Source organism: Triticum urartu, chromosome 7, assembly GCF_003073215.2.
Source record: "Triticum urartu cultivar G1812 chromosome 7, Tu2.1, whole genome shotgun sequence".
Classification (NCBI taxonomy): Eukaryota; Viridiplantae; Streptophyta; class Magnoliopsida; order Poales; family Poaceae; genus Triticum; species Triticum urartu.
Window position 1 is genome coordinate 570,975,638 of NC_053028.1, and position 72,089 is coordinate 571,047,726.

At 45.2% G+C, this 72,089-nt stretch overlaps 1 pseudogene; it reads right to left on the reverse strand.

The window, feature by feature from the left end:
• Positions 1-50,685: 50,685 nt before the first annotated feature.
• LOC125519104 lies at positions 50,686-57,616 on the reverse strand (annotated as a pseudogene).
• Positions 57,617-72,089: the final 14,473 nt, after the last annotated feature.

The window sequence follows — 72,089 nt, forward strand, 5'->3', positions numbered from 1 at the left end:
CCTCATTCAACTAGCAAGAAGTACTTGCTCTTGTGAGCTGGCAGGTTCTTCTTTAGTAGTTGCACTAAAATTAAGGAACATTAAGGTTGGATGTCCGGCTCATGTAAGGTGCAACTATAATTTTTTTATCCTTTTGTGCAGTTCCACTAAAATAAAGTGCCATTGTGGTGACAGTGACGGCTCCATCTTGCAAAGGCTAATAAAATGTTGCACGAGATTACCAGCAAAACTTGACAGAGATTTTGGAAACTCCAATCACCATTTTGTCCAGTTCCACCAAAATTGAGAGATGTTGCCCACGTGACATTTTAGTTGAACTGCACAAGACACTCATTCCAAAAAAAGTGTTTTGTGTAGTTCACCAAAAGGTCACAGTAGCAACAAGGTGAAATGGATATCCCTATCTGCACAAAAAGATAGAAAGTAAACAGTTGCTGGTCAATAAGAATATACGAAACATATACAAAATGAAAAGAAGCATCTTAATTATGTTCATGGCAATCACGCAAGGACAGTAGAAATTTTAAAACGTCAGCAATGCTTCATGTTACCAGAAGCATTACGATCAACAATGAGATTCCTCAAATATGGGATTACTTTAATGGTTGCATTGCTTGTTTACCAGACACAGTAAATCAACAGCAGCTAAAGAGTTGGTTTAAGGGCATGGGACCGTGGGGACACCAGGACACTCAGCAGCGTAAAGGAGCAACTTACTTATCATACTGGGGAAAACAGTAGGAGTGCCATTGTACTATGTGAGGGTAGCAAATCTAATCCTGGAGACCTTGTACTATGTGAGGGCAGCAAATCTAATCCTGGAGACCTATTACTATGTGAGCGCAGCAAATCTAATCCTGGAGACCTTTTACTATGTGAGGGCAGCAAATCTAATCCTAAGACCTTTTACTATGTGAGGGCAGCAAATCTAATCTTTGAGACCTTTTACTATGTGATGGCAGCAAATCTAATCCTAGACATACTCTGTTGACTTGTCCACTAGCCTCCACTTTCTATCCTTTTTTCAACCAATAATAGATCTGTTCCTTATCCAGTTTGTACTACATTTTACCATTATTTCCCTTTTCAACCAAGAGACCAATTGGGTATCCGGTCTCTACTACTTTCACCATATTATTTCCTCTTTGAATCAAGTCCTAGATTCATGCTACAACTTTCCCCCCTTTCTTCGTTGTTTGAACAAAGCGCTAGATTCGAATGCATGAAGTAGCTTTACCTCTAATAATACTAAAAATTTAGGTGGCTTTGGAAGAGCTGATGGGAGTAGAAAAAGATGCACATATAGACACGTGGGGAGCTGGGGCAGTAGAGCAAGGTCGCTTTCGAAGAACTTATACCTGAGGGTCGCCGGGATGTCAGCGGCGGCAGGTCGGATCTGCGGACAATACGGCAGGGAGGAAGAAGGGTCGGAGGACCTCCCGAGCCGGCCATGTGTCGGAGAGAACGGCACGGGCAGAGGATCGGGACCCTCCGACAGTTGTGGGTTTCCTCCCTCGGCGGCGATGACCGCGTGAACGATGCACCTTTTAGTCCTCTACACACACCGGCCGAAGGGATCCGGCCGGATCTGTGACCAGCGGTGAGCAGAGAGAAAATGTCGCTACCGTTGTCTTGTTTATATCTGGAGAGGATGAGATAATGAAGAGAGCAACCCTAGTAAAGCAAGCGCTTAGGCCCCTGCGTCCATATATAGTGGAGTGATTATCTTTTTTCTCTCCACAACAAGCGTTTCAATTTGTGTACGTGGCATTAAAGAAAAGAAACTCTCTATTTAAGGTGACTACTGTATGGCTCCTACTTACTACTAGTAGTACTACAGTATTGTTCACTTGTGCTCCCCGCCCCTCCATTCATTGAACAACCGCACGGGTGAATAAACATACAGTAAGTACTGTATTTATATAGAATGAACAAGCTCGAACTATTTTCGTGTAGTTAAAAGTTAAGGGCGGGGCTTTTCCCGGGCAGTACGCGTGACATTTTTCGGATAGGGCCAGAAGACTATTTTAATTTAAAAAAAAACTTCGAGACGGCCACATAGCATGGAGCCGACCCCAACGATTTTAAGCTTACAGGCATGGTACACACTATCCTAGACTACTCTACACATGAAACTGCCACACGAGCGTCCGGGCTGCGCTTGGCTCTTCGCCTCTTCGGGAAGTCGAACAATGATGGAATACTACTGCACTAGATGAGTACTACAGTACGCTTCTGGCCATCTGACACCGATTGAACTGTTGCATGTCCATCGCGTGCGGGAGGGAGAGCGTGTAGCGAAAGCTTCTCCTAGTCTTGCCAGCCACCACGCTCATGGGCGAGGGAGGGACGCTCCTGCCTTTTCATGTATGACAGGTGGGCCCGACAGGTGTGTGGCCAACCTGTCATACAGCCAAAGGCAGGTGCAGTTAAGTCCGCGAGGGAGAGGATAATCAAACTTCTCGTTGATGTACGAGTTGATGGGACACATCAAAGCACTTCACTCGATATATTTCAATAATTTGCGTGTGTGACTCCCAGATGCAGAGGCCGGGGGTCATCATCCTCCTTTTCGAGAAAAAAATACGCGTGTGTGAGAGGACGAGTGCGTGTGTACACCTCTTCTCTTCTTGTATAACGTACTACTAAACTCAGAGTACAAGTTTTTGTGGGTGGCATGATGGCGCGTGCAAGAAGTCCCGAGAGATAGGTTTAATGCGTCTGAAAAAAAGACTAGCCTAGAGCTCGCCACGCGGCTATTGTTTTTCTCAAAAAATTATGTTTATTAATGCATTAATTGCAATGCATTCATGCATAAAGTACATGCATTGGTCAATTTTCTCTTAATACTTGCATGCAATGATTTAATGCACCTTGGAATCTGACCATGTGTTGGGGAACAACCAAATTGAGCCTTATAAAATGGAAAAACTAAAATTTTGAGATAAGCCCTATAAAACCGGAAAGGAGGGAGTAGAAAAAGAAGTACTCCATCCGGGAATAGTGCCGCACTTCGAAACTAGAACCGTCAATAAATTTTGAGCTTGCGTCTCGTCACATTCCAAATTACTCCACACTATATTGAATTGCAAACCTGTTCACACCGATCACAACCTAAACGGTTTCCCACTTAGGAGCGTATTAGTACTCGGTTATAAATACTAGTATGCCAAGATGATTGCACATTCCTCCTCAACTCCTCATCCACACAAAAAAACAAGTCATTCAACATCCTTCCCTTGCGTCTGCCATGGCCAGCGTGAGTTCTGGGTCGAGAGATTGCGACCAAGGAGAGGCGAGCATGGAAGCGGAAGCACGAGAGATGTCCCGCCTCGCTGCGAGAGCAGCCGACATGTCCCGCCGCACGGAAGTAGCAGCACAGAGGTCCCGCCGCACGGAGGTCCCGCCGCGTCGTCGATGCAGCAGACTGGCCCGGCCGCGCCGCGGAAGCAGCAGAGATGTCCCGGGGTGCCACGAATGCAGCAGAGATGTCCCGCCGTGCCGCGGCAGCCTGAAAAAATTTCTCGCGGGCAGGCAACGACTGTTATAGGCGCATGCATGTGATCGTCCTGTCAGGACCCCGATTCTAAGTCACATCGATCTAGCCTGTAACACCTCATATCACTTTGTGGCCTAACGCACGGTATTCCCACAGGTGTCGCCTTACCATGGCCCGGGACCGTTTGCGCCTTTTGGCTCACGTATATGATAGTGTCGCTAGCATCCATATGACAGAGAACCCGGGCCGACATGACTAGTCGTGAACCCAAAGTGGCAATAACTTACGGGGACAAGCATACATGAATCAACATCGAGCATGTCGGTCAGCAGCGTGCGAATCCGGGCTGTAGCACTGGGCTAACAGGACTCTGGGAACCCGGGCTGTAGCAGGATAGGCAGGACTCCGGATGTCACCGCGTGCCATTTCCCCGAAGGGACAGACACAGAAACGAAGTGAATCACATGCCGGCCAGTCAAGTGTTCCAGAGCAGTAGTGCTGGGCTAGCAGGACTCCGGTGAACCGGGCTGTAGCAGACTACTATGGCTTATGGAAGCACAAGACTACATTTCCCCATAAGAGAGGCTACCAAGGATAAACAACTAGGTTTTCGGATCCCACACATACCAAGCATTTCAATCATACACACAATATGCTCGATATGTGTAAATACAACATGGCATTAGAACAAGACTCTATGACTCAAAGTATTTATTCATTAGGCTCCGTGGAGCCAAGCATTACAACATGGGTCTCATGACCCCAACATCCAGAGCATACAAGCAACAAGCACATGCGGAAGCTTAACTTGTCTGAGTACAGACAACTACAAATGAAGAAGGCCGAGAAGCCTGACTATCTACAAGACCCTGCCGAGGGCACAAGATCGTAGCTGAGGTATCAAGCTAAACATCGAAGTCCACACGGAACCACTAGCGAGACTGACGTCTCTCTGCAAAGCATAAAATAGGCAAACGTGAGTACACATGTACCCAGCAAGACTTACATCAGAACTAGCTACATATGCATCAGTATCAACAAAGGGGGTGGTGGAGTTTGACTGCAGCAAGCCAGCTTTGACTCAGTGGCTATCCTAAACTATGACTACAAGTAACTCTTTTGAGGTGGCGCACACGAGTCCACATATTCACCAATCAATAAACCACTATGGATCTGCTCCCGTCTCCCTACGAGAACGCCATCCATAGCACTCACGCTTATCTTGCGTATTTTAGAGTATGCACTTTCACTTGTCTATGAACTGTATAGGCAACCAAGCAGTCCTTTACCGCGGACACGGCTATTCGAATAGATGATGTTAACCCTGTAGGGATGTACTTCTTCACACACGCTCTAACCACTTACTGCCGTTTACACGACATGTAATCGGCAACCTTCAAGCGGAAGCCCAACGAGGGTGTCGGCCACGGCCTACCTAAACACTCAAGTCTCTAGTCCAGGTTTATCGCCTATCCAGGTTCCATCCGCAGGGAGTCCGGCCGAGGTTTCCACATACGGCACCCCTACGCACGACCGCCAACACATAACCTACAAACACCAGAAACTAATTGCAACTCCTGGACAGAGTACTAGGGTGAATAAGAAGCCGAGAGGGTCCATTGGTTTCGGGCCCAATGTATGGTAGTAACTGAATCTTAAATCACACACACAGATCTCAGTTCTTATGGACGGCCTCAATGAAACAACCCACCATGTACTCCTACATGGCCTCTCATCGATACCTTTACCAAATCATGTTCAACACATCCCTCACATTACTGACATAATCATTTCACTCTAGCCCATCACCCAGATGAACCAGACCTGACACAACTCTAAGCATAGCAGGCATAGCAAGGTAGGAAACACATACATGGCTCAATCAACTCCTACACATGCTAGTGGGTTTCATCTAGTTACTGTGGCAATGATAGGTCATGCAGAGGATAAGGGTTCAACTACCGTAGCACACAGCAGTTTGAATCGCGTTGTCTTAATGCAGTAAACAAGAGCAGAAGCAAGAACATGGGTTTGTATCAGAATGATCAATGGGTTGCTTGCCTGATGTAGTGGTAGTAGGGTACTGCCCTTCAGACGGATACTCGGGGTTATCCTCGGAGGCAGAACCTACCACGAAAGACACACCGAAACATAATCAACACATGACAATATGCAACAATATGATGCCTGCTATGACATGGAAAAATGAATGTGTCTTGGCCTAATGCAAGCTAAAACAGAAAGGAATGAACTCATTTGAATCAAAGATTCAAATGTTAGTTCATTTAACATAGCCTTATTAGTGCATTATCTTATTTTGCTTAAACAGCAAGGTTAACTTGTTTTGTCATGCATGAAACCATTACGGATGGATAGATTGAATTTTTCTGATCATTTTTCATATATAATTTGTTTGATTTGGAGCTATGGTTGATTTTCTATGATTTTTAGAAGTTTTGGCTATTTTCTGGAATTTCCTATATAAAAATAAATCCAGAAAAGAATAAATGCGTCAGCACTATGTCACTGTGATGTCAGCGAGTCAAAGGCGCCAGGGCCAGTCAAACCTGACTGGTGGGCCCTGTCTGTCAGTGTCTCAGCTAATTAACATGATTAAGTTAGTACTAATTAACTGTCAGTGGGGCCTGGGCCCACATGTCAGTGACTAAACTAATTAAAAATAGTTAATACTAATCCTAGACTAATTAACAGGCCGGCCCCACCTGTCATAGGCTCAGGGAGGGAAGTTAACCTGGGCCCACGCGTCAGTCCACGGTCAAAAAGTGGTCAACTCGCCGGCGGCTTGACGCCGGTGATGATAGATGCGGCGGAGGGGCTCGGGTTTTGCCCACAGTCGACCAAATCGACTGCGGTTTGGTCCTACGAGTAGCTGGGGACAAGCCGCGGCATTTGGTGGTGGAGGTGGAGCTCGGGGAGGCCGGAAACGACGACGGCGAGCAAGTCCGCGGCGGCTGGAGTTCGGGCCTCAGCGGAAAACATGCTAGGTTGCACAACAGGACGTGGGGGTGGCCGCGTTCGACTCGTGGGGATGTACTGAGTGCAGTGGTGAGCTTGGGTGCAAGCTTGCACGGCCGCGGCCACGGTGGCGACATGGCCGGCGGCGAGGAGCTATCGGCTCCGATGGCCATGGTGGTTAGAGGACGCGGACGAGCGCGGGGAGAGGGGGAAACAGTGGCGGAGCTCACAGCGATCATGAAGAGGGGCTCGGCTTGCTCGGAGATGGCTTGGCGACGGCGAATCCGTCGATGGAGTCCGGCGGCCGTGCTCGGGGAAGATGACTCGTGGCGGCGATGTGGGGCTCCCGCGGTGGCGTGGCTCGGGGTGGAAGGAAGAGGGTGTCGAGGCGGAGCCTCTGGGCCGGTCAGAGAAGCGAGGGAGAGGCGGTGGCCGCGGTGGTGCTTGTCAGCGGCGACGGCTGCGCTCGGCAGGGGATGGGGAGAGAGCCAGAGGGGGGAGAGGGGCACGGGGAGAGTGGGGAAAGTGAGAGGGGACGAGGGGGAGTGCGTGGCACTCGTAGACGGCGTCCGGGCGTCGGCAGAAGCAGGAGGTGGCCGGCGTGTGGCTGCGGGCGCCAGCCACGCGCCTCTCATCCTCCTGGCGAGAGGAGGAGGATGACTGGCAGTGGCCAGTGGGCTGGGCCGAGCTGGGCCAGGCCAGGGCGACATGTAAGTTCCTTTCTCTCTCTTTTTCTCTTTTTTTATTTATTCTATTATTTCTATAACTTTAGGGCTTTATTAAAAATGCCAGGGCATTTCCAAAAATCATAAAATTAATCATGGCTATTGCTTAGAATATATCCAACAGCAAAAATTTTAGTTTATGATTATTTGAGCATTTAAAATATTTTATAGCATTTAAATGCCCAAATGAAAATACTATAAGAATTAATCCAATGACCTTAAGATGTCCTAGAAAAATGTGCACCATTTTTGTCAAAGGTTTTAACCCAAAACAAAAAGGGTGGGCTTTTTAGAAGGGCATTTCAGGTTCATTGAAAAAGTTTTTAGTAAACCCTAGTTGTTCCAGGGGGGTGCTGGGGGTTCTGTCATCCCCATTTCAAATTTAAAATAAATTTAAACATGATGCACATGTTCAACCAATCCTAATGCATGACTAACACAGGGATGTGACATTCTCGGGAAATGAACTACGATAGTAAGCTCCAAAACATGAGATGGTTCTGCTAAACACATGTGAACACGCTGTCCCAGACAAGCATGACCACATAGTAGTCTTATGATAAAACACTACCAAGTTCAGGTGGGGAACCATCATCTAGGGTATCGATGTCTTGTGCATGACCTAGGATTTGCACAACAACTCATTTTCCTTGAACAAATCAATCAGTGGCTTGGTGTGCTAGGGACACATATAGAACGAAGGTTGCAAGTCTCCGAACCACAGAATACTTCGCACGTATGCATGACTGATTTGGGGTGATTCCAGAGGGAGCAACATTGACTTTCTCGAATCCATGGCGACAACTTGCATCAGATGCAAGTGAATTAGGGGAAGTCGCATCTTTCATCCGGTCATATGCTTGATGCACGGGACATGAAGATAATGCTTATAAAAGTTTCCAATACTAGCTGGATGTTCAACATGAATCATGGAAAAGATAACAATGTTGCTGATGGGCTCAACAACAATTCATCCAGGTATCCATATAAGTGGAGTTCCACAATTATGTGAACAAGGTGATAGCATTAGTCAGACGCGAAAGATATAATGGTGTATGCTCGAGGGATCAACCACGAGTAAGATAACATTACGAACATCGTTGGTTCTGATTTGATTTGAGGATAGCCCATACTCAAATCAAAGATTGGGTAAGGTGATGGGTCCATTAACTGATCACAAGGGTCAATCAATGAAAATACCATCTTTCTTCATCACACACACACACACAGAAGATCTTAGAGATGAACTAAGTTAAGCAAAGCTTCTACCATCCAACTCTCCAAGTTGTTGTCTAGATCAACCAACTAGCTCAGGGATATCCAACACAGATTCTTGGAGAAGGGGTGGTTTACAAGAAACCAACTTGATCACGAGCTCAACATAACAGTCAGGCCAACCTGGTGATACTTTCGAGAAAATATTTGAAAAATCACAAACCACCGATATGTTATTAAGCTCGAGAACAATCTTGCTTTCGAGGGCAAGATGATATAACTAAATAGGTAAGGGATCGATACCATCCTAACTCTTGATCGAAGAGTGCACCAGAAATAAGGACAAGGCAGCACGATCAGTCTCAGAATGGTGATTCAATAACCAGCACGCTAGGAGTGAAACTATTGTCCATTAACTACCAAGCAACGCGGTTGCTAGGAGTATTGATTTCACACATCATGGTTCACTTGTCGGCATTTTGGCTGCGACAACACGGGGCCGAGGAATGAAAAATGATGGCAAGAAGTATCACTGCATCAAGAATTTATGAGAGATTGTGTAATTCTCACGTCATTCTTGATGTGAAAGAGGGTGACACTCCAACGTAGAACAAAACAAAAGCTAGATTGGCATTTTGATCTGTGGAATACAACTACTTTGACCAGTCCAAGAAATGGATGAGGAACTGGAGTTTGTTTCTCCTAGTCATTCCGGAGTAGAATGGCTTGACAGACAACAAGAATAATAGGCATCGACAGCGAATGCACCCATACTCTTAACTATCAAATGATAGACGGGGGTCAGAATACAACTAAAGAGAACAACTCAGGGAACATATAACTTTCTCTAAGTTGTAGATGCATCGGTTAGCATGTTGAATAAACTCAACATGTTTCTTCCGGATAACCCATGCAGAAAGGTAGGATTGGCAGAGTCACAATATGAATGGAGTACTCCTCAAGAGAACCCTGGTTGTGATCTTTTGGCTCAAAAGAACTTCTGCCATAAGCAGTTCATAGTATTTGGAAGAAGGAAATACCATGGACCACGAGGACTAATGCAAAGGTTACTAATAACCTAAAGGAACGAGCAAACACTATCAACATGAAGTAAGTAGGGTGAATCTTGGGTTCAAGAACCCAGGAATAGAATGCCTACTAACTAAATGGCATCACGGGATGCTTTCAAGAATGGTGGCCAGAATCATCACGCTGGGAACACAAAACATGGCTAGATCACTAGGTGACTCCCTAAGATGCCTAGGGTCATAATACTTGCTCCAACACCTATGTCAAGGCAATAGAATACCTCAACTCAGCAATTAGTGTGATTAACCTGGCCCAAAGGGACTTTGGGAACAGAAAGAAGGAATTTGCAAATGCATCAGACTATTTAGAAACCTGGAATGACTCGGACAACATAACGGCTGTAAAAGCCCAAAAATATTTGGGACATCCTGCAAAATGGTGGCATAACCACTCAGAAGCACAATATCAAGGTTCCGAGACCAACTATGAACACACGGAAGTAGTAAAAACTGAACTGGGGCTTAAATCCAGCAATCCTATAAGTCTCTATCATAGTAACTCGTCATCCTGATAGATAGATGAGAAGGCCTAGTTCTTAATCCCCGTAGAAGAGAAGAGGATGACTCAGATCAGAAGGGCATAAGGTAAAGGAGTAAAAAGAGCCTTACATTCCATCCCACAATCAATTCCCCTACATATAACTAAAGCATTTCTAGACTCAACTTCGACCAGTTTCGCTTGGTAATCCTACAGGCAGTCAGGCTCTGATACCAAAGCTGTCAGGACCCCGATTCTAAGTCACACCAATCTAGCATGTAACACCTCATATCACTTTGCGGCCTCACGCAGGGTATTCCCACGGGTGTCGCCTTACCATGGCCCGGGACCGTTTGCGTCTTTTGGCTCACGTATATGATAGTGTCGCTAGCATCCATATGATAGAGAACCCGGGCCGACATGACTAGTCGTGAACCCAAAGTGGCACAAACTTACCGGGACAGGCATACACGAATCAACATCGAGCATGTCGGTCAGCAGCGTGCGAATCCGGGCTATAGCACTAGGCTAATAGGACTCTGGGAACCCAGGCTGTAGCAGGCTAGGCAGGACTACGGATGTCACCGCGTGACATTTCCCCGAAGGGACAGACACAGGAACGAAGTGAATCACATGCCGGCCAGTCAAGTGTTCCGGAGCAGTAGTGCTGGGCTAGCAGGACTCCGGTGAACCGGGCTGTAGCAGACTACTATGGCTCATGGAAGCACAAGACTACATTTCCCCATAAGAGAGGCTACCAAGGATAAACAACTAGGTTGTCGGATCCCACACATACCAAGCATTTCAATCATACACACAATATGCTCAATATGTGTAAATACAACATGGCATCACAACAAGACTCTATGACTCAAAGTATTTATTCACTAGGCTCCGAGGAGCCAAGCATTACAACATGGGTCTCATGACCCCAAAGTCCAGAGCATACAAGCAACAAGCACATGCGGAAGCTTAACTTGTCTGAGTACAGACAACTACAAATGAAGAAGGATGAGAAGCCTAACTATCTACAAGACCCTGCCGAGGGCACAAGATCGTAGCTGGGGTATCAAGCTAAACATTGAAGTCCACACGGAACCACTAGCGAGACTGGCGTCTCTCTGCAAAGCATAAAATAGGCAAACGTGAGTACAAATGTACCCAGCAAGACATACATCAGAACTAGCTACATATGCATCAGTATCAACAAAGGGGGTGCTGGAGTTTGACTGTAGCAAGCCAGCTTTGACTCAGTGGCTATCCTAACCTATGACTGCAAGTAACTCTTTTGAGGTGGCGCACACGAGTCCACATATTCACCAATCAATACACCACTATGGATCTGCTCCCGTCTCCCTACGAGAACGCCATCCATAGCACTCACACTTATCTTGCGTATTTTAGAGTATCCACTTTCACTTGTCTATGAACTGTATAGGCAACCAAGCAGTCCTTTACCGCGGACACGACTATTCGAATATATGATGTTAACCCTGCAGGGATGTACTTCTTCACACACGCTCTCACCACTTACCGCCGTTTACACGACATGTACTCGGCAACCTTCTAGCGGAAGCCCAACGAGGGTGTCGACCATGGCCTACCTAAACACTCAAGTCTCTAGTCCAGGTTTATCGCCTATCCAGGTTCCATCCGCAGGGAGTCCGGCCGAGGTTTCCACATACGGCCCCGAAGGATGTGTACAAGGTTCCGAGACACCAAACGGGCACCGGGCATGCCCGGCCATGGTGTATCTACCGCATCATAGCCCACCCCTAGGGTCAGCGCTACGCACGGCCGCCAACACATATCCTATAAACACCAGAAACTAGTTGCAACTCCTGGACAGAGAACTAGGGTGGTTAAGAAGCCGAGAGGGTCCATTGGTTTCGGGCCCAATGCATGGTAGTAGCTGGTTCTTAAATCACATATACAGATCTCGGTGCTTAAGGATGGTTCCAATGAAACAACCCACCATGTAGTCCTACATGGCCTCTCATCGATACCTTTAACAAATCATGTTCAACACACTTAGCTCACACACAGTAGGACATGTTCACAACTTTCCAATTCATCCTCGATGAATCAGACCTGACACAACTCTAAGCAATAGCAGGCATGACAAACAAGCATGAATGAGTAGGCACATCAGGGCTCAAACAACTCCTACTCATGCTAGTGGGTTTCATCTATTTACTGTGGCAATGACAGGTCATGCAGAGGAAAGGGGTTCAACTACCGCAACATGTAACAGTTGAATCGTTGTTGTCCTAATGCAGTAAAAGAGAGCAGGAGTGAGAGAGTGGAATTGTATCGGAATGAACAAGGGGGTTTTGCTTGCCTGGCACTTTTGAAGATAGTATAGCTCTTCATCGGTGTCATCGAACTCGTAGTCGAAACCACGTCTATTAAGAGGGGACAACTTCCGGCAATAAAGAAGGAAACACAATCAATGCAATGCACAATATGATGCATGATCATGACATGTCAAAATGAGGATGTTGGGCTAATGCAACTAAAACCTGATGGGTTTGAGTTATTTTGAACTGAAGGTTCAAGTTCAAATTCAAACTATGACTTTATAAAGTGCATTATCATGTTTTGATATGAACAACAGGTTTAAGTTGCCTAAACATGCATGATACCAGTGCAGGTGGATAGATTGGATTTTTTTGATCATTTTTCATATATAATTTATTTCATTTGGAGCTATAGATAATTTTCTATGAATTTTTGAAGTTTGTAGCTGTTTCTGGAATTTTCTGAGTTAAATTAAATCCAAAAAATGACTTCCTACGTCAGTATTGCGTCAGGGTGACATCAGCAGGGTCAACAGAGCTGCCCCGGGTCAAACCTGACCAGTGGGGTCCATGACACGGTGCTCCTTAGTGTCGCTGACAGGTGGCGTCGGGTCAACAGACACGTCAGCTAGTCAACTCTGACGTGTGGGGTCAGTCAATGTGTGACGTGGCCAGGTTAAACTGACTTGTGGGACCTGTGGGGTTAGTTTAAACTAAACAGAAGATAAACTAGGTTAATTAGGCAGTGGGGCACGTATGTCATCGACACGCGGCACTAACTAAACACGATTAGTACCTAAACTAATGGTGCCACGTCAGCGTCGCCGGAACCTCGCCGGCGGCGACCAAATCGATGGCGGCGCGGCTCGGAAGCACGCTACGGGCGGCGGTTTGGCTTGCTGAGGGTACCATGGCATAGCCCTTGCGCCCGCGCATCCAGAAGAGGCAGCGGCAGTACACAGGGTGATCGGAGATCGCCGGAAACAAGCTCACGGCGACGGCCGGAGTTTGGGTGTGGACGGGGTCGAAGCTACGGGGCACTAGGGGGATAAACTAGCAGGAGCTACGCGCTCCTGGGAGTTCACCGAGCACGGTGACGCGCTTAGGCGTGGGCTGCGGTGGCCCTGGCCACGGCGGTGAAGAACGATGGCGGCGGTGAGCTTTCGGCTCCGGTGGACAGCGGGGCTAGAGGAGGAGAACGACGGCGGGGAGAGAGGGGTTTGGTAGAGGAGCTCACGGCGGGGTCGTCGGTGATCTCAGCGTGCTCGGGGATGGCCTGGTGACGACGAATCGGTCGACGACGGCCGTCGGTGCAGAGGGCGAAGATGGCGTCGAGGACGGTGCTCCAGGGCGTCCGGCGTCATGTGGCTCGGTGGAGAGGACCGGGGCGTCACGGCGGAGCTCGGGGGCGCGTCGGAGAGGCTCGGAGATGGCTGTGGCCGTGGGGGAGCTCGTCGGCGGCGACGACTGCGTTCGGTCGCGCTCGTGGAAGGGACTAGAGGGCGAAGGAGAGAGCAGAGAGTGAGGGAGAGGAGCGAGGGGCCACGGGGCGTCTCCGTGGCATCGCTAGAAGGTCCGGGGAGGAAGCAGGAGGTGATCAGAGCAGCGTCGGCGCTCGCCACGCACCTGGTTATCCTCCTGGCAGAGGAGGAAGATGACAAGGGGCGCTAGGGGGCTTGGACGGCCACTTGGGCCGCCAGGTGGGCTGCACAGGTGAGTTGGCCCAGGTTAGTCTCTCTCTCTCTCTCTCTTTTATTTCTGTTTTTTCTATTTTTCTGTACTCTTTGTGGCTTTACTAAAAATGCTAGGGCATTTCCAAAAATCATGAAATTAATCATGGCTACTGTTTAGAATATATCCAACAGTAAATATTTTAGTTTATGATTATTTGAGCATTTAAAATATTTTATAGCATTTAAATGCCCAAATGCAAATACTATATGATCTACTTCAGTTATCCTCTGTTGTCCTAGAAAAGTGTGCACCATTTTTCAGAGGTTCTAGACCAAGGCAAAGATGATGAACATTTTATAAGGGCATTTCAGGTTCATAGAAAACAATTTTAGTAAACCCTACTTGGTTTCAGGGGGGTGCTGGGGGTTCTGTCATCCCCATTTCAACTTTCTGTGAAAGGTAAACATGATGCAACACCAGATGCTAGCACTAGGCATTACCAGAACTAGGGATGTGACAACTCACCCCTACTAAACAAGAATCTCGTCTCGAGATTCAGGACATGAGGTGAGAAGACAAAGGGGATGCAAGGCTTAACACAATCTTCATGATCCAACTGCCTTCCCGGAGTTGTTGATTCATTGACTCCAATTGACCTTGACGTCTTTACCCCGAGAACTCCAACCCACATGACAACGAGAGGAAAAGGAAAAACTCTAGAAGGATGGATCTTCTCGAAGATCAAACAACCGATGATCAACTCATGGAATGAGACATTGAAACATCTCTCGAGCTGAGACATGAAACATACATCAAGGGGGATGGAGTGTAAAAGATGACGAAGGTTCACTAGGTAGACAACAATTTCACACTTAAGAAGGTGGTGAATGGTTGTCAACGTAGCGAGGAGTTGAGTTGCCATGATACCATAACGAGACATTTTAAAAGAAGGTGACTCGCAGAAATATTCCCTTAAGTGGCAAAAAGAATTACTTTTGATTCAGAGATCATTGAAACTCTTCATACTAGCCTAGGGCAAATCATAACAATCGTTTGGCGGAATACGAAGGGATGGCATACCCGGACTAGGATGGATGATGTGGACTACCTTGTTGAAGACAACGCAAGGGATGATTTTTGCTTATCATCGGAGATGGATGGGACCCATGGTAGGTCCACTTTTGAAGATGATCTTGGACAACAGCTGCTGAGAAGGCAGATCATAGTGAAAGGACACAATGGTGGGTGCAAGCTGGGGACAAAATGCAAATGTTGGGAATGATTCTAGTAACTGGGGAGAAACCCAACAGTAGAGAGAGATTCCACTATTGGAAAGGTTATAGCATAACCGAGGAAACTGAGAGCAGATCCCAATTAATGCCGACGATAAATCCTAGTGATTGCGCGTGCTCTCAAGAACTTGAGCATTCCCATATTCAACAAGTTTTACCAATCTCCCTGTCAAGGATCCTGGCAACACTACATACTACCATGATGAATAATGGTGGAGGATGCAGATGCAAAGAAAGATAACACCTTCTCAGATTTCACCTTAGCGAGGCCAAGGGATCGAAATCTAGATGATCGACCGAGAGACATTTAGCACTCCGCTTCTAATGTTCTCCTTGATGTGCTAGCATAACCCATTTATTGATATGGTTTGGTATCTAGGACATCAAGTAAAAGGTCGGACTTCGGGAACACAAAAATCCATAAGGAACAACTATTGGAGTAAACCCTACGAAATCCTTATGGGGAGGTGGCCAACTTCTTCAATCAAGATACTACAATAATAGGTCTTCCGGCTGGGTGTGTCAGCCACGACATCCACTTTACCGGGTTACAGAGGGACCAATATTATAGCTCTTGGAAGATGTTCCAACCATCATATCCTCCTAAGATTCAGTTTGGTTGGTAACAGGATATTCCAGATTCACCGAGTCTAGAAGAAAATGAAAGTTTGCAACACAAATCGACAAGACGATGTTGCGAGATTCTCTGTCAGGATCCCGATTCCAAGTCACAACGATCTAGCCGGTAACACCTCATATCACATTGCGGCCTCATGCATGGTATCCCACGGGTGTCGCCTTACCATGGCCCGGGACCGTTTGCGCCTTTTGGCTCACGTATATGATAGTGTCGCTAGCATCCATATGACAGAGAACCCGGGCCGACATGGCTAGTCGTGAACCCAAAGCGGCACAGACCTATGGAGACAGGCATACATGAATCACATCGAGCATGTCGGTCATCAGCGTGTGAATCCAGGCTGTAGCACTGGGCTAACAGGACTCTGGGGAACCTGGGCTGTAGCAGGCTAGGCAGGACTCCGGATGTCACCGCGTGACATTTCCCCGAAGGGACAGACATAGGAACGAGGTGAAACACATGCCGGCCAGTCAAGTGTCCTGAGCAGTAGTGTTGAGCTAGCAGGACTCCGGTGAACCGGGCTGAAGCGGACTACTATGGCTCGAGGAGCACTAGACTACATTTCCCCATAAGAAAGGCTGCCAAGGATAAACAACTAGATTGTCGGATCCCACGCATACCAAGCATTTCAATCATACACACAATATGCTCGATATGTGCAAATACAACATGGCATCACAACAAAACTCTACAACTCAAGTACTTTATTTAAAGGCTCCAGAGAGCCATACATAACATGTTCATACAGGTAGGGGTCACATGACCCGACACTCAAGTCATACAAGCATACAAGCACATGTGGATGCAAATAGTCTGAGTACAGACACTAGAAAGCAAGAAGGCTTCTCGAAGCCTGTCTATCTACATAGGGCCCTCCATGGCCAGGATCACCACCTGGGTGGCTAGTCACTCGTCGACATCAAGGTCTACGTAGAACCCATCAGAGGGGGCGGTGTTGTCGTCTGAAAATAGTAATTAAGCAAACATGAGTACAAAGGTACTCAGCAAGTCTTACATCAGAACCTACTATACATGCTCGTTCTCAAGAAGGTGGTGGAGTTATTGCAGCAAGCCAGCTTTGACTCTTGGCTAAGCTATCCTATGAAACACCACTAATAAAATATTTTTCGCACACGAGTCCACTACTCACCAACACAATACTCCACCGGGGATCCTCCCTCGTCATCCTACGAGAGGGCCATCCTCGGTACTCACACTTATCTTGAGTCTTTTAGTAGTATCCATTAACTTGTCTATGAACTGTATAGGCAACCAAGTAGTCCTTTACCGCGGACGCGGCTATTCGAATAGTTTTATACCCTGCAGGGGTGTACTTCTTCATACACGCTTTCACCACTTACCACCGTTTACACGACATGTACTCGGCAACCTTCAAGCGGAAGCCCAATGAGGGTGTCGGCCACGACCTACCTAAACACTCAAGCCTCTAGTCCAGGTTTATCGCCTATCCAGGTTCCATCCGTAGGGAGTCCGGCCGAGGTTTCCACATACGGCCCCGAACGATGTGAACAGGGTTCCCGAGACACCAAACGGGTGACTCAGTACACCGTTCCACGGTGTATCTACCGCAACATAGCCCACCCCTAGGGTCAGCGCTACGCACGACCGCCAACACATAACCTACAAACACCAGAAACTAATTGCAACTCCTGGACAGAGTACTAGGGTGAATAAGAAGCCGAGAGGGTCCATTGGTTTCGGGCCCAATGTATGGTAGTAACTGAATCTTAAATCACACACACAGATCTCAGTTCTTGTGGACGGCCTCAATGAAACAACCCACCATGTACTCCTACATGGCCTCTCATCGATACCTTTACCAAATCATGTTCAACACATCCCTCACATTACTGACATAATCATTTCACTCTAGCCCATCACCCAGATGAACCAGACCTGACACAACTCTAAGCATAGCAGGCATAGCAAGGTAGGAAACACATACATGGCTCAATCAACTCCTACACATGCTAGTGGGTTTCATCTAGTTACTGTGGCAATGATAGGTCATGCAGAGGATAAGGGTTCAACTACCGTAGCACACAGCAGTTTGAATCGCGTTGTCTTAATGCAGTAAACAAGAGCAGAAGCAAGAACATGGGTTTGTATCAGAATGATCAATGGGTTGCTTGCCTGATGTAGTGGTAGTAGGGTACTGCCCTTCAGACGGATACTCGGGGTTATCCTCGGAGGCAGAACCTACCACGAAAGACACACCGAAACATAATCAACACATGACAATATGCAACAATATGATGCCTGCTATGACATGGAAAAATGAATGTGTCTTGGCCTAATGCAAGCTAAAACAGAAAGGAATGAACTCATTTGAATCAAAGATTCAAATGTTAGTTCATTTAACATAGCCTTATTAGTGCATTATCTTATTTTGCTTAAACAGCAAGGTTAACTTGTTTTGTCATGCATGAAACCATTACGGATGGATAGATTGAATTTTTCTGATCATTTTTCATATATAATTTGTTTGATTTGGAGCTATGGTTGATTTTCTATGATTTTTAGAAGTTTTGGCTATTTTCTGGAATTTCCTATATAAAAATAAATCCAGAAAAGAATAAATGCGTCAGCACTATGTCACTGTGATGTCAGCGAGTCAAAGGCGCCAGGGCCAGTCAAACCTGACTGGTGGGCCCTGTCTGTCAGTGTCTCAGCTAATTAACATGATTAAGTTAGTACTAATTAACTGTCAGTGGGGCCTGGGCCCACATGTCAGTGACTAAACTAATTAAAAATAGTTAATACTAATCCTAGACTAATTAACAGGCCGGCCCCACCTGTCATAGGCTCAGGGAGGGAAGTTAACCTGGGCCCACGCGTCAGTCCACGGTCAAAAAGTGGTCAACTCGCCGGCGGCTTGACGCCGGTGATGATAGATGCGGCGGAGGGGCTCGGGTTTTGCCCACAGTCGACCAAATCGACTGCGGTTTGGTCCTACGAGTAGCTGGGGACAAGCCGCGGCATTTGGTGGTGGAGGTGGAGCTCGGGGAGGCCGGAAACGACGACGGCGAGCAAGTCCGCGGCGGCTGGAGTTCGGGCCTCAGCGGAAAACATGCTAGGTTGCACAACAGGACGTGGGGGTGGCCGCGTTCGACTCGTGGGGATGTACTGAGTGCAGTGGTGAGCTTGGGTGCAAGCTTGCACGGCCGCGGCCACGGTGGCGACATGGCCGGCGGCGAGGAGCTATCGGCTCCGATGGCCATGGTGGTTAGAGGACGCGGACGAGCGCGGGGAGAGGGGGAAACAGTGGCGGAGCTCACAGCGATCATGAAGAGGGGCTCGGCTTGCTCGGAGATGGCTTGGCGACGGCGAATCCGTCGATGGAGTCCGGCGGCCGTGCTCGGGGAAGATGACTCGTGGCGGCGATGTGGGGCTCCCGCGGTGGCGTGGCTCGGGGTGGAAGGAAGAGGGTGTCGAGGCGGAGCCTCTGGGCCGGTCAGAGAAGCGAGGGAGAGGCGGTGGCCGCGGTGGTGCTTGTCAGCGGCGACGGCTGCGCTCGGCAGGGGATGGGGAGAGAGCCAGAGGGGGGAGAGGGGCACGGGGAGAGTGGGGAAAGTGAGAGGGGACGAGGGGGAGTGCGTGGCACTCGTAGACGGCGTCCGGGCGTCGGCAGAAGCAGGAGGTGGCCGGCGTGTGGCTGCGGGCGCCAGCCACGCGCCTCTCATCCTCCTGGCGAGAGGAGGAGGATGACTGGCAGTGGCCAGTGGGCTGGGCCGAGCTGGGCCAGGCCAGGGCGACATGTAAGTTCCTTTCTCTCTCTTTTTCTCTTTTTTTATTTATTCTATTATTTCTATAACTTTAGGGCTTTATTAAAAATGCCAGGGCATTTCCAAAAATCATAAAATTAATCATGGCTATTGCTTAGAATATATCCAACAGCAAAAATTTTAGTTTATGATTATTTGAGCATTTAAAATATTTTATAGCATTTAAATGCCCAAATGAAAATACTATAAGAATTAATCCAATGACCTTAAGATGTCCTAGAAAAATGTGCACCATTTTTGTCAAAGGTTTTAACCCAAAACAAAAAGGGTGGGCTTTTTAGAAGGGCATTTCAGGTTCATTGAAAAAGTTTTTAGTAAACCCTAGTTGTTCCAGGGGGGTGCTGGGGGTTCTGTCATCCCCATTTCAAATTTAAAATAAATTTAAACATGATGCACATGTTCAACCAATCCTAATGCATGACTAACACAGGGATGTGACATTCTCGGGAAATGAACTACGATAGTAAGCTCCAAAACATGAGATGGTTCTGCTAAACACATGTGAACACGCTGTCCCAGACAAGCATGACCACATAGTAGTCTTATGATAAAACACTACCAAGTTCAGGTGGGGAACCATCATCTAGGGTATCGATGTCTTGTGCATGACCTAGGATTTGCACAACAACTCATTTTCCTTGAACAAATCAATCAGTGGCTTGGTGTGCTAGGGACACATATAGAACGAAGGTTGCAAGTCTCCGAACCACAGAATACTTCGCACGTATGCATGACTGATTTGGGGTGATTCCAGAGGGAGCAACATTGACTTTCTCGAATCCATGGCGACAACTTGCATCAGATGCAAGTGAATTAGGGGAAGTCGCATCTTTCATCCGGTCATATGCTTGATGCACGGGACATGAAGATAATGCTTATAAAAGTTTCCAATACTAGCTGGATGTTCAACATGAATCATGGAAAAGATAACAATGTTGCTGATGGGCTCAACAACAATTCATCCAGGTATCCATATAAGTGGAGTTCCACAATTATGTGAACAAGGTGATAGCATTAGTCAGACGCGAAAGATATAATGGTGTATGCTCGAGGGATCAACCACGAGTAAGATAACATTACGAACATCGTTGGTTCTGATTTGATTTGAGGATAGCCCATACTCAAATCAAAGATTGGGTAAGGTGATGGGTCCATTAACTGATCACAAGGGTCAATCAATGAAAATACCATCTTTCTTCATCACACACACACACACAGAAGATCTTAGAGATGAACTAAGTTAAGCAAAGCTTCTACCATCCAACTCTCCAAGTTGTTGTCTAGATCAACCAACTAGCTCAGGGATATCCAACACAGATTCTTGGAGAAGGGGTGGTTTACAAGAAACCAACTTGATCACGAGCTCAACATAACAGTCAGGCCAACCTGGTGATACTTTCGAGAAAATATTTGAAAAATCACAAACCACCGATATGTTATTAAGCTCGAGAACAATCTTGCTTTCGAGGGCAAGATGATATAACTAAATAGGTAAGGGATCGATACCATCCTAACTCTTGATCGAAGAGTGCACCAGAAATAAGGACAAGGCAGCACGATCAGTCTCAGAATGGTGATTCAATAACCAGCACGCTAGGAGTGAAACTATTGTCCATTAACTACCAAGCAACGCGGTTGCTAGGAGTATTGATTTCACACATCATGGTTCACTTGTCGGCATTTTGGCTGCGACAACACGGGGCCGAGGAATGAAAAATGATGGCAAGAAGTATCACTGCATCAAGAATTTATGAGAGATTGTGTAATTCTCACGTCATTCTTGATGTGAAAGAGGGTGACACTCCAACGTAGAACAAAACAAAAGCTAGATTGGCATTTTGATCTGTGGAATACAACTACTTTGACCAGTCCAAGAAATGGATGAGGAACTGGAGTTTGTTTCTCCTAGTCATTCCGGAGTAGAATGGCTTGACAGACAACAAGAATAATAGGCATCGACAGCGAATGCACCCATACTCTTAACTATCAAATGATAGACGGGGGTCAGAATACAACTAAAGAGAACAACTCAGGGAACATATAACTTTCTCTAAGTTGTAGATGCATCGGTTAGCATGTTGAATAAACTCAACATGTTTCTTCCGGATAACCCATGCAGAAAGGTAGGATTGGCAGAGTCACAATATGAATGGAGTACTCCTCAAGAGAACCCTGGTTGTGATCTTTTGGCTCAAAAGAACTTCTGCCATAAGCAGTTCATAGTATTTGGAAGAAGGAAATACCATGGACCACGAGGACTAATGCAAAGGTTACTAATAACCTAAAGGAACGAGCAAACACTATCAACATGAAGTAAGTAGGGTGAATCTTGGGTTCAAGAACCCAGGAATAGAATGCCTACTAACTAAATGGCATCACGGGATGCTTTCAAGAATGGTGGCCAGAATCATCACGCTGGGAACACAAAACATGGCTAGATCACTAGGTGACTCCCTAAGATGCCTAGGGTCATAATACTTGCTCCAACACCTATGTCAAGGCAATAGAATACCTCAACTCAGCAATTAGTGTGATTAACCTGGCCCAAAGGGACTTTGGGAACAGAAAGAAGGAATTTGCAAATGCATCAGACTATTTAGAAACCTGGAATGACTCGGACAACATAACGGCTGTAAAAGCCCAAAAATATTTGGGACATCCTGCAAAATGGTGGCATAACCACTCAGAAGCACAATATCAAGGTTCCGAGACCAACTATGAACACACGGAAGTAGTAAAAACTGAACTGGGGCTTAAATCCAGCAATCCTATAAGTCTCTATCATAGTAACTCGTCATCCTGATAGATAGATGAGAAGGCCTAGTTCTTAATCCCCGTAGAAGAGAAGAGGATGACTCAGATCAGAAGGGCATAAGGTAAAGGAGTAAAAAGAGCCTTACATTCCATCCCACAATCAATTCCCCTACATATAACTAAAGCATTTCTAGACTCAACTTCGACCAGTTTCGCTTGGTAATCCTACAGGCAGTCAGGCTCTGATACCAAAGCTGTCAGGACCCCGATTCTAAGTCACACCAATCTAGCATGTAACACCTCATATCACTTTGCGGCCTCACGCAGGGTATTCCCACGGGTGTCGCCTTACCATGGCCCGGGACCGTTTGCGTCTTTTGGCTCACGTATATGATAGTGTCGCTAGCATCCATATGATAGAGAACCCGGGCCGACATGACTAGTCGTGAACCCAAAGTGGCACAAACTTACCGGGACAGGCATACACGAATCAACATCGAGCATGTCGGTCAGCAGCGTGCGAATCCGGGCTATAGCACTAGGCTAATAGGACTCTGGGAACCCAGGCTGTAGCAGGCTAGGCAGGACTACGGATGTCACCGCGTGACATTTCCCCGAAGGGACAGACACAGGAACGAAGTGAATCACATGCCGGCCAGTCAAGTGTTCCGGAGCAGTAGTGCTGGGCTAGCAGGACTCCGGTGAACCGGGCTGTAGCAGACTACTATGGCTCATGGAAGCACAAGACTACATTTCCCCATAAGAGAGGCTACCAAGGATAAACAACTAGGTTGTCGGATCCCACACATACCAAGCATTTCAATCATACACACAATATGCTCAATATGTGTAAATACAACATGGCATCACAACAAGACTCTATGACTCAAAGTATTTATTCACTAGGCTCCGAGGAGCCAAGCATTACAACATGGGTCTCATGACCCCAAAGTCCAGAGCATACAAGCAACAAGCACATGCGGAAGCTTAACTTGTCTGAGTACAGACAACTACAAATGAAGAAGGATGAGAAGCCTAACTATCTACAAGACCCTGCCGAGGGCACAAGATCGTAGCTGGGGTATCAAGCTAAACATTGAAGTCCACACGGAACCACTAGCGAGACTGGCGTCTCTCTGCAAAGCATAAAATAGGCAAACGTGAGTACAAATGTACCCAGCAAGACATACATCAGAACTAGCTACATATGCATCAGTATCAACAAAGGGGGTGCTGGAGTTTGACTGTAGCAAGCCAGCTTTGACTCAGTGGCTATCCTAACCTATGACTGCAAGTAACTCTTTTGAGGTGGCGCACACGAGTCCACATATTCACCAATCAATACACCACTATGGATCTGCTCCCGTCTCCCTACGAGAACGCCATCCATAGCACTCACACTTATCTTGCGTATTTTAGAGTATCCACTTTCACTTGTCTATGAACTGTATAGGCAACCAAGCAGTCCTTTACCGCGGACACGACTATTCGAATATATGATGTTAACCCTGCAGGGATGTACTTCTTCACACACGCTCTCACCACTTACCGCCGTTTACACGACATGTACTCGGCAACCTTCTAGCGGAAGCCCAACGAGGGTGTCGACCATGGCCTACCTAAACACTCAAGTCTCTAGTCCAGGTTTATCGCCTATCCAGGTTCCATCCGCAGGGAGTCCGGCCGAGGTTTCCACATACGGCCCCGAAGGATGTGTACAAGGTTCCGAGACACCAAACGGGCACCGGGCATGCCCGGCCATGGTGTATCTACCGCATCATAGCCCACCCCTAGGGTCAGCGCTACGCACGGCCGCCAACACATATCCTATAAACACCAGAAACTAGTTGCAACTCCTGGACAGAGAACTAGGGTGGTTAAGAAGCCGAGAGGGTCCATTGGTTTCGGGCCCAATGCATGGTAGTAGCTGGTTCTTAAATCACATATACAGATCTCGGTGCTTAAGGATGGTTCCAATGAAACAACCCACCATGTAGTCCTACATGGCCTCTCATCGATACCTTTAACAAATCATGTTCAACACACTTAGCTCACACACAGTAGGACATGTTCACAACTTTCCAATTCATCCTCGATGAATCAGACCTGACACAACTCTAAGCAATAGCAGGCATGACAAACAAGCATGAATGAGTAGGCACATCAGGGCTCAAACAACTCCTACTCATGCTAGTGGGTTTCATCTATTTACTGTGGCAATGACAGGTCATGCAGAGGAAAGGGGTTCAACTACCGCAACATGTAACAGTTGAATCGTTGTTGTCCTAATGCAGTAAAAGAGAGCAGGAGTGAGAGAGTGGAATTGTATCGGAATGAACAAGGGGGTTTTGCTTGCCTGGCACTGTCGAAACCACGTCTATTAAGAGGGGACAACTTCCGGCAATAAAGAAGGAAACACAATCAATGCAATGCACAATATGATGCATGATCATGACATGTCAAAATGAGGATGTTGGGCTAATGCAACTAAAACCTGATGGGTTTGAGTTATTTTGAACTGAAGGTTCAAGTTCAAATTCAAACTATGACTTTATAAAGTGCATTATCATGTTTTGATATGAACAACAGGTTTAAGTTGCCTAAACATGCATGATACCAGTGCAGGTGGATAGATTGGATTTTTTTGATCATTTTTCATATATAATTTATTTCATTTGGAGCTATAGATAATTTTCTATGAATTTTTGAAGTTTGTAGCTGTTTCTGGAATTTTCTGAGTTAAATTAAATCCAAAAAATGACTTCCTACGTCAGTATTGCGTCAGGGTGACATCAGCAGGGTCAACAGAGCTGCCCCGGGTCAAACCTGACCAGTGGGGTCCATGACACGGTGCTCCTTAGTGTCGCTGACAGGTGGCGTCGGGTCAACAGACACGTCAGCTAGTCAACTCTGACGTGTGGGGTCAGTCAATGTGTGACGTGGCCAGGTTAAACTGACTTGTGGGACCTGTGGGGTTAGTTTAAACTAAACAGAAGATAAACTAGGTTAATGAGCAGTGAGGGCCTAAGTCTCGACGAAATAACTAGGTTAATTAGGCAGTGGGGCCCCTAAACTAATGGTGCCATGTCAGCGTCACCGGAACCTCGCCGGCGGCGCAGCTCGGAAACACGCCACGGGCGGCGATTTGGCTTGCTGAGGGTACCAGGGCATAGGCCTTGCGCCCGCGCATCCAGAAGAGGTAGCGGCAGGTCACGGGGTGACCGGAGATCACCGGAAACAAGCTCACGGCAGCGGCCGGAGTTCGGGTGTGGACGGGGTCGACGCTATGGGGCACTAGGGGGATAAACTGGCAGGTGCTACGCGCTCCTGGGGGTTCACCGAGCACGGTGACGCGCTTAGGCGCGGGCTGCGGTGGCCCTGGCCACAGCGGTGAAGAACCATGGCGGCGGTGAGCTTTCGGCTCCGGTGGACAGCGGGGCTAGAGGAGGAGAACGACGGCGGGGAGAGAGGGGTTCGGCAGAGGAGCTCACGGCGGGGTCGTCGGTGATCTCAGCGTGCTTGGGGATGGCCTGGTGACGACGAATCGGTCGACGACGGCCGTCGGTGCAGAGGGCGAAGATGGCGTCGACGACGGCGCTCCAGGGCATCCGGCGTCATGTGGCTCGGCGGAGAGGACCGGGGCGTCACGGCGGAGCTCGGGGGCGCGTCGGAGAGGCTCGGAGATGGCTGTGGCCATGGGGGAGCTCGTCGATGGCGACGGCTGCGTTTGGTCACGCTCGTGGAAGGGACTAGAGGGCGAAGGAGAGAGCAGAGAGTGAGGGAGAGGAGCGAGGGGCCACGGGGCGTCTCCATGGCATCGCTAGAAGGTCCGGGGAGGAAGCAGGAGGTAGCCAGAGCAGCGTCGGCGCTCGCCACGCACCTGGTTGTCATCCTGGCAGAGGAGGAAGATGACAAGGGGCGCTGGGGGGCTGGGCCGGCCACTTGGGCCGCCAGGTGGGCTGCACAGGTGAGTTGGCCCAGGTTAGTCTCTCTCTCTCTCTCTCTTTTATTTCTATTTTTTCTATTTTTCTGTACTCTTTGTGGCTTTACTAAAAATGCCAGGGCATTTCCAAAAATCATGAAACTGATCATGGCTACTGTTTAGAATATATCCAACAGTAAACATTTTAGTTTCTGATTATTTGATCATTTAAAATATTTTATAGCATTTAAATGCCCAAATGCAAATACTATATGATTTAATTCAGTGACCCTCTGTTGTCCTAGAAAAGTGTGCACCATTTTTCAGAGGTTCAAGACCAAGGCAAAGATGATGAACATTTTATAAGGGCATTTCAGGTTCATTGAAAATAATTTTAGTAAACCCTACTTGGTTTCAGGGGGTGCTGGGGGTTCTGTCATCCCCATTTCAACTTTCTATGAAAGGTAAACATGATGCAACACCAGATGCTAGCACTAGGCATTACCAAAACTAGGGATGTGACACGTCCATAGCCAGATGGATCAGATCTCCGGCTCGGCGAGGTTGCAGGATGACATGATAGCCTCGTTTGAACAGGCTACCGGCGTCATCCGGCAACTAAGGGAGGGAAATGAGAGGCTCTAGGCCGAGCGCTGCCTGCTGAGGGAGAAGATCGTCCAAAGTGCAGACCAGTAGGAGGAGGCCGGTGCCTTGTTGAAGAGGACCGGCGACATCGTCAAGAAACTTATGGAAGAGAATGACATGCTCCGCAACGAGCGCCAAAGGCTGGTGGAGGAATCTGTGGATGTTCTCAAGCAGCGTCTTGAGGACACGAAAGAGCTCATCGCCGCTCGCCGCGGAGACTAGTTTCCTGGTTTCTTTTGATGTAATAATCGGTTTAGGATGTGGATTGTGTCATCGGTTGTGAAATGTTGGGTTCTAGCGCGGATGTTTCGCCTTTGTTGGCCTCTTGGGATGTTGCGATTTCAATCTGGTAGCTTTTAGTCCTTCGTGTTAGGCTGGAGTTGTGCTGAACTTATTGTGAATTGTGGTGGTTTTCATTAATGAAAATCAGAAGGGGCAAGCCCTTCTTTGATCAAAAAAAATTAATCAACCTTATATATTCATCAGTCTTGCTATAAGTCGCAGTAGATGCTATATAGGTCCGTCGGATCTTACATCAAGATCCGTGCTTTCAGATTTTCTTTTTTCTCTCTTAAATCTCAGTCGAGTGAGACATAGCCACGCCATTAAACAGAGGCTCGGGCGCCATTAATGGAGACCTTGGGAGAGAGGTGGACGGCCGATGGAGGTCAAAGGGCTCTCCTCCCGATAAGCACGCGCAGGGGTCTGATCGCATGCCTCTCGTACTCAAATGGCTACCCTGCATGGCGCCTCCTAGCTAATAAAAAATGGGGACGCGTGGCGGCACGTAAATGGTACTAGTAAGTAGAACGCCCACGGTTTCAATAATACTTGTGTTTCCAATTGTAATGTGACATCACTTGTTCCAAAATGACTTTGTTGATTGTTAATGTGTGCGCCTTCACAAATCGGACTGCAAATTTACCATAGCATGTTGGTGCCATGTCATGGCACCAAGCCAAGTTTCATTATTTTCATGCGTGTTTTGGATTTACAGGAATTAAAAAACTAAGTTTCTCAATGTTTCCAACCCAGCCACGACGCCCAGAATTTTGAATTTCATTCCCATTTCTTGCATGGAACCTAGGAATTTACACGAGGACACACATGTGATTCTTCAACCAACTTTGGTGCACTGGAACATGTTCTTGTATTTCAAATTTGAATTATGCACACAAAGATGACACGTTCCCTCCCAGAACCACGAGCCTTCTTGAGAGAAGCTTCGATTTGCAAGAAGCTTATACCAAAATTTGTTCCTATTCGGCCAATTTTTTACCATGGCATGGTACTACCATGACATGACACCATGCCAAGTTTCATGATTTTAAAACCATGTTTCTCAATGTTCTCGACCGAGCCACGATGCCCAGATGTTTGAATTTTATTCTCATTTTTTTGCATGGGACCTACTCCCTCCTTCCATCTATATAGGGCCTAATGTGTTTTTCAAGATAGCCTTTGACTATTGAAAAGATTAATAGCACATGAGATGTTTACTATGAAAATTATATTATTGGAAGCTCCTTTGACATACAAAATTAAAGGTATGCTTTGTGTAAGTTGCATGTCATATATTATTGCTCTAACATTTGGTCAAAGTTAGCCTCGAAAAACGCATTAGGACCTATATAGATGGAAGGAGGGAGTAGAAATTCACCCGGGGACACAAATGTGATTTTTCAACCAACTTTGGTGCATGGGAGCATGTGCTTGCAGTTCAAATTTGAATTATGCACATTAAATGACCAAAAACTCAATTAATGTGTAAATAAGGCCAAACGAAGCCAGAATAATTCCAAAATTTAACAGGGCACTCATGTAGTTCTATGTTGCCTTTGTAAATAAACTCAAGAGGGACAACGTATATCGTTTCGCACTCAAAGGTGGCACGTTCCCTCTCAGAACCACGAGCCTTCTTGAGAGAAGCTTCGGTTTGCAAAAGCTTATACCAAAATCTGTTCCTATTCGGCCAATTTTTTTACCACAACATGGTAGTACCATGACATGACATCCATGCCAAGTTTCATGATTTTCAGACGTGTTTTGGATTTACAAGAATTTTAAAACCAAGTTTCTCAATGTTGTCGGCCGAGCCGCGATGCCCAGATGTTTTAATTTTATTCTCATTTCTTGCATGGGACCTAGAAATTCACCCGAGGACACAAATGTGATTTTTCAACCAACTTTGGTGCACGAGAGCATGTGCTTGCAGTTCAAATTTGACGTATGCACATTAAATGACCAGAAATTCAATTAATGTATAGAAAACGACAAATGAACCCGGAATAATTCCAAAATTTAACAGGGCACTAATGTAGTTTTATGTTGCCTTTGTTAAGAAACTCAAGGGGGCAGCGTATATCGTTTCACACTCAAAGGTGGCACGTTCCCTCTTAGAACCACAAGCTTCCAAATCGGCCCAATTTTTTACCACAACATGTTAGTGCCATGACATGACACCATGCCAAGTTTCATGATTTCTAGGCGAGTTTTGGATTTACATGAATTTAAAATCAAAGTTTCTCGATATTCTCGGCCGAGTCATGACACCCAGATGTTTGAATTTCATTCTCATTTCTTCCATGGGACCTAGAAATTCAATCAAGGACACACATGTGATTTTTCAACCCACTTTGGTGCACCGGAGCATGTGCATGCAATTCATATTTAGATTATGCACATTAAAAGTCGAGAAACTCAATTAATGTATAAAAAGGCCAAATGAACCCGAAATAATTCCAAAATTTAACAGGGCACTCATATAGTTCTATGTTGCCTCTGTAAATAAAATTAGGGGGAGGCAGCGTATATCGTTTCGCACACAAAGGTGACACGTTCCCTCTCGGAACCACGAGGCTTGTTGAGAGAATCTCCGGTTTTGCAAGAGGCTTATACCAAAACTTGTCCCAATTCAGCCAAAAATTATACGTATGAAAACAGGGTTTAGATTATCCCAAACATCTCGCTACCTAGACTAATAATGTACTATAATTTGAATTCAACATAAAATGGATACAAATATTTGAATTGGAGAGCGTATGGTACATTTAGTTCATAGTGAAATATGAAGATAATATTTAAATTATTGTATAACTTGACAACAACCGTATTGAAATAAGGAAAATTGATTCAAATTTAGTCCATATGGTAGACGACAATATATATGTTCACATGGTGGAGGAAAATGTTCATATATGATGGAAGATCAAAATGTACGACTACATCAATTATAAACCGCAAGGTCACCTAACGATATATTCGAATTCAACATAACGTCGATTCAAAAATTGAAATTCGAGATCATGGCATCTGTAATCATATAAAAAGGGACATTACTCTTTCTTTGGTGGGAATTGATTTGTTTTTTGTTGTTGTTGAGGGAAGTGCGAATCGATTTCGTACCGTGCAGGGTAATCTTGTTCTCCCAATTTTTTTTACATTTTTCTTGTAGTTTTTTCAATGGCATCTATAGCAATATAGTAAAAGGGGACATGACTCTCTTGTGTCTTGTATGAATTGTTTTTTACACGTTAAGTTTGTTCTGCCGAACAAGGAATCCACACCTTGTTATCCCGAAATTTTCAAGCTCGAGTATCTTTTGTCTCACCTGCTTTGAAACTCCCGCTTCTTCAACCCGTGCCGCGCCTTGTTATCCCGAAATTTGGACGCGCGCGAGAACTCCCTCCTCATCCAAAATCGCTCCCGCAGCCCAGACACGCGAAATCCCCCTTCTACCCCTCAGCCGGAAATGAAGCTCCATGTCGCGGTGTCAAAACCCGGTGGGGGTACGCTGGTAACTTACCCTACATTTCGGACAAGCGCGTCCCTAAGCTTGGCTCCCCCCTCCCCCTTCCCCCCCCCATTCCTACACCGAGGCCGCCAAAACCCGCGAAACCCCACGCTCCTCCGTCGGCCTCCCGACCGCCGCCTAGCCGGAGACTCTTCCCCGACTACGTCGTCCATCGCAACAGCTCGCCGTCCCTCATCCACCGCACCGGATGAGGATCCGTTGTCGATCTCGTTGTCCCGCCGGATCAGCCGCCCCGTCCTCCACCTCCAAGGAGTTGCCCCGACGTTCGCCTCGTTTATCGCGCCACCTCAATCCCCACAACGCCGTCTTGACCTGCCCCACCGGAACCGCAGCACCCTCACCAATTCCTTGGAGGAAGCCGAGGCCAACTCGGCCCACCAAGGAGGTTCTGCACTCACCGCTGCATTTTATGTTTTATTCGATCTCACAGGGCTGTCGGTGCTCGATACCGAGCATACATGGCGTGTCTCCATCGACGGCGCCGTCGCCGTCCACAACATCCACGACGTCTCTCCCCCATGTCGTTGCTTCCTCGGCGGCGACTTCCACAACGACACTAGCTGCAGCTGCTCCGGCTCTCGCTCGCGCTGCAGCTCTGTTCTTGCTGTTGGTCGCGCTTCTGCACTGTTCCTGCTTTCGTTTGTGCTACTACTCTGCTCTTGCTCTCGCTTGCGCTGCTGCTGCTGCACAGCCTCCGACAGCTACAGGAGTTGCTGCTTTAGCACTCGCTCACGGTGCTACTGCATGACTTGCTCTCTGCTAGTGCGTTCCCTGCTCGAGTGTCTGCTGATTTAGATCACTGCTTCTCTGCTACTAGTGCTTGAACGCCCTAAACATCTATTGCAATGCTCTGTTACTAGTTCAATCAGTTTCGACAGTAAAATTCAGTTTCGACTGTGAAGTTCATTTTCTTCAGTTAAGTTCAGAGTGAACAGTACTTACAGCATCTGTCGGAGCGGCCGTGGCGCGGCTGATGTGTTTTACATCTAGCACTTTTTGTTGATGTATATTACATCATCTATTGCAGATGATATTAGGGTCCCACTTCAGATTAACGTTGTTTGTCTTGTCATGCTTCAGCCTCATCGCCGTACACCTTAGCGGAGCTGCTCCAACGACGGAACCGTCCATCACAGCGGAGCAGTACCCTCGGCGCCGTTTCCAGAGGCCTCGGATCTTCTTCCCCGCCTCCGACAGTCACACCAGCATCATCACCATCCTCCACGTCCAACCCAATGATGCTGAGGTCCACAAGGCTATGCCAAAGAGGTTGTACACTCGTCGCATCACTTTGTTTCTCCATTCCGCTGTTCTTCCAATTCATGTGAGCCAAACACCCAGGTTGACTGAAATCCTATGTTTCCAAATACTCTGTTTTGCACGTGCATTCCTATCCTATTCCTGTGTTTTTTCTGTCCCTGCGTTTATAGAATCCTCCAATTCTAAGGAGCCCTTACAGATTTACTTCATTTTCAGATAGGCGTCAAAGAAAACTCTATGTGTTATGTCCTGCTCCTGCCGTGCCGTCATCCACCCCACATGAGGTGCACCATCGACAGAAGCATTCATTGCAGCAGAGATCCCCCCTACAGAATTCCTTTCGTTGCCTCAGATCATCTTCCCCATTACCGGCAGCCACGCCAACTACATTACCATCATCGACTGAGTAGATGAAACTGAGGACTACACAGTTCCGGAAGATAGGTCGCAGTCTTTCGTGTTTGCTTACGTTATACATCGGTTATTATTACCTGCTACTTTATCGTTCAATCTTGAGTTTTGAACTGCCCATGGGTCTCATATCGAGCCAACAACGAATAGTATCTGTCTACTATCTGGTTCATCTGGGGTCTTGTATGTGGTTCATGTTGGCTGGGCAACAAACAATAGATGATCCATTGTCTATCTTTTTAAACTGAAGCTATAATCTACCTGCTATCATTAGTTTTGGATCCATCCACTCGTTTGCTACCATCAGTCTTGATTTTTGCATGCACCCCTTAGGCCTTACAAAATCTAACTATTTTTTTATTATGCATGTCAGATATTGTACACAATCGTACTGAACATGCAGACGTCGCTCCATGGTGGGAGAAGTGCCCCCCTCCTGCATTTCCAGATTGTATTCCAGAGGAAGATAATTGTTCAGATGGAGATTCAGAAGGAGCCGACCACGCCTATTTACCACCTGAGGTGTTTGCTCTAACCTGGCATGCTGATGTTGGTCATATCATGCATATGGCGCCTTGCATTGCTTACATTATACATCTTATATTCCATCAGCTTAGTTTAGATTTGCTTTGTGTGAATGCCACCTATTTGGTTTCTATATCATACTCCCACCATTCCTAAATATTTGCCTTTTTAGATTTCAACAAGTGACTACACACGGAACAAAATGAGTGAATCTACACTCTAAAATATATCTATATACATCCGTATGTGGTAGTCCATTTGAAATCTCTAAAAAGACAAATATTTAGGAACGGAGGGAGTATATGGGAATTATGCAATGCCATCTTCTTTAGCCATGCATCATATACGTGAATCATGCAATGCCATCCTGTTTAGCCAGTCATCGTATATGTGAATTGTATCGTGCCATTTTTTTCCATAATGTATTCCATTTGTCAACAATGTTTATACATTCATCTACTCTTCTTGTTCATCAGCCATTTGAGTCGGTCATGGGAAAATCTGGAGTGAAAACAAGGTCTTCTGAGCAGTCAGTGCTACCTATCGATGCAGATTTCTTGCTGGTTACAGATAGCTCCTCAGAGGAGGATTCAGAGAGAGATGACCAGTTGTATCCCCCCCCCTGAGGTGCATGCTCTAACTTGGCTAGGTTATATTGCTCATATCATGCATATGGTGTCTTGCATTGTCATGCCATCTGCTTAGATTAGACATGCTTTGTGTGAATGCCTCATGTTTGCTTTCTATATCAGATATGTGAATTATGTAATGCCATGTTTTTCAGCCAGTTATCATATATGTGAATTATGCACCACCATGGAGCCAGGCATCATATATGTGAATTATCTCATGCCATCTTTTTTTTCATTACGTATTCCATTTGTCGACAATCTGTGTATATTGAACTACTCTTCATGTGTATCAGCCATTTGAGCCGGTTATGGAAAAATCTGGAGTGAAAACAAGGTCTTTAGAGCAGGCAATGGTACATGTTGAAGCATATATCTCGATGGTTACAGGGAGCTCCTCAGAGGAGGATTCAGAGACAGATGACCAGTCCTATATCCCACCTGAGGTGTATGCTCTAAGTTGCAATGTTTATATTTCTCATATGATGCATATGGTGTTTTGCATTGCTTAGTTTAGACATCATATGCACAATATTGAATTCTGTCTGCTTAGTTTAGAGATCATACATGCGAGTGCCAGCTGCTTAGTATATGAATCAATTATGTCAATTATATCATGCCATCCTGTATACTTAGACAACATGTATGTGAATTATTTCATCCCAACCTATTTTAGAAAGACATCATATAGTTTTGTCATGTCATCCTGTTTACGTACTCATCATATGTTGAATTATGCCATTATATCCTGTTAAGTTATCCATCATATATCTGCAATTGTGTCATGCTATCCTGTTTAGTTACGCATCATATATGTGAAATTGTGTCATGCTGTCATGTTTGGTTACACAACATATATGTGAATTACCACATCTGTCTATCATACAATGTCTGTACGTTCAATTTCTTTTCTTGTTTATCAGCCATTTGAATTGGAGGGGGTGATGGCAGTATCTAAGGGAGCAAAAACCCATTCTTCACAAAAGACAGTGCTACCCGTCGATGCAGGTAGAACCATGGTTGTACTGGCCCACAAACTAGCCCCACCACACATAATCGAGACTCTTCCAGATTGCACACTTACACCATTGGGCAGAGAACCAGCTACAACCCATCTAACCGCAACCCCAGCGGACAGTAACCCACTTATAGTTGACAAAGCACCATGTCCACCACAGAGTACCCCCACATGAGCAGTTTGTAAAGCTACTGCAGTGCCCAAAGCACGAAGACCACCACAGCTAACCCAAACTCCACGTTTAAAGCAGAAGAGCAACTGTTCTCAGGTCAGATTCCGTAGCTATGGTCCATACTCCTTTGTTGTTGCATCACTATATTTACTCATACCAACTACTTTCGAATTTGAAGGATCCAATTGAAACTCCAATGGTGCAACAGGTATGTTTTAAACCTATTTCTTTAACTGGATTGATGTTCTAACTTCTTGCTCTATGTTGATTTCAGTTTAAGTTGTATAAACAGTTATGTTCTCATGTGATGCACATTACAAGTGCTGCCAATGCTGTGTAGTTTCTCACACTTATATTCTATCTATGCTGTTGTGTCTTAAAAATAGATGAGTTGAACTGTGTCTCTATCTTGATTAGGGAACATAAACTAGAATGATATGGACAATACAGTGACCATAGTACATAGATATATGTTTGTTTCATGCTGTTATGTTGTCCACCTTACTACTGAACCGGTTTACCAAAATGAGTTTCGTATACTACAAGCTAAACCTGTGATGTGTCTGCTTGTTTCTCTTGTACTATGCAAACAGAATATTGGAGAAGAGCACCCCACTATGCAATGGTAGAGAAAGTAATGCAGATAAGGTTCAAGATAGTGAGACAACCCTGTTGGTCTCCAAGAAAGGTGATAAAAATAATCTTGTAGAGAGTGAGAAAACCCCACAGTCCTGTGTTGATGTAGTGTTCGAGTTACTGGCCAGTACCGCTGGCACAAGCTCTTCGAACTCGCTGCCTAAATCACTTCGGCTTCTTCAGTCTCAGCTACAAGCTAAAAGGCATCAGTCAGCTATGCTGCAGCAAGAAGCCGAAGGACTGAGGAAGTCCCTGCAGAACTCAGATGCGTACTTTCTTGTGCAACAGCAAGCGCTGGAGGATTTAAGCGCCAAACAAGAGAAAGTTAATAAGCTTTCTAAGCATCTTGCCAGCATTATGGGTACCCAGGATATTGTTTCTTGAACTCTTCTGAAGTGGTTTTAGTTCTGGACTTGTTTTGCTGCGGCGTTTATATGCTGCTTTGTTCCCTATATTTGCACTGGTGGCGAACTTTGATGCCCAGTGGATGTAATATGTGTAATAGCCGTGATAGCCTAGCATAAGTTGCTTGCTTATTTATTTCCTTGTTGTCTTGTTTATTTGTTTACTTGTAGTCAGTGCAGTTCTTTTTCCGCGGTTTGCTAGTGGCTGCAATAACCTATTTTTTAAAACTAGGCCACAATAACCATGGGCTAATATTTACTGTAGTGACACTGGGCCTCCTACGGGCCGTAGAAACAGTGGGCCTTCTACGGGCCGTAGAAACAGTAGGCCTTCTACGAGCCGTAGAAACAATGGGCCTTCTACGGGTCGTATCATCAATGGGCCTTATACGGGTCGTATGATCGATTGGCCAAACATGGGCCAATAACAGGCCGCATTATGGCCATAAACGGGCTAGAGTTGGAATCGTCCGTTCATGGGCCGACCATAACGGGACATTGTTAATAGGCCATATTTGATGACGCTATGAAAACGGCCCAACGTATTAACGGACCATAAACGGGCCGACTGTAACCACGAGCTGAATTTGGCCCACAAGCAAAAAATGATAGTAACGGGCCGTAAGTAAACGAATGATGGAAATGAGCCCAAGAATAAATGGGCTCTGAGAAGGCTGAAAGATAACATGGGATGGAAATGGCCCAACGGAATAACGGGCCGTTAATGGGTATAAAGTGATACGCTGTTCATTACGGGCCAGTTTCACCACGGGTCGTTAATGGGTGTAAAGTGATACATTGTTCATATGGGCCAGTTTCACCACGGGCCGTTAATAGGCCAAGAGTTACATAGGGCCTCATATGGGCCGAAAGACATCATGGGCCATACATGGGCCAAAAGTGAAAACGGGCTGGAATCATATTGGATGGCCCAGATGACGCTACTGGCCTAATTTGGATAGGGCGTAACGGGCTTTGGGTTAGTGGGCTGTAAATGGGCTATATGCGAACATGCCGTTAACAGGCTTTCCATGGGCCGGCCCGCCACCTTTTGACCAAGTCAAACGGGCCGGACTTTTCACAGGAATGGGCCTCTGTTGGGCCGTGCCACGTGTTGACGTATCATAGGCGCCTTCTGTCCAATGAGTGGATGACATCTGTCCCAACAATGAGCCGACACGTGTTTCCTCCAGCCAATGATGATTTTACACGTGGAAAATCCCCATTGGTCGGGGCTGTTAACGGGTTATCGGATCCAAAACCCGACCCGATAGCTTAACGGTGTTCCGTTACGGTGGATGTCACATGTCGGTCACCCTTGATGAAAGCACTTCTGTGACGCGCGATTTATCGTCATGGAAGTGCACACTTCCGTGATGATAATTTTGGTAATGTCATGGAACACTTATATGACAGCACAAGTATGGCTATCTTGATTCTGTCATAAAATCGTCATGGATGTACATGCATGACAAAAAACGCGACCTACTGTGACAAACACGTATCATCACGGAAGTGTATTTTTTTGTAGTGCTAATCAGATGCTTCCTCTGTTATATAAAATTTGGTACATTAATTATCTGACACTAAACATGGTATCTGATAGTATGTCCTAATGTTTTGTTGAGTAGTATTTTGAAAAATAAATACCTCTAAGTTTGTATTCATCCTGTACATTCATCAGTTTCAGTAAAAGAATAAGTTAGTGTTATGCATGTGAATAAAAACTCTTCCCTCTTGTGTTTGTTCAAAACAGAGAAAAAATGCAACAACAACAAAATGATTTGCATGTTTATAAATTGATCTTTTAAAATGAAAAAATGCAGTTTTTAGTAATGTGGATGTCTTGCTATACAGTTTGCTTTGTTGTTTAAACTGATGTTTAAATATTTGAATGTGTCCTTTTGAATATATGTTATATCTCTGATTATCTACATAACCATTTTGCCTTTTATTTATTATTTAGAGGAGATAAGATGTACAAAGGTTAAATATTCTTCCATACATTTGACATGTAACCCTGTATTGTGTATCATGTTATGTAGGTAGACTAGACAGTCAGTTTTGAAAACTGTTTGAGCATGGCCATCCTGTTAGATGCTTGGAGTATATTAGCCGCACATGTTCCTTAGTTACATGCCAAATTCCTGTGATGTATGGCAAAAGGCCTTCGATTGACTAACGTTGTTTAGATATATAAGAGAAGATTCATATGATGTTTTTGTTGGAAATATGAGCAATTTACCAAATGATTTTATTAACAGAAATATTAGATAAAGCATGACTAATATAGTTGCGATAAAGCAAGTCATGCAATCTGATGGAGAGAAAGTAAATAGCATCTGCATATATGAACTTGAACTGAACACATCTAGGACAGATACTAGATCATGTTGCATATATGGAGTAGAACCTAACACATGTAGAGCAAGAACTAGTACGAGAAACTGTGGCAGGACATCTGACAGAAAGAAGAAGAAGAACACATACGGGACAGCAGTAGCAGAAGCACTGGACTTGGGGTCGACATCCTCTCCAGCCATGTCGTTGCTGAGGTAGTCGATGTCGGGGAAGAAGTTGTCGTCGGGGAAGTAGTCGTCGGAGTCCGTGATGAAGAAGCCAGTAGTCGCGCAGAGCGCTCCCCAAAAACCTTATCACCCTTCTCCCATACAGGACTCAAAAGGTGCGGTCTCGGAGGCATACTGTCCCGACATGCGGTGCACGCCGCAAGCCGGGATGAGGAAGACAACAGCAGCTCAGAGATGGAACCGATGGTGAGGGAAGGAGTAGTTCTGGTGCGTCTCTCTGGGAGGAGCGACCTCCCTTTTATAGGCACAAGAGAAGGAGGCGAGAGGGCAACGACGGGAGGCGAAACGAAGAGACAGAGACGAAGCAAACAGCCAGCAGCCGAAGGGCTGCACCGTTCGCATTCGAACTCCACTTTCGCAAAAATCTTTCCAGCTTCCGTGTGACCTTTCATATACCCGTAGTGCGTGGCAAAAAATTAGATATCAGCTCGGCTCATTACCGCAACCCGCGGCGCGTCGTGACGAGGCGTGGCGTGGCGAGGCGGGCGGCGGAGGAGGAGCGCGCGTGGATATCCCTCTTGTTCTCATGCTCGTACAAGTGGGGAAAGAACCTCCCTTATAAGGAGGTCCAACTCCCACTAAACTAGCAATGTGAGACTAAGCTTTAGTGGTATCCCTTGCCTTGCACAAATGGGCTAAGTGGGTCTCTAGGATTTATTAGGAATTTCTGAAATAGTTATTGGACTGCCCAAAATAGACTAAATTCCAGCAATCCCCCACCAGATCCCAGAGGGACACAGAAATTTGCCTTTGGTTCCAAAACACGGTTTTATATACCAGTAGTGCAGTGGAGACTGTTAAGTTGAACTTCCACCTAGAACTCTATGCTACACTAGTAAGTAACTTGAACAGTGGACTGGGCCTTGAACTGCAAGTTTTCTGCGAATCTAACTTCACATAAAGCCTTGACCGATACGTGGCTACCGTGGGTCTTCCCTGCGGGTGGAGCTTATGCGTCATACTCCGTGACCTTTCATGAGTTTACTAGAGAGAACCCTACTCTCATAGATTGCGACGTTTGACAATCAGACTCATATAGGTGTGTTCTTCAAAAGATGTTCTGCAGGATAACATCTCTGCTTAAATAAGCCACTTAGAACACATCAAGATATACATCAACCTGCCATGCAGATTAGGAGAGTATTGCATCTTCATGGAGAGGTATTGTGAATAGTAAGGATACTCTCCTCTCAGTTGACCAACAGCTTGTCTTCCACATCTAATTCACGGGATCTCCGATCACAAAGAATAGGTTACCACTATGAACAACTCATATTGTGGGTCTCATACCCATCTCCCTCGATGCATTATCTATCACATTACGTGATAGACCCTTGGTAAAAGGATCTGCCAGATTTTTAGACGTTTGGATATAATCCAACACAATTACTCCGGAGTTTTTCATTTTCCTGACAGACTTTAACCTTCTCTGAACGTGTCTTGATGATTTCATGTTATCCTTTGAGCTGCTCACTTTCGTGATCACAGTTTGATTGTCGCAGTTCATAAGGACACCCGGTACAGGTTTCTCAACAACCGACAAGTCATTCAAGAGCCGGCGAAGCCAATCTGCTTCAACCGTAGCTGTATCTAGTGCTGTGAGTTCTGCTTCCATTGTTGACCTCGTTAAGATGGTCTTCTTTCAAGACTTCCAAGAAACAGCGCCACCTCCACGAGTGAATACATAACCGCTCGTGGCATTTATGTCATCAGCATCTGAGATCCAGTTTGAGTCACTATACCCTTCAAGCACCTTTGGATGCCCGGTGTAGTGAATTCCATAATTTGCAGTGCCTTTCAAATAATGCAAAACTCTCTATAGAGCTTTCCAATGCACATCTCCTGGTTTTGAGACAAACCGACTCAGTTTGCTAACAGCAAAAGAGATGTCAGGTCTTGTAGCACTTGCTAAGTACATAAGTGAGCCAATAATCTGAGAATATTTCAATTGATCTCTAGGAATTCTTTGATTCTTTCGAAGTAACACACTCGCATCATATGGTGTTGGAGAGGGCTTGCAGTCACTATAGCCAAAGCGACTCAAGATCTTTTCCACATAGTGAGATTGAAGCAATGTAATCCCACCATCATCGTCTCTCAACAACTTGATGTTCAGAATGACATCAGCCACTCCTAAATCCTTCATCTCAAAACAAGGAGATAGGAAATCCTTGACCTCCTTAATAACATTCATATTTGTTCCGAAAATCAGTATGTCATCAACATACAAGCACATGATAACTCCCTCGCCCCCACCATGGCGATAGTACACACATTTGTCAGCTTCGTTCACAACAAAGCCTGCAGCTGTTAAAGTTCTTTCAAACTTCTCATGCCACTGTTTGGGTGCTTGCTTAAGTCCGTACAAAGACTTCAGCAACTTGCACACTTTCCCTTCCTGACCATCTAGTACAAACCCATCTGGTTGTTCCATATAAATTTCCTCATCCAACTCTCCATTTAGGAAAGCAGTCTTAATATCCATTTGATGAACAAGAAGACCATGCGAGGCAGCTAGTGAAAGTAGAACTCGAATAGTGGTCAGTCAAGCCACATGTGAGTAAGTATCAAAGAAGTCTTCGCCTTCCTTTTGGGTATAACCCTTAGCCACGAGCTGAGCCTTGTACTTTTCAATAGTACCATCAGGCCTAAGCTTCTTCTTGAATACCCATTTGCATCCTATAGGTTTGCACCCATAAGGACGATCAGTTATCTCCCAGGTTTCATTCGCCAAGATGGAATCCATCTCGCTACGAACCGCTTCCTTCCAGTAGTCAGCATCTTCAGATGCATAGGCCTCCGAAATAGAACTGGGAATGCCATCTATGAGATACACAAGAAAATCATCACCAAAAGACTTTGCAGTCCTCTGTCTCTTGCTCCTAGTAGGAACTTCATTGTTCTCCTCCACAGGACTTTCAAAGTGTTCCATCAAAATGGCAGGTTCGGTAATTGTAACTGGTTCCTGATTCGATGAACTAGGCATCTCCTGATTAGATGAGGTAGCCATATCCTTCATGGGAAAGATATCTTCAAAGAAAGTCGCATCATTCGACTCCATGATCGTACCGACATGTATGTCAGGTACCTCAGATTTTACAACCAAGAATCTATAGCCAATGCTATGAAAAGCATATCCCAGGAAAACACAATCCACAGTCTTTGGTCCAAGCTTCCGCTTCTTTGGAATTGGAACATTGACTTTCGCCAAACAACCCCATGTTCATAGATAAGATAGTTTTAACCTTTTCTTGTCCCATTCCTTGAATGGAGTTATCTCTTTGTTCTTTGTGGGAACTCGGTTTAGGACATGACATGCAGTCAATATCGCCTCCCCTCACCATGCCTTGGAGAGACCCGAAGTGTCTAACATGGCGTTAACCAAATCTGTTAGAGTACGGTTCTTTCTTTCAGCTACCCCATTTAACTGAGGTGAATAGGGAGGCGTCCTCTCATGGATTATACCATGTTCCTCACAAAAAGCATCAAATTCATTGGAAAAATACTCTCCACCACGGTCGGACCTAAGCCTCTTGATTTTTCGATCAAGTTGGTTTTCCACTTCAGCTTTATAGATCTTGAAAAAGTTCAAAGCCTCATCCTTAGATTTCAGAAGATACACATGGCAGTATCTAGTGGAGTCATCAATTAACGTCATGAAATATTTCTTTCCACCTTTTGTCAACACACCATTCATTTCACATAGATCTGAATGTATGAGCTCTAGTGGTGCAAGATTTCTTATTTTCGCAGTCGTGTGAGACTTACGAGGTTTCTTAGCTTGCACACACACTTGACACTTAGATCCCTTGACGGTGGTGAAACTAGGGATTAAGTTCAACTTCGCTAGTCGCGACATGCAACCAAAGTTAACATGACAAAGACGTGAATGCCACACATTGGATTCACTATTGTTGCAAATATGATTAACAACTTTATTGCAAACGTCTGATAAGGATAAACGAAACAAGCCTCCTGACTCATAGCCTTTACCAACAAAGGTTCCATACTTGGATATTACAAATTTATTCGACTCAAAGACAAGCTTGTAGCCATCTCTACACAGAAGAGATCCACTAACAAGATTTTTATTGATGGAGGGGACATAATGCACGTTCTTCAGCCGCACGATCTTCCCCGAAGTAAACTTCAGATCGATCGTGCCAACACCATGAACAGAAGCACTTGAACCATTGCCCATCAGCACGGTTGAAGTCCCTGCGGTATGATAAGACGAAAACATAGAAATATCACCGCATACATGCACATTAGCACCCATGTCAATCAACCAGTCAGGAGAATGACATACTGAAAGAATAGTGGGAAATATACCATACCCAGCATCCTTCATGTCAGTGTCTCCAATGAAAACATTAGCGGTCTTGCCGCCTTTCCCAGGATGACGCTTGTCATAGCGATTAGGGCAACTAGGAGCCCAATGATCAGGATCCCCACACACATGACAAGCACCTTTCTTCTTGCCATTCTTCTTCTTGAAGTTCGTGTGTTGCACAGCCTTGTTCTTCCCATCAAACTTTGCTTTTCCATCAAACTTGCCCTTGTTCTTGAACTTGTGGGGCTGGAAGTTCTGCTTCTGTACCACATTGGCACTAGATCCTCCCTCAATACCTCGAGCACGTGTGTCCTTTGCTCTTGCCTTTTCTTCCACATCAAGAGTGCCAATGAGATCCGGGATGGAAAACTCCTGCCTCTTATGCTTCAGCAAGGTAGCAAAGTTCCTCCATGAAGGAGGAAGCTTAGTGATGATACCTCCGGCAACAAACTTGTCTGGTAGCATACAACTGAAGTGCTCAAGTTCTCTAGCAAATGATTGTATCTCATGAGCTTGCTCAACCACGGAGCGCTCTTCAGTCATCCTGTAATCATAGAATTGCTCCATGATGTACAGCTCAGTGCCAGCATCCGAGACCCCAAACTTGGCCTCGAGTGCATCCCACATATCTTTTCCATTATCAATTGACGCATAAGCATCAACTATGTTCTCACCAAGAACACTCAAGAGAGCAGCCTTAAACATAGTATCCATTTTCTGAAAAGCTTGTGCCTGTGGAGCATCAAGCTCTCCTTCAGGTTTGCTAAGAGTGGCGTCATAGCAACTCATGGTTTGAAACCATAAGACTGCTCTCACGCGCCACCTCTTATAGTGGATACCCTCAAACATAGGAGGTCTCATGGAAGCAGCAAAACCACTCGGGGTAAATTGCCTATTATAAGGTTTTTGGATTGTTGGAAATATGAGCAATTTACCAAATGATTTTATTAACAGAAATATTAGATAAAGCATGACTAATATAGCTGCAATAAAGCAAGTCATGCAATCTGACGAAGAGAAAGTAAATAGCATCTGCATATATGAACTTGAACTGAACACATCTAGGACAGATACTAGATCATGTTGCATATATGGAGTAGAACCTAACACATGTAGAGCAAGAACTAGTACGAGAAACTATGGCAGGACATCTGACAGAAAGAAGAAGAACACATACGGGAAAGCAGCAGCAGAAGCACTGGACTTGGGGTCAACATCCTCTCCAGCCATGTCGTTGCTGAGGTAGTCGACGTCGGGGAAGAAGTTGTCGTCGGGGAAGTAGTCGTCGGAGTCCGTGATGAAGAAGCCAGTAGTCACGCAGAGCGCTCCCCAAAAACCTTATCACCCTTCTCCCGTACATGACTCAAAAGGTGCGGTCTCGGAGGCCTACTGTCCCGACGTGCGGTGCACGCCACAAGCCGGGATGAGGAAGACAACAGTAGCTCAAAGATGGAACCGATGGCGAGGGAAGGAGTAGTTCTGGTGCGTCTCTCTGGGAGGAGCGACCTCCCTTTTATAGGCGCAAGAGAAGGAGGCGAAAGGGCAACGACGGGAGGCGAAACGAAGAGACAGAGACGAAGCGAACAACCAGCAGCCGAAGGGCTGCACCGTTTGCATTCGAACTCCACTTTCGCAAAAAATCTTTTCAGCTTTCGTGTGACCTTTCGTATACCCGTAGTGCGTGGCAAAAATTTAGATATCGGCTCGGCTCATTCCCGCAACCCGCGGCGCGTCGTGACGAGGCGTGGCGTGGCGAGGCGGGCGGCGGAGGAGGAGCGCGCGTGGATATCCCTCTTGTTCTCATGCTCGTACAAGTGGGGAAAGAACCTCCCTTATAAGGAGGTCCAACTCCCACTAAACTAGCAATGTGAGACTAAACTTTAGTAGTATCCCTTGCCTTGCACAAATGGGCTAAGTGGGCCTCTAGGATTTATTAGGAATTTCTGAAATAGTTATTGGGCTGCCCAAAATAGACTAAATTCCAGCAATCCTACAGATCTAACTATGAACCCAGAAGTGAGTTTTTAATCATTTTCTTATTAAATAATAGAAGTGATTGCTTTTCTCTTTGATTTTCTTTGTGTGAAATATATAGGGTCGTCTTATAGTTATATTTGACCAGGAACAAAATAAGGTCCATTATTCACTCCAAATATGCATATTTGTTAATGGAATTTTATATGTGTCCCAATTGACACAAAGACTTACTTGCATCAATTATATCATTTTTTATATGAAGGTGTATGTAGCAAATAGTGTGTTGTAATTATTTTTGTACGTATAGTTAATCAGCACTAAGACACATCATATGTATTTGTGGTAAAACTAGAAATTGATGTAAGTTCTTTTGATGCACTATAAATAAATGAACACCATTAGCCCAAAATCAGAGGTTAGTAATCATTTTCTTATTAAATAATTGAAGTGATGGATTTTCTCTTTGAATTTCTTTGTCTGAAATATATAGGGTCGTCTTATAGTTATATTTAACCTGGAACAAAATAAGGTTCACTATTCACTCCAAACCTGCACATTTGTTAGTGGGAGTTTATGTTTGTTCCTGCCGACACAAAGACATACTTGCATCAATTATATCATTTCTATATGAGGACGTATGTAGCAGATAGTGTGTTGTAATCAGTTTTGTACATGCAGTTACAGTTAGCACTAAGACACGCCATATGTATTTATGGTAAAAACTAGAAATTGATGTAAGTTCTTTTGATGCACTATAAATATATGAACACTATTAGCCAAAATAACAGGGTGCACTAAATTATTGGCCATTTAGATTCATGGTTTTGATGTTAATTGTTCTACCATGAACATTCTCTTCCACTAGCATTCAAACAGTAATGTCTAAGCCGCGATTGAACCATGGACCAACAGATTGTTTGTAGAATGAGCTAGCCACAACGCTAAAGTAAGTGTTCCGTTCTGCACGTATAGAGATCTTGTAGAGTTGGAATGTTAAGCTTCACTTTAATTACTTTGCGGAATATGTGCACTAAAAGAATTTTAATTTCTCATGTCAAGCAATTGGAAATATCTCAAATTTTGTTTACAATGTTTTCTTTCACAAGTGGGGTGCATAGATGATTTTTCCTGTTGCAACACACGAGCATTTTTCCTAGTGTTAATTAAACTGCCAGGGAGTAGTAATGTGTTTTTAAAAATAAGGTTGAAACCCTCTGCCTTTGCATCATTGCGATGCAGCCATCATTTTCATTAAAATTGATATCAGGCAACGAGGCTAAAACCATCGTCAAGCAAATGCATAGCATAGTAAACGTTGTGATGTGATTACATTTGTTTAGCCATCCATAGTGGATTGCATCACCGCCCAGATCCCTAGTTTCTTCATGTGGTGTTTCCAGGCGGATAATCAAAACTTCCACGGTGATCGACGCGTGGAGCCCAGGGTTCCCTCGACGCGTGGCGTCATCATCGGCAGGCTTGTTCGGGTCCTGGCACAAAGTTACCTAGGCTCTAGCATGGGTGGACGGTCTTGCCCCCTTATCTTTTACACGGGTTCTCGCAGGTGCCCCTCGCAATCCTCATGTCTGCAAGCAGGATCGTGCTCCACGATCTGGAGCGGGAGGGAAAGGGCTCTCTCTGGCGGCACCTTGGTATGAGCGACACAACAAGATCCGGCGGTTTCCCTTGGTGGCATGCCTTCTTCCCTGTTGGTAGTCTAGGTGTCTTTGTGTTAGGGTGTGGACTCCTGTTTTCTTGTTATTTCTTTGATCTGCTTTGTAAGAGGATCTCCTCATCATCTTGTATCTATTTGTCTGTGTTGCTTTATATATAAAGTGGGACGGAAGCCTTTTTGGGCAAACTTTCACGGTGAGGCTAACATTAAGCTAGGTTTCTAGATACAAAAGGAGCCAAACTCTTAAAAAGGTTTACCTCCTTAAAGGATTTTATTTGATTCCTTTTTTAGCAGTTAACTTGCACTTAGCCGCACTCTCAAAACATTTAACTCATCAAAAAAAATTAGGAGAAGCATCGGCCGCATCTCAAGTTTGAGAGAGCAAAATGAAGTCTCAGCAAAAGATTCACTCTCTCTCACACGGCCGCCTATCTCTGTTGCTCGGCCGCTTGCATGCGCCACCCCAGACACATTCTTTGCCTTCGGAGACTACCCCGCATGTCGACCGACATCCCATAGCCCCGCCGACCTCTGAACGCTAAATTTTGTAGAATCCAGTGAACTTTTTTTCCTTCACTTTTCTGTATCTTTCCCGTCGTCTCCGGCCATGGTGACACTCCTCCTCTTCATCCCTAGGCCAGCGGCATTCCTCCTTGTGGTCACGGCCATGAACAAAGCTGCAGCGTGCGCGAAGGAACATCTACAGAGGGAAAGCTCATGTACATATGAAGAGAAGGATGAGGGGAAGAACCCATTTAGACAAAGAAACGCCCAAGCCATGTCCAGTGGAGGACAAATTTCACCTACTTTCTCAACTACTTCGTCGCACATCGCGCACAATGAGCCTCTATCAAATTACTTCCGTGGAGCATCTATCTTAGGTCCTGCCTAGCTCATGTGGCGAGAAGTCAGTCGTTTGCCGCATTAAAGGAAGGAAGGAAGGAAGAAATTTCCATGTGGGGTCTAGTTCGAATGAGGAGTTAAATTTGAGAGTTCGGTTAGGTTCACATTTTTTTTTCAACTCTTCAAATTTGAGGTGTTAAGGTTCCAGAAGGCGTGTGAGGGGCTAAATTTAGGAGTTTGGTTAGAGATGCCCTAAGGCACTAGTGTAGCAGTCATGGGATGACCCATTACCTCCCCGTGTTCAGTTTAATCTGTTGGGTAAAAAAGTTTGGACGGCCAAAATAATTTTCTATTCCAAGAATGATCTGGATGCCTGCTTCTTCTTCTTAATCTGATCTAAACTTGAATGCTCATGAGAGTATCGTGGAAATGATCTAGTCAAAGATGATGGCATGGATCATTTATATAGCCTGAGCTCTTTGGTGCAGTTCCTTAATGATATGCGACTTGCTTGCTATGTGTTGAATCCAACTAACTTTAGTCATGTAATTTTCATGCATGGGCATCTGCATTATTGTATAATGAAGGCGTGAAATAACATGCTAGTTGAATTCCAGCCTATACAGTGCAGTAGTACCTTTGCATTCATAGGAGCCATTCTGGTTTGGTGATGTTTAAGTAGCCATGCAGAAAATAGAAAGGAAAGCCTACATACGAGTTGGGATGAGTGTTGCTTCATGTACGACAGAAGTTCACCATCTCTGGACGACACATGGACATCATTGATGCAGTAGCATCTCAGTCCATTTTATAAAGTAACATTGTACCAATGACCCCATGTGATTCTATTTTACGCAAAGTACTTTCGAATTGGGATATTAGAGGATAACCGAGTGAAGCTTGATTATGCGGTCGACTCTTCGGTCTTCTAGATTCCAAAGTTGGCAATCATGGAGAGTTCATCCTGCTCCATTATTGCTTCTTCCACACCGCTGGGCTCTGCAAACCGGAAGAGCCATGGGGAAAGTGCTAACATCAACGGCCAGTTCAGATCTCCCAGTTCTGGAATTTTCCCATTTTCTTCGATGACTATTATGTGAAGAAACACTCATCCCAACTCATCCTAATTGGAATTTTCTCATCATCAATAGAGGAAGATGTTTGGCTTGATGACTATGTCTCCCTCGTCCAATTCGAATTTCATGATGAAAACTGGATTTGATAGATTCCTGAAATTTCGGCTGTAACTTGGGTAGGTTTAGACTCACACGAAAGGTGCATAGGCGAGCCGCTAAAGGGAGGACAAGAATGTGTGCCTCACCATTACTAGCTGATTGCGAACTTTCACGTAAGAAATAGCATATAATAGTAGCCCAGCTCTACTCACACACCCTCCATGTGTAGCCTACTGCTACCCCTGCACTCATGCGACGCCTATCTTCTTCTCCGATCCATTCCCACTAGAATTTTTTGTGCTGCCCTGCCCTACCCATTTCCTCCCTTCTGGCTGGTGTTAACACCACTAAAACCACGGGTTAATGCTAGCCGACAATGTACCTGAAAGAGGAGCACGTCCATGGTGTTGCATTATAATTATAAACCAATCAACCTATTATGTTCGACACAATTTAATCATCAGGTAGATACAATGATCCATTGGCCACATTGCGTTTTCGAGCCTCTATGAACCACATGATAGATTGATAGATCTTCAGGTTTATTATCCCGTAAAACTCTCCCTTAATTAATTGATTAAAACAAGACTCCGTCTCAATGAAATCGTTCCTTCTGTTGTCTCTTAACATGTACTCCACCCTCGGCGGTGCCGGTTAAACCCACTTTAAGCATGTAATGTTCATGAGCATAATAAAAATGTGAAGCTCATTTGTCAGGCCTATATTTGAGCTAGTATCCAGCATCAATCCAGAGATAAGATTTGGTCCAGGTAGTCATGTGGAAATGACATATTAATTTTATTTGTGATATGTTACACCAGGCCCGCATGAGACTGTCCACAAAGCTAGAATTGTTGTTGATGAGTCCACCTTAGGCTTGTCGTAGTGGGAGTATCATAAGCAGTATCATGCATTTCAACTAGACTTTCTTTATGATGTGGCGCACAATTATATGACGAAAGAGAGGATGTGGGAGTATTACTTTGTGTCATGCATGACAATTAATAAGGCAATCTAAGATACTAACTTATGATACCGTGCATTATATGATACTCCCCATTATAGCATGCTTAATAATACAACCAACACTTGGCTATAAAGAGTTGTCATGTCATATAAAGTCAACCTAATAGCCGCGGCATGTACAGTAGTAAGTTTTAAATAAATACTACTTTATAGTTGCCATATCATATGATAAGTTGCCATGTGCAGTTCCACCCCCTATGTTGATTGCTTGACATGGGTTAAACTAACTGTATTCATGCAATGTCCATGCACGCCCATTTGCATAATGAAAGCGTGAATAACATGCTACTTGGGTCTATAAATTGGTATAGCTAGGCATGGATCGATACAGACAACATGTTTGACGATATATTATGTTCATGTAGTGTTACCAAACGAAAACAATTATCATATATACGAGTTGAGAACTCCAGATATTAGAGAAAAACTGATATGTTAAGCGAAGTTTGGTTTGGAGAGTAAACATTTGGCCTTCTAGGTCCATTAGTTTGGAAATGGTGACAATGTCACATGTTCTAAAGCAATGAACGATTCACTATAATTTGGTCGATGTGAGAGATGGGTTCTACCGACCGGAAGAGCAGCGAGACAAGCGTTACTGTAGGTTTTTCCAATTGGACACTATAAACACACCTTTAGTTTACTGAGCCATGTAACTGTACTGTGATGGAGGCCTTTTCTTCTTCATTTTCTGAAAAAGAAAAGATGCAACACACCCTAGTTTTGATTGAAAGTGATAAACAATCAATGGCATTGGACTTCGATCGAAGATAAGCGGTGGGGGTCACACTTCTAACTAAAAATATATGTTCGAACAACCAATCATCCGCAGAGTGGACGAACACAACCAATCTGTAAAGACCATGTCGTTACGACCCAAATCAACCAAAGCTTATTTAGTTATTTAGATAGATTAGCACTCGCAAGGTTGCACCAGCAGTACCCAGACGAAGAGAAAGAACAACTTCCCTAGATACAGGTACGATAACCCAATGGCACAGGCATAATTTGCCAACTGTAGTTACATTCAGATTCAGTGAGATCGCCTGCAGAATCAGCCAGATGAATTGCTGATGGAAATTGTAAATAAAATTGCCGAACAGTACATACGGTTGAGTTGCTTAATCCAGGGACTTAAGAAATGTACTTCATTTGTTTTTAGAGAACCTGGAGTCCATTTGTGAAGACTAGGGTAAATGTTGCTTTATCAACTTCCTCAGAAACGCAGTACAGAAGTTTCAGTCCTCTAGTAAATTCCAAAATCTCCTCAAACTGATGGATATACTAAGTAGATGAATGAAAGGATGATGACAAGTTGATAACACTCATCATATGAGGACTCTAGTAAATTCCAGTAGTGTCACTAGCCGGTGGATCAGTGATCACCATGACGGGCTCTATGAGTTCAGGTTCGGCAGCGGCATAAGGCTGGGGAGAAATGGCGGCTATGGTTACATTTGGATCAACAAGGTCACCTGCACCTGCAGAATCAGCCAGGTGAACTGCAGATGGAAACTGTAAATAAAATAGCACAACAGTATGTACTAGGATGATGAGGTCGAAGTTCCTTAATCTAAGGACCTAAGAATTAATTGTACTCCATTTCTTTTTAGAGGACCCGGAGTCCATTTGTGGAGACTGAACTAGATGTTGCTCTATCAACTTCCATGAAAACCCAAGCTCCAGCCCTCTAGTAAATTCCAAAATCTCGTCAAAGAGATAGATATACGTGCATATAATGACAAGTTGATAGCACTCATCTGACAGAACCGGGGTGCAATACTGTCCAGTGTTGGAGCCAGCAAGCTTTCATTTTCTGACTTGTTGCCTCACGGAAGAAAAGGAAAACAGCTTTGGCTGTGAAGCAAGCAGTAGGCATGGGCAGAGTGAGCGTACACGGAGAAGCTACCGAATCTGAAATTCCCTTCTGAACCTGTGGCAGTGAACCTCCAGCCCTGTCTGCACGTCATATGAATGTTCTTCCAAAGACCAGAACATGTGGTCTGCAACTTCCGTCTTGCCAACTGAACAGAGAATTTGCATCATGGATTGTGTCCATCCTTTCTGGGTTGCCCATTCCATGCTGATCTTGTTCTTGTTCAGTGGCACCTATAGAAGGATTGTTCACGTAGCAGAAGCCCAGCTGTTTCCGGTGTAATAAGCCTGCATATACAGCACCCCTCATTCCATCAGCGATCGGTACAAAAGGCTACACTAAGAAGATCAAGTTATGAACATAGTATAGGCTTTTTATACTAAGAAGATCAAGTTTCTATCTGCTTTTTTGCGAGAATAAAGCATATCAAACTTCAAAAGCTCATATGAATTGTTCTCTACTTAGTTTTTAGATTTTACAGGAGATACATGTTCAATAAGCTACAAATATTAAATTTTACTCCCTCTGCAAACAAATGTAAGACGTTATGACCTAAAACGTCTTACATTTGTTTACAGAGGGAGTATTTTTAATATGACCCCTTGTGTCGGGTTCCACTATCTCGCGATATCTGCATCCTCTGCTAACAGAGCCCAAACAAAAGTTTTGTATCTTCGGTGTGAGAAGTAACACCAAGGGGTAAAGAAACGAGAACCAAAAGAGCATTACAGGCTTATGGCATCCAGGTATTAAGTTGGTTTCTTCTTTCTCTACAATCGGGCTAGGTTTTCTTTTGCAACCAGTGATGAGTTTCAGAGTTCAAACTCTTGTTTTTAAAGGTATTCAACTAACACATACCCATCTGATTATTTTCTTGTTTCGCCATGAAATACCAAAAAAGAAGCTATCTACTGCTAACGCCTAACAGCAAAATGTGCCACTAGATAGTAAGCATAACCATGCAATATATTAGCATTCAATAATTAAATAAGATACAAACAAAAAACATGCAGTGCATCATTCTATTTAACTTCAGTAAATCCGTTAAAAAATGTAATTTGAGTACAATATGCATTTATTACTCAGAAAATTTGCATTCCCTAAGGTGCAATTTAGCTTGACTGTAATGTCAAGTTGATTGGACCATCAAACCAAAATGGTTTACATGATTGCACTTAGCTCACAGCTTTATACTAGCAAGTTCAATAAGCAAAACTTTCTGTCCAGAGATCCATGACAGGCAGAATAACGCACGCACAGCTGTGGTACCATCTAAGATCTATACAGTTTGCATTTTTCTTTCTTTAAGTTTGCTTATGCAAAAGTAAGGCATTACCCAAAGAAAACATACCCGAAAGCGGATTCAGGATAGTAAAAAGGGAAACCTCCTAATATTTACCACCTACTATCTATCCACTTGCATCCTGGAAGGGCCGCAAACTTATTCCAATCTGGACCTTCCTTCCGCTGAAACTGCTCCTCCAGTGCTTGATGGCATCTAGACAGGAAAAATGTTTCAAGTGATACAGGAAGACCACTCCGTGGCAGTGACCTCAGCCGGGGGCACTGATTAATCGAGAGAACCCGAAGTGAATAAAAACCATCCATATCAGGAAGCCACAATAAATCAGAACAATCGGTAATCGTCAGCTTCACAAGCGAAACCAGGTCACACAGCTGTCGCAGAGAAGATAATCCATCACAAGATCTTACAACCAGCTCCTTCAGGGCTGTCTGGTGGCCTGCTTTAGACAATCGCATAACTTGAGGGCACGCAGACAAATGTAGTTTCTGAAGACATGGCATCTCATCTAAGTACGGTACATATTCCAGATCATAACAATAGCCTATCTTCATCTCTTCAAGGGACAACAGTGCTTCTGACCCCTCAAAAGATGATATCCAATCACAAAAATAAATGGCCAACCGTTTCAGCATCCTCAATAGGTGCAGACTTACCGGTAGACTCGGTATCTCAAGAGAGCCACATTTTGATAGACGTATTGTTTCAAGAGATGAAAGGTTATTCAATAACTTGGAGAAAGAGGATGGTTGCAGGTAGCACTTTTCTAATGCAAGGCATTTAAGTGACAAAGGAAGCACAGGACATCCGTTCTCACCCAACAGTGTGGTAATCACTGAGCAAGTATTCTGCTCATCAATGCCAAATATTTTTAACTTTTTGAGTGATTTCATATTGTGAAAGACTATCATGGGCATGTGTACCAAACAGTTAACATAGATCTCCATATCTTCTATAGACTCTAGGTGATGAGAGCGCAAGACATGGAAGGAGCTTGATACCAGGCGACAAAATGACCTTGATAGTTCAAAACTGTCAATCTGAAGCTTAAAATGGATTTTTTCCTTGTCAAGTACAGCTATATGTCTGAGTGTACGAGGATGGGTACGATATGATCTGAGCCGTGGACAGCCAGCAACAGAGAGATGTCTGAGATTCTGTAACACTTTATCATTGTCCACAAGACACCACTCCAATTTAGGTAGGCGTTCCAGAAGCAATCTTTCCAGAGAAGGGAATCCAGCATGACCAAAGAATTCCTGGCTGAGTGCTTTTAGTTCTTCCATTCGCCGCACTTCAAGAGTACCCAGTAAGGGGAGATCCCCTAAAGGTGGAAGGACCTCCCATCTATTACAATCTCGTAGGCAAATCAATTTCAATCTTCTCAGCCAATCAGACTCCAGCCAAGAAGGAGACTTGACACCTGGGTACCCACTGATAGTTAGGTCATCAAGATTGCGGTGTGGCTTTAATACATCAAGCACCTCAAAGCCCTTGTCCATATCATGAGCACCATCACATGATCCCCATTCTAGCTCCAACTTAGAGATGTGCTCCTTCAAGTCTAGATGAGACTTTGCAGCCTCCTCCCTGTTTTTTACATTCTCCAAAAACCTAACAGAAAGCTCTCCCCTAATTTTGTTCAGATCCCTCAGTTGTACCAAACTTTGCTCCTTCTTATCGACAAGGAATTCTCCAGAACCCTCGATACAAGGAAGCTGATACACACCTGATAACATGAGAGTGTAAGCCTTCTCTACATCAACATGCACCAAGTTAATGAGCCTGCGAATGCTTTCAGGAAGACTGAAATGACCTCCAGTAGTGTTCACTTCCCTCCTTAAATATTTCAGCTGTTTCCACTTGTTTGAGCAAGATATCCTCGCAGAGTAACATGAATGATACAACACAAACAAGGACTGTAGATGATTGAGTCTGGAGATTGTTGTAGGCAGTGGGTAATAAGTGCGTCGAATGGCTAGATAACGCAGGTGCATCAGATCATTGACAGCTTCAGGAAACCTTCCAAAGCAGCATCCGCTTACATCAAGTACCCGCACACTCTTGAGTTTATTGAGTATATCATGACTTAAACAGACTTTGGAGCAGAACCAAGAATCATTCAGAATCATAAATGTACGCAATCTCCGGAGACCATCATAGTTCACAAGATCTCCCAGTCGTTCAGCAGACACAGACAAATGCCTAATGTAATGAGGAAACTCCCCAACGCTGCCATGATCAACCCTGAAGCATTCCCCATTGGAAACATGAAGTGCGAGACCATTCAATGATCATGCATAACGTAATATGTTTGATCTCCACAACGGAGCACTTGGAAAAATGATCGAGCTAACAGATCATTGAAATAGCCCCTTCCAATATCTTCCAAATTTCTACTGTTATTTCCTTCTAGATGAACAAGGCCCTGAGCTATCCACATCCAGATCAATCTCTTTGAATCAATACGGTAACCCTTTGGGAATAAACTACAATATGCAAAGCACTGCTGGAGGTGTTCCGGCAAACTTTCATAACTCAAGTATAAGATAGTCAAGATATCATTTGGATTGAGGACATCTCTTTGAAGAACATCCTCCCACTCTGCATCACTGTATTTTCCATTTAAATGACCTCCAACAACCTTTAGGGCTAGAGGTGAGCCTTTAAGTTTTTGAACAATTTGGTAGCCTAACTGCTTCAACTCTGGATAACCTTCTGGCTTCCTGCTGCCAAATGCACATCGCCTGAATAGCAACCAACTATCATCCCTTCCCAGACCTTCTAAAATGAACAAGCTTCTAGAGTCCAGCATTTTTGCAACCAATTCTGTTCGGGTTGTCACTAGAATCATGCTTCCTGTCATGCTTCCTGGCCTTGTAAACCTTTCCTTAATAGGAGCCATTATTTCCATCCACATTTGTTTGTTGATGTGCTCTCCATATTTCTCATCATACCACACATCATCCAACACTAAGAGAAACCTCTTGGAACGAAGTCTCCATCTAAGTTCGTCCTGGAGCTTACTGAAATTAAAATTGGTCAATTCAGCATTCTCACTATCGGTTGGGTATGATATGATCTCTTTGGTAATTCTAATTTTGTCAAAGTTATTGGAAACACTAACCCACATTCTCACGTCAAAAGAATCCAGGATGCGCTCATCATTATAGATCAGCTGAGCCAGAGTAGTCTTCCCGATGCCCCCAACACCAACAATAGTGTGCACTGACCGACTGATAAGCATTTGACAAACATTTATCGGATTTATACAGCAGCTGACCCACGAGCTCATCTATCTCCTTTTCTCGCCCAAAAATCGCATCTTCATGCAAAAGGGATCCAGTGGTTCTTACTGGGACACATTGTACGGACTGAATGGGGTTAAAGCCCTGCAATGCCATCACTCGGACAAACATCTCTGCAGAAGCTCTGACCCTTTCCAAGCTTTTGAGGACCTTCCGCAAATTTGACCTGAAGTTGTCAATGTTGACCAGACGCTTACCAACAGAAAGAGAAGAGGAGCCTATGCGTCTGAGAAGGCCTTTTTGCTCAACCTTCTCTTTTAAAAGCATATGATCAAACTCATCCAAAACATCTTCTGCATCAGAGACTGCATCTTTCATCTGCTGCAGTAACAATATCTGATTTCTGTCCACTACATGTTGCCTTTCTGCTGCTCCAACTACAAGGAGTATATCCATTAAAGTGGCCTCCAAATTCTTGAGATCAGATAATATCCCAGATTTCCAATTGTACTGGCTTGACATATAGGACTGCACCAAAGAAACCATCCTTCTAATAATAGGAGAAACAACCCATCCTACAGCACTGACTGCTGATACGGTAGCCATGTAATCAAGGAATATTCCTGTACAACATAACGGTTAAATGTTTGTAGTATAGAGTGGATAACCAGTTGCAACATACAAATAAATATCGCACAACTACTGAATATTCAGAAACTTGCTTGCAACGGAGGATCAAGTAAGTTGTAGACCACAACATAAACTAGTATAAATCAACTGGTGATCTTTCAAAGTCACACACACACACACACACACACACACACACACACACACATATATATATATATATAATATATATATATATATATATATATATATTATATATAAGACTACCTTTCTTTGTCCAAGCCCATTAAACTAGATGGCTTTGTTGCGATGTTTGCACCGAACTGGAGAAATATTATAGCACTTCATAAACATATACAGTACATTGCCGGAACGTGCAGCACGGTGGTAAAGGCCCCAGGTTTGGGGCGCCAACCAGAGCGGGTTTCTTCCCTCCGCTTGTTCTGTTCTATGGGATTTGGAGGGGTTTGAAGGGGATTAAATCCCCTAGAAGTCAAAATCCTACTAGATCCCTTCCAATCCCCTTGTCGATGGGATTAACCGAACAAGAGAATGCGAACAAAACAGACGAATTCTGACCAAATCTCCAATCAGATCACATATATTACACCTATTTAAACAAGGTCTGGAAGTCTCGGCGAGGTACTATAGTACAAAGAGAGCGTTAATCAGATCGATGATTTAGGCAAGACAAAAAATGCACCGGGACAACGACCGTTGACTCCAGATCTCCAAGATAACCGGCCGAACACGGCATACAGTAGCTGCTGAAATGTGTGTGACAGTACCTGCTAGTCTTGATAGGTCGGAAGGATGGGAAGCCTGGACAAGAGAAACTCTTGATTTAGCCAAATGAAATGTGTGTGGAGGACGCAAGGGAGGACGGCGCCGGTCAAGCTGAGGAAATGGGGGAGAAAGTTTGGGACCTGGGGGGCGTGAGGAGTAGTAGTAGACCTACCTAACTGGAGTAGTTGGCTTCCAGCTTCCACACGGAAAAGAAACAGTGGCCACCACCCCACCAGTCCACCAACCCAAAAGAACCTGCCCCAAACCCACAACCATAGCCCGCATCACGTGGTGCCACTGCCATGGTGGCACATAGTGGACGAGGCGAGGCGTGACCCGCACGGTGGGCCGGCGCCGGAACAACCCGATGGCCAGGAATGTCTGCTCGGTGCCTCACGCCATCGCATGTGGATACAGATTTTTTTTTTCTTTTTGAGAATTGCATGCGGATACAGTAGAGCGTCTCGCCTCGCCGCCGGTCAAGGCGGGCGTTGGGTTGTGTTCTGCTGTTCGCCGCCGGCGAGTGGCACGCATCCGTAAGCCCGGCCTGGCTCGATGTCAAAACCAAAGCCTGCACACCAGCCCATCAAGCCCCACAAAAGATGGAATTCCAGATCCAACTTTTCTTCAACAGTCCTCGAGCGCGACAGCTGTTTCCTTTCGGTTTTGTTCTTTTTCATGGGTTTCTTTGGTTTTGTTGTTTCTCCTTTGTTTTTTCACTACTTTTCTTCGTTTTCTTCCCGGTTTGTACTAGGTGTTTCATAATTTTTCTTTGGTTTTCTTTTCTTCTTTCTCCGTTTTTGATGGTTTTCCTATTTCTTTATTTTTCATCGGTTTTCTTTGTTTCCTTATTAGTTTTCCTATTTTTTCCTTGTCGTTTTTTACAAAAATGCTACACCTATGAAACCTATTATGTAAAGTTACGTTATTTCCTTTCCTCAACTAATCATCGAAATCACTAATTAAAGAGTACTCATTGCAAAGAACACTGCACTTTCCCGGTTACGACAAGTGGCGCACATACAGCGCGCCACTTGTCGCAACCGGAGAGTTTTCTCTTTTTTTCGTAGATTCGTTTATTCAAAACACTTTATCTTTTAAACCGTGCGTCCAAATCTCGAACCGTTTTCGTCATTGGATTCCTCATGTCGAGATCTTCAAAACTAGATCCCATGTTAATAGGTTTTGACGAATGTTTTTTTTTCACAACAAAAACCAGGCGAAAAAACCGAACCAGGAGCACGGTTTTTTCCCTTTCTGAAAGAGGCACCCCCGTGCCTCTCGCGAAATCACACCCGTGTCTCTCGTGGAAGCAAAACCGTGACTCTCGTGGAAGGAAAAAAATAGAAAACGTATTTTTTTTTGTTTCCGAAGGGCACGGTCGTGACTCTCGTGAAATCACAACCGTGCCTCTCGTGGAAGCAAAACCGTGACTCTCACGAAAGAAAAAAAACAGAAAACGCGTATTTTTTCCTTTTTGAGAGACACGGCCGTGACTCTCGCGAAAACACAACCGTGCCTCTTGCGGAAGCAAAACCATGACTCTCGCGAAAGAAAAAAAAACAGAAAACGCGTTTTGTTTTTCCCTTTCTGAAAGGCACGGTCGTGACTCTCGCGAAAGCACAACCGTGCCTCTCGTGGAAGCAAAACTCGCGAAAGAAAAAAAAATAGAAAACGCGTTTTTTCCGTTTCCGAAAGGCACGGCCGTGACTCTCGCTAAAGCACAAGCGTGCCTCTCGCGGGAAAAAACCGTGACTTTCGCGAAAGAAAAAAATGCGTTTTCTTCGCGCGTAAAAAAAAGTTTTCAAATTTTTTTATTGAAAAGCTAAGGAAGACCGGGGGGAAACCAAAACGTCAAAAAAATCTAAAAAAAATCGTTTAAAAAGTCGAAAACGCGTGCGGAAAAATAAATAAAAACAAAAACCCGAAGGAAGTGTCAAGAGCGCGACATGTGGCGAATGATTAAGAGCACGCCAAATGGCGCTGATCGTTACGAGGTTCCAAAGGAGCGCTTGTTAACTAGTTGCTCCCACTAATCATCCCCTGATTTTCAATGGGTGGGCCTGAGCTTATTTTCCCTCCCAACCAAAATCTGGCCAGCTCAGCCTTTTCGTAAGTTACGTAGAACACTTTACATCAAAGCTCTTTTTTTATGTTTCACTGTTTCCGTTCTTTGCACTGGTTTTCAATGGTTCTTTTTCAAAAAAGAATCTTACACATTTTCCTTATACATCAAAACATTTTAAATACATGTTTCACATTTTCTAAATACATGATTATTATTCTTTTTAAATGTTTTTTGTTGTCTATTGTTTTTGTACACATTGTAAATATTTGGTATACATCTAAAATATTTTTCTTATGCAGATTTAATGTTTTTAATATACATGATTAACATTTTTTTCAAATATATATTTCGATGTTTTACTTTTTCATACACATTGTGCATTTTTATTATATATCTGAAATATTTTTATAATATTTAATATTTTTATAATATTTAATATTTTTAATACATTTTACACATTTTTCATGTACATGATTAACATTTTCTCAAGTATATGTTTTGATGCCTATTTTTCCATACATATTTTATATTTTTTGGTAGATTTTCTTTTTCAAATACTCCATCCGTTCCTAAATATAAGTCATTTTAGATATTCCACTATGGACTACATATGGAGCAAAGTGAGTGAATCTACACTCTAAAATATGTTTATATACATCCGTATGTAGTTTATAGTTGAATCTCTAAAAAAGACTTACATTTAGGAATGGAGGGAGTATATGTTTTGATTTTTACTTTTTCTCGTACAGCTTGTACATTTTTCTTATGCATGTGGAACATGTTTTGTACACATTTAACATTATTTTTGAACAATGTTAAAAAAACATTGTTTTTGAACTACACAAACATTTTTTGTACATGTATAAACATATTTTTCTTGAAAAATCCGTGTACATATTTTGAAATGTGTGAACATTTGTTAAATCTTAAATGTTACATACATATTTTCTTTCCGAAATCTATCAATATTTTTGTTAGTTATGCTTATAAAAATTTACACAACGTTAACTTTTTCAAATTCTTTCCCGCAATTTTTTTTTCAAATTCTAAATTTTAATTTTGTTGAAGTGAATTAAATTTTGCAATATATGTATATAATATCCAAAAATATAAAGTAAAAAATGAATGAATGAAAAACATTAAAAAAGGAACAAACCTGTAAGTTGGGCCGGACATTACTTATGGCTGGAGAATACTAGGTCGGCCCACCGGTGCATCCTTTACGTGAGTGTACGCTAGGTCTCTCTATAAGTGAGACATAGTCGTGCACGTCCTCAAGCAAATGCACAAGTCAAGCTTCATGGGCCAGTGACCCATCTCGGACGCTTGACTTTTCTTCAGCAAGAACTTATTAGTTATTTTTGTTCTTACTTTGACGCACCAAAGTACCAAGCATGATCCGTGTTTTCCTATGGCGCCTAGCAAGGTGGTCCCGTCGGTGTCAAAACTGACGGATTTCGGGTAGGGGGTCCGAACTGTGCGTCTAAGGTCGATGGTAACAGAAGACAGGGGACACAATGTTTACCTAGGTTCAGGCCCTCTCTATGGAGGTAATACCCTACTTTCTGCTTGATTGATCTTGATGAATATGAGTATTACAAGAGTTGATCTACCACGAGAATGTAATGGCTAAACCCTAAAAGTCTAGCCTGTCTGACTATGATTATGAGGATGTGTCTACGGACCTAGCCCTCTGTAAGTGCATCTAGTGCCACCCCTAATTGGTTTTGGAGTATTGACGACAAACCTAGTTGAGGGACTAATATGTTTGCGAGAATTGCAGGATAACACAGGTAGAAGTCCCTCATTGATTCGGTTTTCCTACCAGAGATGACCCCTAAAATGTATGAAGACATTGAAGTCAAAGGTGGTATGTGAAGATATTCACATTGAAGACTATGACAAGAAAAGACATTGCATGAAGACTATGGAGCTCGAAGACTTAGATCTTTCGTAGTTCTTTTTCTTCTTTGTTGAGTCATAGGAACCACCGTACTGTTAAGTGGGGTCCAAGAGAACCAGTCAGAATGACTGAAGTGATGCTTAACCAAAATCCTATGTCTTCGAGTGAAGACTATGAGAGCGAATCTTGTCCAGAGTTGGACAAGTCAGCTTTGCTTGTAGCCCAAGTAAAGTTGTCGTGTGCGTTTAAAATCTGACCGTTGGAACACGTGTCAGTTCCTTAGTGACCCAGGGTCATTTCGGACAAATCAGGTCGGGTTGCCTAGTGGCTATAAATAGCCCACCCCTACAACCATAAAAGGTTGGCTGCTCAGAGTTAAAGTACGGCTGTTGTCGTTTGAGAGAAACCCACCTCGAAGCCTTTGAGAGAGAATTCCTTGCGAGGATAAAGTCCTAACCACCCAGAGCCAAAGAGTGTTAGGCATCACTTAAGTCGTCCTGTCTGTGTGATCTGAAGACTTATTACACTTGAGGACTGTGAATCCTCCAGTCGGTTAGGCGTCGCGTTCTGAGCATCCAAGAGTCATTGTGGATCGCCGGTGAACGAAGTCTGTGAAGGTTTGGAAGTCTACCTTGAAGACTTACCAGAGTGATTGGGCAAGGTCTGCGTGACCTTAGCTCAAGGGGAATACGGTGAGGACTAAGGGTTCTGAGCTGCGTGTTCAAGACTGGGTGTCCGGGACTGTGTGTCCTCAGGTTTAAATACCTAGCCGCCCTAACTAGACGTACAGTTGTCACAGCAACTGGAACTGGTCCAACAAATCATTGTCTTCAACGAGTCACTGGTTTCATCCTTCCCTTCCTTTACTTACTGTTGGTCCTTGTGAAGTCATTGCATGATTGCATTATCTTTTGTCTTCACTGAGTGACTGCTTGTTCTGATTGGCTTCACAATATCTTCCTACCTGATCCTTACTGCCTAGCTACTATAGGTCATTGTGCTTTCACTTCTTTGATTACCTGACTAAGGTTTGCCTAGTGTAGTCTACCTTCCACTGCGTGGTAATAGGTTTACTTCTATCGTTTGTCTTCAAAACTTTCCTGTTTAGAAGACTTTCATAAAAATCGCCTATTCACCCCCCTCTAGCCGATCACTAGCACTTTCACCCTCCGGTTTATATAGACACATGAGGGATCTAGGGTTACATAAGGTCGGTTACAGATAAAAGAATCTTCATATTTGATCGCCAAGCTTGCCTTCCACGCTAAGGAGAGTCTCATCCAGACACGGGTAGTGTCTTCGGTCTTTGTATCTTCACGGCCCATCAGTCCGGCCCATATTCAATAGGTCGGACGTCCGAGGACCCCTTAGTCCAGGACTCCCTCAGGTCCATCCCCGACTTTTGAGCTCCTGCATCACAGAAACATGGTGGCTACTCCGGCGTGTGTGCTTTGTGGAGCGGCCGATTCATGGATCCAAATATGATAGCAAAGCTCGCGATACATCAAGATCGTATCACCTCAAGAACACGAGAGAGAGAGAGAGATCAAACACATAGCTACTGGTACAAACCCTCAGCCCCGAGGGTGAACTACTCCCTCCTCGTCATGGAGAGCACCGGGATGATGAAGATGGCCACCGGAGAGGGATTTCCCCCTTCGGCAGGGTGCCAGAACGGGTCTAGATTGGCTTTCGGTGGCTACGGAGGCTTCTGGCGGCGGAACTCCCGATCTATTGTGCTCTCGGATGTTTTTAGGGTATATGGAGATATATAGGCGGAAGAAGTACGTTAGGGGGGCCACGAGGGGCCCACAAGGGTGGAGGGCGCGCCCAAGGGGTGGGCGCCCCCCCGTACCTCGTGGCCTCCTCGAAGCTTCCCTTACGTGGACTCCAAGTCTCCCGGTGTTGGGGGTTTGGTGCGACATATGCCAAAGGATGGCTTATCATGGTGGGGGCGAGTAGAACGTCGCCGGTGCCTGGAAACGGGATGAGCACGCGGACGAATCTTACCCAGCTTCATGGCTCTCCGGGGAGATAATACCCATACTGCTGCTCTGCGGGGTCTCCGCATGATCACTATGGCAAAGTGTTTACACGGTTGCTCCTTGAGCTGTTTCTTGGAGGTAGGAGAGGGCAAGGCTAGCCCTCTCCCTTCTATATGATCTGGCCTAAAGCTAATGGGTTCCAACCCTTTGCATGGGTGCCCTGGGGGGTTTATATAGGCCTACCCCCCAGGGGTACAATGGTAATCTGGCAGGACGCGGGCCCAGCCATCGGCGCCTCTGGCCTCCGTCTTCCCCGCCGACCGCTGGGGCCCGCCGACTGGCGGGCCCCGCCGACTGGCCTGGTACGGAGCCGATAGGCCGCATCCGCCGCGGGCGGGTCTTGCCGGCTGCTGATTACTGTGTCGTGCTTCCGATGACGCGGGCTTGATCATGGGGTCGTGGCAATAGCCCCGTTGCCTGGCGGGCGATCACTATTGCCACTCTCCATCACATCTTGATTAATGGTGCGTGGGCCCCGGGGAAGGGCTCGGCCGACTCCCCCGGGCCGACTCCCGACGGGTCCGACTGGTGGTCCTCTTGCCGTCTCCTGGGGTCTCACCGACTGGTGGGACCCGCTACCTCTGAGCCGTACAGACAAGCCATCGTGGGTGCAGGATTCGATCCTGCAGTGCTGATGTCAGGGCCGGCATGGCAACAGTGCCACACCGCACGGAGATCTTCCGGGGTACGGCGTGCTGTGGCCATGCCCGCCCTTGGTAAGGGGCGGGAGTGGGCTTCACTGTAGCCAGTCTCCTGCCCCATCCCCCTTGATAAGGTCACGGGGTTTGTTGGAGTCGCAGGCCGACTCCCCAAAGTCGGCTTCTCCAGAAGTCGCCAGTCAGGAGTCGGCTTACCATGCGGTCGTCCCTGGGACTCGGCCGCGAGTGGTCAGTCGGCCGTCTTGCCATTGACTTCTTGAAGGCGGCTCTTCGTCCTGGGGCCTTGAGGGGCGCAGCCTGCCCCGATGTCTTGAAAGGTTCTGGGGCTCGGGTTGGCCTACCCGTGGCCCATTACTCCGACAGTAGTCCCCGAAGCTGATGAGGCGCCACGGACGATCGGCCGAGAAGCCTCAGCAGTTTCTCCTTCCGGGTGCTCAACACATGGTCTTGGATGGACTTCTGCCGGGCCGACTAGAAGGAGTCGGACTTGCTCAACTCAGATTCGCTCAATTCCGACTCGCACAATATTTCGAACGTCACGGCGGGATCCAAGTAGCGTGCTAGCTAAGCCTCCAGGCCGCCGCCCGTTCTAGGCCTGTCATACGATGACACGTGGTTGGGACATTCTGCCAACCTACGCGTGCGACGGGACAGGCCCATAGGCGGGGCCCGCCACTACCGCGCCTCGGTGCCCGAGCGGATCCGCCGCGGCTGTAACACCCCGGATATGACTTTCCCAATATGTATTCCAACTCTTGCCATTTCTGGCCTTAAGTCATTTTATTTTCTCGGGTTCGGGTTTTTGTCTCCGTGTGTTGTTGTCGTTGTCATGCATCTCATATCATGTCATCATGTGCTTTGCATTTGCATACGTGTTCATCTCATGCATTCAAGCTTTTTCCCCGTTGTCCGTTTTGCATTCTGGCGCTCCGTTCTCCTCCGGTGGTCATTTCTACCTTTCTTTCGTGTGTGGGGATTAAAAATTTCCGATTTGGACCGAGACTTGCCAAGCGTCCTTGGTTTACTACCGGTAGACCGCCTGTCAAGTTTCGTACCATTTGGACTTTGTTTCATGCTCCAACGGTTAACCGAGGGACCGAAAAGGCCTCGTGTGTGTTGCAGCCCAACACCCCTCCAAGTTGGCCCAAAATCCACCATAACCCTCTCCATCTTCTAGAGCGTTCGATCACGATCGCGTGGCCGAAAACTGCACCTCATTTGGACACTCCTAGCTCCCTCTACCTCTATTTAAAGACCCACTCCCAAAATTTCAGATCTCTCCCCCGAAACCCTAGCCTCCGTCTTCCTCCGCGCGCCGGACAATGTCCGCCGGCGCCGGACGTGTCCGACTTCCGCCACCGCTGCCACGTGGCACGCCCCCATTCGCCGCCGCCTCGCGCCCACATCGCCGCCGCTCCAGCTCGGGAGGCCCGGATCGGGCCCCCGAGGCCCATCGTTGCCCGCGTCGCCCGGGATCTTCTTCCCCACGCCCGGGTCGCCGCACCTCCGCCGCGGCCGCCGCCTTCCTTCCGCCGGCGCTCGCCCGACCGCTCGCCGGCGCCGACAAACGCCGCTGCCTCGCCCGGCCGCCGCCTCCGCCCCTCGTCGCCCCAGCCACCGGCGCCCGCCGCCGCCGTTCCTCCTCCTCCGGCCGCTGCGTCCATCATCTCCGGCGAGCTCCTTCCCCGACAAACCTCGGGATCCGCGCCGGCTGGATCTGGATCTGGATCTCGGTTGACCTAATCTCGCCCGAAACCCTAACTTTTTACGTTTTTCCTCATGCTATAAGTTTGCATCCGTAGCTTCATTTTTGGCATATAGCATATCAAAATGTTCGCCTCAGAGAGTACATCATTTCATTCCATTGCATCATTTTCATTTGAGTTCATATTGATGCCCGAAATTCTGTTATAAGAGGGCTACTTGAGATAATTGTCAGATCTGCTGCTCCATTTAGATATTTGTCATTTTTGCCATGATTATTGTGTGCATGATATGCCCTGGTGCTCTACATATGTTTTGTTAAGGGTTTTGCCATCTTTCCAGAGGTGCAACCCATGTATTTTTGTGATGTGTGTGGTGACTAGCACGAGCTTGCAAAGTGAGGCACTTGGTAATGCTGATTTCAGGGACTTAGCAATTCCACAGTCCTTGAGCTGTTTATCTCATGTTGCCATATGTTCATGTTGTTTCCTAGTGATCCGTGCCTCTTTTGAGGATGATAAGTAAGGATGTTTTGTTAATCTTGTAGTGCTCTATCCATACATGTCTTTGTTTGCAATTATGGAGCAACCTAGCTTGAGTCAATCGAGCTCTACTTTTGCTACTTCGTGAATCTGGGCAGATTGTCTACTTGTTAGCGATTTTGCCGAGGATGTTGTATTTGATCCGTGCATGCTATGCTATTATTCTTGCCATGTCTAGCTTGCATTTTGTGTATTCTTGATGGATGTATGCTTAGCTTGTCATGACTTGCTCCGTAGTGAGTGCATCGAGCTCGTAAACATGCCTACTTGATATTTGTTTTCAGCATGTTACAGTTTTCACCAAGTCTGAGAACTGATTATGTTTTTGCCATGTTCACATACTTGCAATTGTATTTTCTGATCTCTTTTGGCTCAAGGTCACTAAGGGACTTTTGTTAAGCTCTTTGAGTAGCTCCATTCCATGCTTTACTTTGCCATGTTCAGTTCCTGTAGCATATAGTTTTGTTGCTCCGAAGTGTGCTACCTGATCTGAAATTCCAGACAAGTGTTAATTTCACTAAGTCTGAAATCTGTTTACCATATGCATTTTTGCCATGCTTGTTTGAACCTGTTAATGGATGAATTGGCCGTAGCTCAGTGCTAGACTTTTGTTAAGAATCTTGAATGCATCCCTGTCATGTATTTTGATGCCATGTTTGGGTGCTGTAGCATGTTCATCTTGTTGCATTTAGATGGCTACTTGCTGTAAATCGCAGAACGTGGCCATATTTGAATTGCTTGCCATTTCCAAACCATAACTCCGATTCCGGCGTTCTTTATATCGTTTTCAAGAGATTTCATCTCATCTTTCTAGTGGCACACTTGGATTCCCAAGGTGAGGCCAGGTTCATGCATTCCTTGTCACATCTTGCATATGCATCCCGCATCGCATCCCGCATAGCATATCATCTTTGCATCATATTGTTTGAGCTTTGCACGTGGTTGATTGTGTTCCGTTTGCTTGTTTGTCTTGTTTGGGTAGAGCCGGGAGACGAGTTCGCTAATGAGGAGCCCGTTGAGTTTGCTTTCGAGGATCCAGTCAACTCTGACAACTTTGCAGGCAAGATGATCATACCCTCGAAATCACTACTATCTTTGCTATGCTAGATGCTCGCTCTTTTTCTATGCCAATGCTACGATGCCTACCACTTGCTTTCAAGACTCCCAAATTGCCATGTCAAACCTCTAACCCACCATGTCCTAGCAAACCGTTGATTGGCTATGTTACCGCTTTGCTTAGCCCCTCTTATAGCGTTGCTAGTTGCAGGTGAAGATTGGAGGCCGTTCCTTGTTGGAACATTATTTACTTGTTGGGATATCATTATATTATCTTGTTATCTTAATGCATCTATATACTTGGTAAAGGGTGGAAGGCTCGGCCTCTCGCCTAGTATTTTGTTCCACTCTTGCCGCCCTAGTTTCCGTCATATCGGTGTTATGTTCCCGGATTTTGCGTTCCTTACGCGGTTGGGGTATAATGGGAACCCCTTGACAGTCCGCCTTCAATAAAACTCCTCCAGCAATGCCCAACCTTGGTTTTACCATTTGCCACCTAGCCTTTTTCCCTTGGGTTTCGCGGACTCAAGGGTCATCTTATTTTAACCCCCCCGGGCCAGTGCTCCTTTGAGTGTTGGTCCAACCTAGAGCACCGTGCGGGGCCGTCCCTTGGCAACTTGGGTTACATTGGCTCCCGTACGCTTAGCTTATCTGGTGTGCCCTGAGAACGAGATATGTGCAGCTCCTATCGGGATTTGTCGACACAGCGGGTGGTGTTGCTGGACTTGTTTTACCATTGTCATAGTTGTCTTGAAGAACCGAGATACCGAGTCTGATCGGAACGTCTCGGGAGGAGGTCTATTCCTTCGTTGACCGTGAGAGCTTGTCATGGGCTAAGTTGGGACTCCCCTGCAGGGATTTGAACTTTCGAAAGCCGTGCCCGCGGTTATGGGCAGATGAGAATTTGTTAATGTCCGGTTGTAGATAACTTAAACCTTAACTTAATTAAAATGAATCAACTGAGTGTGTTACCGTGATGGCCTCTTCTCGGTGGAGTCCGGGAAGTGGACACGGTGTTGGAGTAATGTTTGTGCAGGTTGCTCTCTAGTTTCTCGCTCGCGCTTTGCCTCCTCTCCTCGCTCTCTTTTGCGAACAGTTTAGCCATCACATATGCTAGTCGCTTGCTGCAGCCCCACATATTTTACCTTGCCTTTCCTATAAGCTTAAATAGTCTTGATCGCGAGGGTGCGAGATTGCTGAGTCCCTGTGGCTCACAGATTACTATTACACCAGATGCAGGGCCTGATGATTCCGCTCCAGGTGACGCGCTTGAGCTCAAGTGGGAGTTCGATGAGGACTCTCAACGATACTATGTTTCCTTTCCTGATGATCAGTAGTGGTGCCCAGTTGGGGTGATCGGAACCGTGTCGCTTGTTGGGTTATCTTTTATTTTGGCACCGTAGTCGGGCCATGAGTGTTTGGATGATGTAATGTTATTTATGTACTTGTTTGACGTGGCGAGTGCAAGCCAACTATGTTATCTCCCCTTTGTTATTTATATTACATTTGATGTTGTGAAGATTGCCTAACTCGCGACATATGCCTTCAATGCGATTATGCCTCTAAGTCGTGCCTCGACACGTGGGAGATATAGTCGCATCGAGGGTGTTACAAGTTGGTAATCAGAGCCTTCCCCGACCTTAGGAGCCCCATTGCTTGATCGTTTTTAGCGGCCGAGTTGTGTCTAGAAAAATGTTTTGAGTCATTTAGGAATTATATATCGGAGAGTTTAGGAATTCTTTTTACTTCCCAGTATCCTCATCGATCTGGTAAGGCATCCTGACGTAGAGTTTTGACTCTTCTCTTCTCAAATTTCACTAAAAAAAATTTAGGATCACGTGGGTATCTTGGAATCGTTCCGATGGTTTTATGATGAGAACATTGTCTTGGTGCCTCCTGTCAGGGGTTTTGTGGAAGTGTCCCAGGGATTTGAGCTCTAAGGTGTTGTCGTCATAATTTTATCGTTGCAATTCTGGAATACCTGAGTTTAGTACGCCGACATCGAAAATCTCTTTTATGCAGTTCGTTGGTGAGATAACCTCGACGCCACCCAGTACTGGGGCGGGAGTTCGGGAGTATCGCCATAACTTGTATAACAGATGCTTTTCGAAGGTTGAGGTAGATGGTTTCCGAAGTTTTTCTCGGTTATGTGTTGAAGGATGGATACAGCTGGATGTAGGATTTGCTAGATTTGGGTGAGATATTATGCTTCCCCTGTATCCCCAACACATGATTGCATAACCGGAAAGGTTCGGGAGTTTCATAGGTGGGAATTCTAGTAGCTCTAGTTCTTCTTCCACGGATATTTGGTTTGAAATTGGGATTTCTTACCGAGTATTCGTTCTTGATCTGTACCTTGTCGATTTATTTCTCTACCTAAATTCTACGTGGCTTCTCAATTTATGGATATGTGACCATTTCAAGAGGAATGCATTCGTTCATTTTGTTCGGATGTGAAGACTTTATGTTGCAATTTTCATTCCGTTGGATTCAGCTTCATTTTATCTGTCTATGTGCTAACGGTGGTCAACCTCTTCAAGATGGCTCCCGCTAAGAGCACCAGTCAGAATCAGAATCAAGATCCGCCACCACCTCCCCCTCCTCCAGAGGCATGTCAAGTTGTGATGGCCGCAACCAACGCAAACACACAGTTGATCATGCAAATTCTTCAAGAGAGAAATCAAGGCAACCAAGGGAACCAAGGCAACAATTAGAATCACTTTGCTACACTCAACCAGTTCCTTGCTAACGGGCCAAAGACTTTCAGCAATTGTGTTGAGGTAACCGATGCTGACGATTGGCTCGTGGATCTGTGCAAGCATTTCGAGTGCAGTAACGTCAGGCCTGAGGACTTCGTCAAGTTCGCTTCCTTCCAACTCAAAGATCAAGCTGCAGAATGGTTCCAGCAGTACAAGGACTCCAGAGGTGGACGTGTGATCACTTGGGATGAATTCCGTCAAGATTTCAGAGCTCACCATATCCCTCAGAGCGTGGTTGAAAGCAAGCGTGAGGAATTCCGCAACCTGAAGCAAGGCTCTTTGTCTGTCTATGACTACAACAAGTTGTTTCAGAAGCTCACCCGCTTTGCTAAGCAGGACGTCCCTGATGAAAAGAGCATGATATACCAGTTCAGGGGTGGTCTCAGAGAAGAAATTCAGCTAGCTCTTGTTCTCTTTGAGCCCTTGAGGTACGATGAGTTCTACAACATGGCATTGAAGCAAGAGGCCGCTCAATTGAGGTGTGATGCTTCCAAGAAGCGAGTCAGAGGTGCTACTCCTTCTTCCTCTACTCAAGTGGCCAAGCAGCAGAAGTATTGGCTTCCTCCTCCTCCGTTCCGGCAGCCGTATCAGCAGAAGAGCAAAGGTGGCAGTGGATCTTCCCACCCACCCAACCCTGGCTTTCAGAACAAGACTTCGTCTCAAGCTCCAAGATCGAGTGCTCCGTACCACCGTCCGCTTTCAGAGGTCACGTGCAACAAGTGCCAACAAAAGGGTCACTATGCCAACAAGTGTCTCAACCAGAGGCGTCTCCCTCCTCCTCCTCCTCCTGTGAGATCGACAAGTACAGCTGTGGTCAAGCATAACCCCAAGCACGCTAAGGTCAACTTGCTGAATGCAGCTCAGGCAGAGGACTCATCAGATGTCATCATGGGTAACTTTCCAGTTAACTCTTTTCCCGCAAAAGTTCTTTTTGACACTGGTGCATCGCATTGTTTCATGTCAAGATCATTTGTTTCCAAGCATGACTTCGTTTCGCAAATGTTGGGTAAACCTATGGGAGTGGTTTCTCCGGCTAAGTCTATGAGGGCTACTTCAATAGTCCCGGATATTTCTATCATGATGGGTGATTTCAAGTTTCTGGCTTCCCCAATGGTTCTTGGTAACTCGGAATATTGATCTTATTCTCGGGATGGATTGGCTTTCTAAGCACAAGGCTCAGCTTGATTGTGCAGCCAGGCAGATTCAATTGACTCATTCGTCTGAGGATGTAATTGTCTTTGCCGCGAATGACGATACCATCCGTCTATTTTCTCTCAATGAGAAGGGTGAACTGGATGCTATCTCGCAAATTCCAGTCGTTTGCGAATATCAAGACGTCTTTCCAGAAGAGCTTCCAGGAATGCCTCCGCACTGGCCAGTTGAATTCATTATTGATCTTGAGCCTGGCACGGAACCTGTGTGCAAGCGTCCTTACAAGCTCGAACCTGAAGAGTTGAAGGAGCTGAAGAAGCAACTCGATATTCAAGAGAGAATGGGTCTCATCCGGCCTAGTTCTTCTTTGTGGGGTTGTGGTCTTCTTTTTGTGAAGAAGAAGGATGGAACGGACCGACTTTGTGTTGATTACCGTCCATTGAACAAGAAGACCATCAAGAACAAATACCCACTTCCCAACATCAACGAGCTGTTCGAACAACTTAAAGGTGCCCAAGTATTCTCTAAGCTTGATCTCCGTATTGGTTATCATCAGATTCGAATCCGTGAGCAAGATATTCCCAAGACGGCTTTCAGGACAAGCTATGGTTCATATGAATACACTGTCATGTCTTTTGGCCTCGACAACGCTCCTTCGACGTTCTCTCACATGATGAACTTCATCTTCAATGCCTACACCAATGACTTTGTTTTGGTCTATCTCGACAACATTCTGGTTTTCTCGAAGAACAAGGAAGATCATGCCAAGCACTTGCGTTTGGTACTCGATAAGTTGAGGGAACACAAGTTCTACGCCAAGTTCTCCAAGTGCGAATTTTGGCTCAATGAGGTTCTTTATCT